The sequence below is a fragment of the Dipodomys merriami genome, unplaced genomic scaffold, assembly GCF_024711535.1.
Source record: "Dipodomys merriami isolate MVZ:Mamm:240054 unplaced genomic scaffold, mDipMer1.0.p SCAF_85, whole genome shotgun sequence".
Lineage (NCBI taxonomy): Eukaryota > Metazoa > Chordata > Mammalia > Rodentia > Heteromyidae > Dipodomys > Dipodomys merriami.
The window spans coordinates 5,270,241-5,326,442 of record NW_027206457.1 but is presented as its reverse complement, the minus strand read 5'-3'; the positions used below and the strand labels follow the sequence as shown (position 1 = coordinate 5,326,442).

General features: G+C 44.5%; 1 protein-coding gene across 1 annotated transcript; it reads left to right on the top strand.

The window, feature by feature from the left end:
• The first annotated feature begins 3,503 nt into the window (after nucleotides 1–3,503).
• Nucleotides 3,504–45,599, top strand: Gpt2 (glutamic--pyruvic transaminase 2). The gene is made up of 12 exons (XM_070011908.1): nucleotides 3,504–3,592; nucleotides 3,852–4,115; nucleotides 17,068–17,157; nucleotides 19,264–19,372; nucleotides 20,875–21,008; nucleotides 24,122–24,365; nucleotides 29,314–29,393; nucleotides 31,212–31,348; nucleotides 33,957–34,131; nucleotides 36,074–36,229; nucleotides 40,335–40,447; nucleotides 43,263–45,599. Exons 2-12 carry the CDS (start codon nucleotides 3,873–3,875, stop codon nucleotides 43,351–43,353), a joined length of 1,572 nt encoding a protein of 523 aa, XP_069868009.1. The 5' UTR covers nucleotides 3,504–3,592; nucleotides 3,852–3,872; the 3' UTR covers nucleotides 43,354–45,599.
• The last annotated feature ends 10,603 nt before the right edge of the window (nucleotides 45,600–56,202 follow it).

Sequence of the window (56,202 nt, the reverse complement as noted above, 5' to 3'; positions counted from 1 at the left end):
TGATGCTCATTTATAGTCACAAGTTCATTCTAACTTTCCTGGAGCAAATTGTCTATCACAGTCTGTAATATATAACGGTGCTCACATGTTATATACCATACATGTAATCAGCAGCATGGGGATATTTGGTAGTGGTTCAACCAGATGAGTGGGAGTTCTTTGTTTCTTAAGGGACACTGTTTTTTACAATGATGACATAGGAATCCACACAAGTAGCCTTTGTGCTGCACTGTTTTTCCTGGTTGTATAAATGGACTGTATTCATTTCTTGGAGGTACTTGGCAGCTTTTGTGTCCCTAATGAACTAAGGCAGACAGTGCAGACTCTGAGATAGATAACAAGGGAATACATTTAGATCATGTATAGATCAGAGTGAGTTACAGAGGTAGAAAATGTATGTGTGTGTCTTCTCAAATAAATAGAATGGGTAATAATATGACATGAAGGCATTTGGGACTTAGATTTGCTAAGATCATTGTATGAGAAACTTTAATCTAGAGATTGAATACCAGGCCACTGAGACAAAGGGTGAGAAGTAGACCCTGAAGACACAGGTGCTGGGGCTGAGAAGGAGTAGTGAGAACTACCAGATTAGAAGCCCAAACATTATTTTTGTGTGTATTGTGTGTGTGTGCCAGTCCTGGGGCTTGAACTCAGAGCCTGGGTGCTGTCCCTGTACTCTTTTTGCTTTACCACTTGAGCTATAACTCCACTTCTGGCTTTTTGGTGACTAACTGGACATAAGAGTCTCACAGAATTTCCTGCCTAGGCTGGCTTTGAACTGCAATTCTCAGATCTCGGTCTCCCAAGTAGCTACAATTACAGGTGTGAGACACCAGCCTGGCTCTAAACAACTTTTATAAGAGCACTAAAATCAGATCAGAGCTGTTATTGGTTTTTGTCTTCTCCACCCTGTTTCCCCCTTTGTTTAATCAAAGTATAGAAAATTCTTTTTTTTTTTTCTTTTTGCTTATATGGTGCTGAGGAATCGAACCCAGGGCCTCAGGCTTGCAAGGCAAGCGCTCTACCACTGAACCACCCGGCCCCCCCCCTCCAAAAAAAGAAAATTCTTTTGTCAAGGATGAACAAGAGTTACTCATAGCATTATGATCCAAGCCTTGATTTTTTTTTTTTTGTCAGTTGTAAGGTTTGAACTCAGGGCCTGGGTGCTGTCCCTGAGCCTCTTTGTGCTCAAGGTTAGCCCTCTACCACTTGAGCCACAAGGCCACTTTAGAGTTTTTCTGAGTCATTAATTGGAGATAAAAAAAAGTCTCTCAGGAACTTTTTTGCCTGGGCTGGCTTTGAACTGTGATCAGATCTCAGTATCCCCAGTAGCTAGGACTACAGTTGTGAGCCACCGTGGCCTGGCCTAAGCCTTGACTTTTTTAATTTTTGTTGGTTGTGGGGCTTGAACTCTGGGCCTGGGCGCTGTCCCTCAGCTCTTCAGCTCAAGGCTAGCACTCTACCACTTGAGCAACAGCGCCACTTCTGGCTTTTTTCTGCTTATGTGGTGCTGAGGAATCGAACCCGGGCCTCCTGTATGTGAGGCAAGCACTCTACCCTAAGCCTTGACTTTTACAAATCTGTCTCCTTAACTTTCTCCACAGATGCATGAGGTAAGTGTTGTTATCCCAATTTTACATACAGCTAAAGTAGCTTATAAGGGCTAAATGATAAGCTCACAATGAGATAAATAGTAAATGACTATAAGCAAGCTTGAACTTAGGGCCTAGGCACTGCCTCTTAGCTATTTTACTCAAGGTTAGCACTCTACCACTTGAACCAGAGCACCATTTCTGGTTTTCTGGTGTTTTTTATTGGAGATAAGAATCTCAGGCTATCCTGCTTGGGCTCGCTTTGAACGTCTATGTCTGGCTTTTTACTGGTTAATGGTGATAAGGATCTATGGGCTTTCCTGCCCAGGCTGGCTTCAAACCATGATCCTTAGATCTCAGCTTCCTGAGTTGCTAGAATTACAGGCATGAGTCACTGGAAACAGGCTTGTTTTTCATTTCTTTTTTTTTTTGTAGTGGTGTTAAGAGTTGAACCTTTAGTCTAGCAAACTTTCTACTACTTAGTTACACCCTAGATCTTGAATGCAAGTTCTATTAAAACCAAAATATCCTGCCACCTTCTTCCTTACACTGCTGGGTTTATTAAGTTCCTTTTGCCCTTCACAAACCTAATGAGAACGCATGTATTGGAGTGTGGAAGCTCTGGGTTGTTTTTGTGCCCCCAAATTCTTAAATTCAAAGAATTTGCACAACAGAAAGGGACTTAGAGGCCATTTAATCCAATTTATTTTGCAGATGAAGAGTGGGAGGCAGAGAGAAGGGCAGTGACTCCTCACCATGTTCTATTGATTTTGATGAGTCTGCTCTTTTTTGTTGTAGTTGTTGTTGTTGGTTGTGGGGCTTGAACTCTGGGCCTGGGCACTGTCCCTCAGCTCTTCAGCTCAAGACTAGTGCTCTACGTCTGTTAGACGTGAGACGTGCCCTGGCTGGCTTTGAACCATGATCCTCAGATCTCAGCCTCTTGAGTAGCTAGGATTACAGGCATGAGCCACCAGCGCTGTCGGTCTGCTCTTTTGAAATCTCCATTGACCTGACATCTTCTGTTCCTACTGTCGTTTCACTACCTAGTCTTGCTCACACTTGCTTTGCATAAGCCAGGGAATCTACTGCCTGGAGATGCCCTCACCAGAAACAATAGCTGCCCTATTATTAGTTCGCAATCCCTCAACCAGTACTTACTGAGGGCCTACTATGTGCTAGGAATAGATGTAAAAAAAAAAAAAAAAAAAGCTGGTCTGTAAGCTGGAGCTTACAGAAGTGAGATGTAAAGCTACAGCCAGCGAACAGTGTCTAAACAGATCATTTTAGATGCCAGGAAGGAAATTAAATAAGAGTAATTGAGATGGGAGAGGGTTTCCCATAGACTGGTCGAGAAGAGCCTTACCTACTTGGTATGTGGTCATTCTTATAACCCTTGGGGGGGGGGTGCTGACAAGGAACTGACGTTGAGAAAGGGGTAAACCCTAAACTCCTAACTTCCTACCAGCTGCCAGTGAGCAGCCAGCAGCACCCATGTGGCCTGGATGATGAAACTCTGGGCGAGGACTGCACCATCTAGCAGTCCCAGTCACTGCAGGTGTTGGAGAGTGAGAGTGAGGGAGGCAGAAGGGGAGTCCAAGGAGAAGCTGCAAAGAGCTCTTAACTCACCAAAGCTGCAGAAAGGACAGCCCCTACCCAACTCCTGCTATATCCTCTAAAGGTGCTCCATCCTCTCCCTGGGGACAAAGAGCCCGCCCAGTCCCGAGCCCCGGAGGAAAACCGCTCCTGCCTCCGGCCCGGCCCCCGTCCGGGCTAGCGCCAGACGTTGTGGGACTTGTAGTTCGCTAGCTCTCCGCGGATGCGCTGGGAGAGCCAGAAGAACTACAAGACCCAGAAGGGAGCGCGCAGGCAGGGGGCAGAGCCGTGAGAGGTGGGTGTGCGAGGACCCGGGCCGAGCGGTGCAGGCTTGGCGCTGGGATGCGGCTGCGGGCGCCGCCGGATCCTGGGAGCAGTTCAGGCGCGCGACTTCGCCCGGCGCGGTGAGGGCGGTCGGGCGGCGACCGGCACATTGCATGCACGCTCTGGATGCAGCCTTTGCAAATCCTACTGTGCAGCCCTTCGGTGTTGCAGTGGTGTGGCGGAGGGTGCCAGTCACTGAGAGCTGGATAAGCAGCGGCGGAGTTAGGCTGGCATGGCTGGATGAAAAGAGCCCATTGGCGAGGCTTGGGGGGGTCAGTGGAGAGGGAGGGTCCGTCCTGTGCTGTGGGGGACGTGTTTGTTCTTTCTGTTTGTGCCAAGGTTTCCTACGGCAGGCGCGCGATGCAGCGGACCGTGGCGCTGGTCCGGCGGGGCTACCGCCCCCGGGTCCCCGGCCCCTGGGGCCGTAGTCAGAGCAGCGCGGCCGCTGAGGCCTCAGCGGTGCTCAAGATGCGGTCTGAGCGCAGCCCGCGCGAGCGCATCCTCACGCTGGAGTCCATGAACCCGCAGGTGAAGGCGGTGGAGTACGCCGTGCGCGGACCCATCGTGCTCAAGGCCGGCGAGATCGAGCTGGAGCTGCAGCGGGTGAGCGCTGGCTTGGGGGCCCGCGAGCTGGGAGGCCCGGGGATGAATAGAGGGAGCTGGTTGAGGAGGAGGGCGGGTAGCAGCCTCTGTGTGGTCAGCAGCCTCTGTGTGGTCCTACTGCCAGACTGCCTCCTACCTGTGGCAGCTCCTTCATTCTGGCAAGCTTGACTGAAACCACAGAACTCGTCCTTCCATTCCTTCACCCACTAGTGCCCTGCACATGGCACAAAGTAGGGCCTCCAAATGGTTCACTTGTTGAATTGTATCCAGTAATTGAGCAGCCTGTGCTGCCAGGAACTGCAAGATCCCATCCTTGTGGAACCAAGATCCGCTGGGGGGAGAGAAACAAGCTTAAGTGGTAGGATGGTTCTCTACTCAAGTGGTGGGAGTATCAGTTAGTGAATAAGTGTTTTGGAAAAAGTAAAACTGGAGGATAGAATAGGGGTTTCTAAACAGGGTGGTGAGCCTACCTGTTGGGTAGGAGGGGAACGAAGGAGGCTGTGGAGAGTTTTTTCCTGAAGGTTTGTCTGCCTGGAGGCCTGTTGGGTCTTTGTTTTTTTGTGACTCTCTGAAGAGTGGGGGCGTAGTGGATGGTGGGGCACAGAAGACTGTGGGGCAGAATTCCTTCTTTTATGTCGCTCCGGAACCTTGACTAACCAGCTACTTCTCTGAGAGGACAGCCACAAGCTGTGGGGAATCAGTTGGAGAGGCCTTTTGGGTCTTATTTGGTGGCCCTAGAACTTTGACTTGGTGGCTACTGGAATCTTGGTTTGGGACGACATTGCCAGGAGTGTTTCTGCCTCCCTGCAACGAGGGTGGCAGGAGTAGGAGTAAGACGGGCACATGTAGATGAGGCTTGAACTTTACTGGAGCTTGAACTCAGAGCCTGGAGCTCTTGCTTGGCAAGAGTGGTACATTACCACTTGAGCCAAGCCTCCCATTGAACATTTTGCCTGTTAATTGGAGATAGAGTCTTTGGGTTAGCCTTGAACTGAGATCCTCCAGGGCTGTCACCTGAGAAGGAAGAATTACAGGTATGAACCACCAGCACCTGGCACGTCTGTTTGTTTTAGAGATAAGAGTCTTACTATGTAGCTCATATTGGCCTGGAGTGCCCTGTGTTACCCAGACTAGCCTTGAACTTGCAGACCTCCCACTAAAGCCTCTGAGCTCTGGGATCACAGGCTTACAGACATGTACCACCAAGTCTAGCTAGATACAGAATTGAAATGTGGGTAGAATTCAGAAGGCAGAGTCAAGAAGGTTTATCTAAACAAGGAACACACCTAAGATATATAAGAGCTGATGAAATAGTTGCCCAGATTCTAGCTTAAGATAGATGACCCAGAATGTATGTGGAGAGGCAGGTTTCATGATTTTGCTCCCAGAGAAACACCAGATCCCAATGTTTCCAGGGCAAGGTGGTCACATAGTGTTCCTGAATACATCTGAGGTAGTCCCAAGGGCACAATGACGTGTGTCCCCCATTCTTAGGACTGTGAGACTTTGATGAGCTTCTGGCTGGCTGAGTCCTCATTGGGACACACAGTTCTGCTGACTCCAAACAGTGAGCTGGACAAGTCAGAGTCCAGTGTCTGCTGCTGACTCCTGGAAGTGCTAAGTTTAAAGCTTGGCTAAGAGAAAGCCAGCAACATTTCTGTGCCTACTTGGCTCAGGGGTGGGCCAGGGAAAGAAAGCGGTCTTTTTTTTTCCATTGTACTGGGGCCTGTACTGGAGCATGTACCTCCTGCTTCTTTGTCAAGTTTGGTGCTCCAGCACTGGAGCCACATCTCCACTTTTGAATTTTTGACAGTTGAAGCTGAGAGGCTCATGTCCTTTTCTAACCCAGGCTGGTGTCCATCATCAGATCTCAGCCCCCTGAGGAACTAGAATATAGGCATGAGCCACCAGCCCTGACAGAAAGTATGTCTTTGTGGGCTTTGCGCCTTGTTATCTGGCAAGTTGCAGCTGACCCTTCTTGAGGCAGCAATCTCCCTGCTAAAACAAAGCTGGGATTAAAATGTTCCTGGTTTATCATGTCACAACTGATTTCTCTGGCTTCAGAGCTGGGAGGGGTTCCAGGAATTACATCTACCTTTTGCAAAGTAGCAGCTTCCTTGTTGGCTCCACGTGAAGATGGTGAAAGCTCTGTCTTTGCTTTTAGGGGGTTGACTGCCCTATTGTTCCCTCATCCTTCCTTTCCTGAGTCCCTAAGGATGGGTGGGATTTTTCAGCAGGCATTGAAAAAGTGAATGCTTTCTAAGTGGAAGCTATGCTGTTAGCAAAGACAGGCCTTGGGAAGTTCTAGGGATTTGGAAAAGGGGATTAATGCTGGTAGTAGACTTTATTTGACAGAAAGATGTGGAAAGTGAACGAGATGAAAAAGATGAAAAAGACTGCCTCAGAGCTTCACGGTGCATTTTGGTTTGGCATGGGTCATCAGAAAGGGTTTCCAGCAGGGATATACCTTAGTGGCTATCATGGATTTCTTGGTCATTGGGCTAGAGAAGCATCATCTCTTCTTTTTTGTTTTGTTTCATGCAGGTACTGGGGGACAGACTTTGGGCCTTGGACTCTTGCTTGGCTTTTTTGCTCAAGACAGTTGAGCCACATCTCCACCTCTAGCTTTTTGGTGGTTATAGAAGATTATTCTGTGAGAGATTTTGTGTGTGTGTGTGTGTGTGTGTGTGTGTGTGTGTGTGTGTGTGTGTGTGTGTGTGATGGGGCTTGAACTCAGGGCCTGGCCACTGAGAGACTTTGTGTGTGTGTGTGTGTGTGTGTGTGTGTGTGTGTGTGTGTGTGTGTGTGATGGGGCTTGAACTCAGGGCCTGGCCACTGAGAGACTTTGTGTGTGTGTGTGTGTGTGTGTGTGTGAGTGATGGGGCTTGAACTCAGGGCCTGGCCACTGAGAGACTGTGTGTGTGTGTGTGTGTGTGTGTGTGTGTGTGTGTGTGTGTGTGTGTGTGTGATGGGGCTTGAACTCAGGGCCTGGCCACTGAGAGACTTTGTGTGTGTGTGTGTGTGTGTGTGTGTGTGTGTGTGTGTGTGTGTGTGTGTGTGATGGGGCTTGAACTCAGGGCCTGGCCACTGAGAGACTGTGTGTGTGTGTGTGTGTGTGTGTGTGTGTGTGTGTGTGTGTGTGTGTGATGGGGCTTGAACTCAGGGCCTGGCCACTGAGAGACTTTGTGTGTGTGTGTGTGTGTGTGTGTGTGTGTGTGTGTGATGGGGCTTGAACTCAGGGCCTGGCCACTGTTATACCGGTGTGTGTGTGTGTGTGTGTGTGTGTGTGTGTGTGTGTGTGTGTGTGTGTGTGTGTGTGTGTGTGTGTGTGTGTGTGTGTGTGTGTGTGTGTGTGTGTGTGTGTGATGGGGCTTGAACTCAGGGCCTGGCCACTGTTATACCGGAATTCATTTTTGAGACACAGAGAAGCCACATTTTCAGAGGTCGAATTGGGAGTCTTTATTAGAAAGCTGGCAACTACAGATGGACTCCTGTCTCAAATACCTGCAGCTTCAAATGCAGTTATGACAAAGCTTATAAAGGCAGAAACCACATAATCAGAGTAAGAAATTAGGTTTAGGTTTATACGTAGTTTAGGTTTATACATAGGCCAGAGCAAACTTGATGAGGATACTTTCCTAACCAATTTGTTATATATTAGCAAAGGAAACTATCCAGGGGAACAATCAGGGGCAATCGGGACCCATTATGTAGGAGTTTTCCTGGAGCTTAACAACTCATGACACATTTTCAATCCAAAGAATGTCTTCTCTCACCTCTAGATTTCTCAGAAAGTCCCCATCTTCTATTAACTTCTATTAAGATGCCAAGATGGCATCCAGTATTGGTATTTTACTGTCTCTGAGCTTTTTTGTTGTTGTTGTTGGTCCTGGGGCTTGAACTCTGGGCCTGGGCGCTGTCCCTCAGCTCTTCAGCTCAAGGCGAGCGCTCTACCACTTGAGCTACAGCACCACTTCCGGTTTTCTGGTGGTTTTTATTGGAGATAGGAGTCTCACAGTCTTTCCTGCCCGTGCTGGCTTTGAACCTCGATCCTCAGATCTCAGCCTCCTGAGTAGCTAGGATTACAGGCGTGAGCCACCAGCGCCTGGCTTCTCTGAGCTTTTTTGCTCAAAGATAGCACTCTACCATTTTGAGCCACAGCTCCACTTCCTGCTTTTTTTGGTGGTTAATTGGAGATAAAATGGGCTTTCCTGCCTAGACTGGCTTCAGAGTCCTGATCCTTCAGATCTCAACATGCTAAGTAGCTAGGATTATAGGTGTGAGCCACCAGCACGTGGCTTGTGAGAGACTTTTTATAAGGGCTGGCTTTGAATTACTGTCACTAGATCTCAGCCTCCTGAGTAAGTAGGATTACAGGCATGAGCCACCAGCACCTGGCCATCCTTTGATTTTTTAAAAAAATTGTTATTGTTGTTATAAAAGTGATGTACAGAGGAGTTACAGTTATAAATCAGGTAAAAAGTGCATTTCTTTTTGAATAATGTCACCCCTTTCCTCATTCTCTCTCCTAGTTGCTCCCTGCTGTCCCTACCCACAAGTTGTATAGTTCATTTTTAACATAGTCTAGTGAATACCATGGCTACATCCTCTGATTTTTTTTTTTTTTTTTTGTCGGTCGTGGGGGTTTAACTCTGGGCTTGGGCGCTGTCCCTGAGCTCTTCAGCTCAAGCCCAGTGCTCTACCACTTGAGCCACAGCGCCACTTCCAGTTTTCTAGTGGTTTATTGGAGATAAGAGTCTCACAAACTTGCTGCCTGGTCTGGCTTTGAACCGTGATCTTCAGATCTCAGCCTCCTGAGTAGCTAGGATTACAGGTGTGAGCCATTGGTGCCTGGCTTGGATCCTCTGATTTTTAAGGCAGAAGTTCCATATCCACCCCCAATCCCAAGTTCTTTGTCTACCTAAATTCTTTTGTGCCTGCATTCAAGCTTCTCTCTCCATGTTCTCACTTAATTGAGCCACAGTTACCAAAGTGCTAGAAATATAGCCCCAGTCTTACCAGTATAGACTCCTTTAATCCTGTCATTCTCAAAAGATAGCCCCTCTTTGCCAGCTCAAACAATGCCCCTTCTGAGAAAGTTATATTTTAAAATAATTTTTTTTTCTTGGTCAGTCGCGGGGCTTGAACTCTGGGCTTGGCGCTGTCTCTGCACTCTCCAGCTCAAGGCGAGTGCTGTACCGCTTGAGCCACAGCGCTACTTCCGATTTTCTAGTGGTTTATTGGAGATAAGAGTCTCATGGATATTTCTCCCCGGGCTGGCTTTGGACCGCAATCCTCAGATCTCAGCCTCCTAAGTAGCTAGGATTACAGGTGTGATCCACTGGCACCAGGCTAATCATTTCTTTTTATTAATTTATTTTTGTCTTGCTTTGGCTTTGGTTTTTCTGTGTCTGTTTTGATGTGTGGTGATCAGAGTTGGGCAAGTGTTCTAAGGATATGATTTGGTAAAAATGAGATGGACTAGAAGGGTGACAAGATAAATTCCATATCTTCTCTAGGCCTTCGTTTCCCTAATGTGTATGTAGTCTGGCTGGCCCAGGATTCTCTGCCCTAAGCTTTAATTTCTGAAAGTGTTGTGGGGGCCCTGAGATAACACCTGGTAGGACTAGGACCTTTGTGTTGCCATATAGAATTATTTCAGCAGGTGCTCTGCAAATGGTATGGACTGTTTGGCTGACATGTGGCTGGATATGTGGTTCTGGAATTTGAGGTACTGGAAGTACTTACTCCTTATCCTTTCTGTTCTTGTGACAGATGAGCTTGAAGGAAGAAAGGGGGAGGAGGCAGCTAAGGAGTGTAAGGGAGCACTATCTCCTCCAGCCCAAGCTGTTTGTTCTTACAGAGTCTTGTTTCTTCTTAGAGCAACTCAAGGGTGAGAGGGGGGCCAATTTTTTTTTTTTTTTGCCAGTCCTGGGGGCTTGAACTCAGGGCCTGGGCACTGTCCCTGAGCTCCTTTGTGTACAATGCTTGCACTCTACCACTTGAGCCACAGCACCACTTCCGGCCTTTTCTGTTTATGTGGTACTGAGGAATTGAACCCAGGACTTCATGCATGCTAGGCAAGCCACATTCCCAGCTCGGAGAACCTGTCTTAATTGCTCAGATCCTAGTGTTCATTGGGAGCAGCACTTAAAAATAAGCTGCAATTAAAGGAATTTGGAAAGATCTGACAGTTCTTAACCTACTTTTCCCCTTGCTTTATTTAAAGGGGGAGGGATCTGGGGCTTGGCAAAGGTGAAGACTGAGGCATGGTTTTGCTTGTTCTAACAGTATAAATAAGCTGTGTGTGGTGAACACCCCGAGTCCAAGTGAAGTATAGAGGATGGGTCTAAGTGACTTCTTATAGCCATCCTGGTGCCTTTTGTGTGTGGAGGGATTTCTCCACCCAGTGTTGAAAAGCCTTTAGGTGAGAGAGGCCATTCATTGAATGCAGATGTTTAGCTGTAGGTGAGCCAAGAGGGTTCGGCTTCATGGGGCCTGAACGCTGTCCCTCACCTCTTCAGCTCAAGGCTAGTGCTCTACCACTTGAGTCATAGTGCCTCTTCTGGCTTTTTCTGCTTATGTGGTGCTAAGGATCGAACCCAGGGTCTCATGTATGCAAGGCAAGCACTCTACCACTGAGCCACCTTCCCAGCCCTGCTTCAGAGAAATACAGATGTCATAGCCTTAGGAACATTGAGAATGCTCTGATTCTGCCTTGATTACCTCCCTAAATGGCTTGAAACACCAGCCTCTGAGTAGCCTCTAAGATTTCCCTATATGGAAGGTTGAGATATATCTTCCCTAAATGGAAAAGTTCTGCTTGTACCTGAACTTGTATCTGAGTATGTCCATATAAGGTCTGGCATCTTGTCTTCAGGGTGGGGAAAGGTGAAGCCCCTGCTTCCCTGGTGATGGAATACCTGAATCCCTGGGGCAGGGGCTGGACTTGGACAATAGGTTACTAAACCTGTCAGTCCAGTGCCTGGGACTAGGAGTTTCCTGTGACCCTCCCCCCCTTCTCCCACCTCCCTCCCTCCCTTTTTTTCCCCAGTACTGGGACTTGAACTCAGAGTCTTGTACTTGCTAAGCAGATTCTTCACTACTGAGCCACACCCCCAGCTCTTTTCTATTTTCTGATCCTCTCTGGGACTGGGATCATGCTGCAGGGCTTGCTTTTCCTGTGTGGGCTTCAGCCTTGCTGTCATAAATGATCTGGTTTGTAGATCACTAAACTTTCACCCCTACTTCTGCCTAACAAATCTTGGCCTTGTTGTCTTACAGACCCCATTTTCAGGGGCCTGTTCCCATCCCTCACTGCTTAGGACTTAGGAAACTTGTCCCTTGAGCTCTCACCTAATTTGTCAGTTATAAGTATGTATACTGTCACCCAGATTCTTATTATCTCAGAGCTAGATGGTGGTGGCTCAGGGTAGAGCGCTTGCCTTGCATGCATGAGTTCGATTCATCAGGACCACATAAGCAGAAAAAGCCAAAAGTGGCACTGTGGCTCAAGTGGTAGAGTACTCACCTTGAGCTGAGGGACCGTGTCCAGGCCTTGAGTTCAGGCCCCACGACCGGCACACACACACACACACACACACACACAAAAGAGCTAGATGGTGTGGTGAGCCTGTTTCCTTTTCTATGTCAGGGCTATGGGTTCAGATTGGATTTTGCTTCTGTAACCTCTATATGGAGCTCTCTGTACAACTTCCTGTCTGCCTTAATCTCATCCATTGCCTACTTGGGATCTGGAGTTGGGCCTTTTGCACAGTGTTTCTGGAGCCAGTCAGACCTCTTTCTGGAGCCAGTCAGACCTCTTTCCTAACCCCTGCTAACTACTTTCTTTTCTTATTATCAGGGCATGGGTTATCTGTAGATAATTGTTTTGGTTTCCTTTCCCTTTTTTCCCCTGTATTGGGAGTATTTGTTGAACAAATGGGAGGTTCTTTGGGGAGTAAACATCCTACCTGTATGTCTTGTGAATGACAAGAGTCATCCCTGTACAAAGAAACTAGTTCTTGTTTTTCCCTGTAGGTTTATTGAAGAATAATTGACACATAAAAATCGCATATATTCAAGTCGGGTGCCGATGGCTCATGCCTGTTATCCTAGCTACTCAGAACGCTGAGATATGAGGATTGCAGTTTGAAGCTAGTCTGGGCAGGAAAGTCTGTGAGACTCTTTTATTGCCAATAAACTACCAACTCCCCCACCCCCAGAAGTGGAGCTGTTGCTCTAGTGGTAGAGTGCTAGCCTTGAGCAAAAGAAGCTCAGGAACAGTGCTCAGGCCCTGAGTTCAAGCCTCAGGACCAGCGTGTGCCTACCCCCCACCTCCCAAATTGCATATGTTCAATATGTGCAACATGATGATGTATGCATTATGAAATGACTGTCATGGTGAGTTATGTATCCATTATCAAATGATATTACTTTTGTGTGGGTAAGGGGGAGGGGAGAGGAGTGAGAATACTTAAGATCTATTTAAGATACATTTCCCATACAGGTTAGATCATAGCACATACTGTATTTGTTTTATGGTTTTTCTTTTGGGGGTGTGTTTTTGTTTTGTGCTGGTAGTGGGACTTGAACTGAGAGCCTTGATCTCTCACTTAGCTTTTTTACTGAATGCTAGTATTCTACCATTTGAGCCACATCTCAGGTTCCAGCTGTGTGTGTGTGTGTGTGCGTGTGTGTGTGTGTGTGTGTGTGTGTGTATGTATGTGTGTATGTGTGTATGTGCATGTGCTGCTATTGGGACTTGAACTCAGGATCTGGGCACCTGGGTTGGCACTCTGCCATTTAAACCACAGCTCCACTTTCAGCTTTTTGATGGTAAATTGGAGATAAGAGTCTCACAGATTTTCCTGTCTGGTCTGGCTTTGAACCTCAGATCTCAGCTTCTTTGAATAGGTAGGACTACAGGTGTGAGCCACTGGCACCTGACAATGTTGATTATTTTTGAGACAGAGTCTTGCTTCCCACTTAGATCTTCTCACTAAGCCATAATCTTCTACATTAGGCTTCCCATTATTGCTGGAACCACAGGCTTACGCCTCTATGTCCAGCTTCCACTGTGATGAAATCTTGTGGACCTTTTCTGCCCCAGCTAATCTGCAGCTGTGACCTTCCCAATCTCAGCCTCCCACAGCCTTGATGACAGTTACATACCACTGCACCTAGCTATGGGTTGAGAGAACAAAAGTGTCTCTTGAACTTTTCTTCCTGGGCTGGCCTTGAACTGTGATCAACCTAGTTTTAGCTTCCTAAGTAGGATTGTATTATGGTGTCTGGCTGATGAGTCTTTTGTCTTCTCACTAATATCCTCTGAAATATGCCATCTTCTGCCTATGGGGCTTCTCGGCTGACTCCTGCTGAGCCAAAATGGTGGAAAGGTAGACCTCCCAGGGAAGACTTTTCTTCAGAGCCCTACTGGAAGGCATTTCAGGGTGGGATGTATACAGATGCATTAGGCAAGTGGGTTCTAGCATGGTGTAAGAGCATCCTGGTTTATGAGGATGCTATGTGTTTTTCAGTCATTCTGACCTGGCCTTAGGAGGCAGGTTTAGGCTGGGGGAGATATCACCATTGGGTATACCTACCAGTCCTAGAGGAGTTACTAGGAGCAGGAGTCTTCCCAGGGCTACTTGGTATTTCCCATTAAGTAGACTTTGTGTGCTTGGATGTAGGAGCTTGCCCAGAACAGTCTCCTCTGAGTTGATTGCTCTTGGCTGGGTAGGCTGGTTGCCTTGCCTATTCAAGGGAGCCAGTTTCCTGTCCCCCAGCTCATCCATCACAGCAGATTGTCGGGGACCTGTAGATACTGCGACCCAAGAAAGGAGATGCCAGTGTTCCCAGGCTCTGTGTTGACAGGATATGAATTGAATTTGCCTAGCAGTGCCAGGGGGTGGGAAGACAGGAAAAGAACATCCAGGGCTCTGTTTCAGGCATTATTCTCTTCCTGTATTGGGTTGGCCTAGGGCCTGAGCCCAGAGCCCGCAGCTGTGTGTTGGTTCCTCGCCCTCACAGATGTGACACATTTATTCCTTACTAAAAAATGGGCTCTGCCCCTCCACATAAATCACCTGTGTTCAGCTATGGGCCTGTAGCCTGGGGTGACTTAGTCAGACTCATGAAGGGCCCTAGAGCAAGGGCCCAGGCCAGTGCCAAGAGGTGTGTTACAACTTGGATAACCTCCCTGCCTATGGGATAAGCAGTCCTAGGGCCCCACACCTACAGCCTGAGTCTCTCCAGGGTGTCTCAACCCCGCAGCCTAGCCCAGTGTAGTGTGCATTTGTTGGCTGCTGTTGATTTCCTAAGAATCTTTCTCCATGCTGTCCACCCCTTAAAAGCTCAATATAAGAGGCTTTCAAGGACCTTCCTACTCACAAGATACATAACTTTCAAAGGCTTAAACCCTATTTATGAAGATCCAAGGCTATTTCTGGGCTGTTTTCCTTAGCCCACAATACCTTCTCATTTAGGAGTTGCTAACTAGGGTCATAAAAACTTGTTTCATAGCTGCTTTTGTCTCTCAAACCCACTGGTTTTTACTTAAGGTGTATATTACTGATTTTTAAACAGCAATGTTCTAAAGTTGCTTTTTATTCATGCATTGTGTGAAAGAAATAATGAAAAATCAGTTTCAGTCAAGTACCAGTGGCTCATCTGTCATTCCAACAATGAAGGAGGTTGAGTTCATGAGGATTATGCTTCCAGACCAGACCTGTGTGCCCACTCCGCCCCTACTCTCTGCCCCCCCCCAAAAAAAATCATCTAGGCTAGCCTAAACAAAAAGTGAGATTCCATCTCAAGATAAACCCAGAGGTTTCTGGGCACTAGTGGCTCATGACTATAAACCTAGCTATCCAAGAAACAGAGAGGTGTGGATTGCAGTGCAAAGCCAGTCCAAGCAGTCCATGAGACTCTCACTTTCAATTAGCCACCCAAAGGCTGTGGCTTAAATGGTAGAGCACTAGCCTTCAACAAAAATATCAGGGACAGCATCCATGCCTTGAGCTCAACCCCACAACCAGCACATGCACAGAGACATAAATCAACCAACCAATCAATCAATCAGCAGAGCTGGGTGCCTATCTACTCCCTTAACCAAGCCCACAGGCTTGAGAATCATGGTTCAAAGCCAGCCCACATGAAAAGTCCAAGAGACTGTCTTGCCCCTTCCCCCCCCCAAAAAATTAAAAAAGCTAATCCAGAGGTGTGTCTCAAGTGGTAAAGAGTGCTACCAATGAATGAAAAGCAAAAAAGAGCAAAAGCATTAGACCATGAGTTCAAGCCCCAGTATTGGTACCATGGTTCAAGCAGTAGAATGTTTGTCCTCCAACCCAATGTCCAGAGTTCAAACCCCAGTACCACAAAAACATAACATAAACATATATGTTTACATATATACATATATATAATCGTAAACATATCAAAATTATAGAATTGTGTCTTTAAGTGTACCTTTTAGGCAAGAGCAACTAGAGATGGAAAAGTGGTCAGCTGGGTGTTAGCGGCTCATGCCTATAATCCTAGTTACTCAGGAGGCTGAGATTACGAATCACGGTTCAAAGACAGCCAGGCAGAAAAGTCTAAGGGAATCCATCTCCAATTAACCAGAAAAATGCATGACTGGAGGCAGGGCTCCAGTCAGGAGGTGAACCTGAACTCAAGGCCCTGAGTTCAAGCCCCTGTATTTGCCAAACATAAAGGAAAGAAAGGTGGTCGGTCAGTCAGGCCTTTTTACTAGGGTTACCCCTTGGGACTGCCATCTCTTGTTTCTCTTTCACGTTTTTAGCTCAGATTATTCTTTCAGCCACCCTGGGAGGTCCTATAACCTGTTAGCTCAGTTCCTCTGGGAGCTAATTTTGGATTTATAATTTAGCTGTGTGTATTTCCCATGTTTCTGTGATTCTATAGCCCTCTGTCAACCTCATTTTTGCCTTTACAGCAACTGAGATGTCTTACAATTACCTCCTAGGGGCATCCATGGGTCTCTAAAGTCCTCACTGTAATCCTTTTCTGAGGAAAACACATTGCTCAGGCAGCGAGTGGCCTCAATTTTGCTCTTTACTCTCATCTCTAGTGCTTTTAATAAAAATGTGAAAATCAGCCCATAGTCCATGTTCTTCAAAGCCAGGCAAAAGAATAACTGAGAGTTTCTGGTGGATGAGTATTTTCTGGAGAGCAGGGAGAACTACTCAGTGTATCAGGCTATTTGCTTAAGCTGCGTCGGGCTATGTTTGGGGCAAGGGGCAAGGGCAGGATAGGGAGTCTGAGGTCTTTCTCTGCTGACTCTTGCTACCCTTCTGTTACATTTGCCCCAAAGCCTTTTTTTTTTTAAATACTGGCAAAAAGTTTGAACTTGGGGCCTCCCATTTGTTAGGCAAATACTCTCCACTTAAGTTAAATCCCCATCCCTTTTGCTTTTAGTCTGTTTTCCAGGCAGGGTTTCACTCCACAGCCACCCCAACTCCAGGCCTCCTAAGCAACCATGCCTCACCATGCACCACCCTGCTCAGCCTTCTTTTTGATGTTTTGTGAGGGGACAGATGTAGACCTGTTACTGTCTCAAAGGAACCCTAGTTACCCAAAAAAGTTTTTCCTGCTTTTCAGGAAAGTGGTAGGCCATGGAGCATAGTGATTAAGGATAATCTTGAGACCCCAATCTTCTTGGGTTCAAATCATAGTACTTATATTTTATCAGTTACATAATGTTTGCTTAGCTTTTTGCAGCCTCAGTTTTCTTATCTGTAGGATGTGATAAATACTACTTCATCCTGGGTATTTGTGATGGTTAAATGGGACCAGGCATGTCAAAGACTTGACTATTTATAAGTCTCAAAATAGGGCTGCATATTAATAACTTGTGGGAACACTGCTTAACCTCAGGAATCCAGGGTGTGAGAACCTTTAAATAACCACCTGTTGCCTTCTTTCTACTTAGGGTATCAAGAAACCATTTACTGAAGTCATCCGTGCTAATATTGGAGATGCCCACGCCATGGGCCAGCAGCCTATCACCTTTCTCCGACAGGTGAGCCAGCCCTTGGGAACAGAGGTTGCTGGGAAGGGCGAGCATAGCTTGTGGGATCAGCCTCTGTCTCCTTGTATACCCGGCTTCTTCAGATATAGCAGGCACCAGAATCCCTCAGAGAGGTGCTGTTGAAATAACAGCCCCATTCACTGATCTATGATGTCCTCTGGTTTTCTCCCTTAGCTTCCAAGGTTGTCAAAATTTCCTAAACTTGTTTTGGAGTTGCTTTGATGTAGGAAAGTCACAAGAAGACTCTTCTGCAGTGCAAGAACCTGGCATGATTAGAGAGGGTGCTTATTAGGTCGTAAGCAGCTAGACAGAAAAACCGCAGTCCCAGTGGGCTGAAAGGTGGTGTGAGAGTGGTGACACCACATTCTCCAAGAGACCCCCAGGTTTCATGTTGGCTGTTTTAGGCAAACAGTTCCCTGGAGGACTGCCTTGGAGGACTACTGAGGCTACCTTTCAGACTGCAGGAACTTCAGGCTGTGGCAGCATTGTCATCTGCTGCTCTCCTGGCTGCCTCACTCCAGGCCAGCTCACTCACCAGAAAGCTGGTTCCTAGGTTTCAATTTGAACACCACAAGAGCGCTGCATGAGCTGAAACTCTGGTTTGGTGAACTTGGAGAGAAGGAAAACAGGCTAGGGGAATACCGCAGGCAGCCTCAACAAAGCTACCGAAAGCTATAGAAAGCTTTTACTGGGCCTGTTTTAGACAAAAATGTAGTCCTGTGTGTGGTTAAGGCTCACAAGCTAGGACAGCCAATGAAACTGAGTATTGGGCATTCCACTCCCCTTGTCTCTACCTGTGCCTTCCATTGCAGAGGTGGCACAAATGTGGAATAGTCCTGCCCCACCCTTGAGGCGGGGGAGAGAGCTGGCAGGGGCTGGGAGGCCACAACCTACACAGCCTTATAGACCTGAGAGAGCAGACTCGGTAAATGGAAGAAAGCATCCAAAGCTGATAGTGGTTTAAGGAATGTCCTGTGTTCACTACTGCTGACCTTCAGAGCATGCCAGCTGCCCATGGATATCAAAGTCCCCACCATGGGGAAATTGAACAGACCAAACAGGGAAGGGAGGAGAGCAAATAATGGCTGTGCCAGAGAGAGGGAGGCAGGAGGGAAGGGCAAAGGGTCCAGGCACTGGCAGTGGAGGGGAGAGGCTAAATACTCAGCAGAGGCTTCACATGTGCATGTGCCTGGGGCTCTGGCAGAAACTGGCACCAAAACAAAACTTAGCCTTTTCTGTCTGTCAAACCCTTCGTCAAATCCAGTCCTGCCAAAGGTCATAGCAAACCTTGACTTTCCTGTAGGGTGCTTTCACTTCCAGCCTCCAAGTGTTTCCTATTATTTTCATAAGTGCCCTGAGGGCAGAGGGCAGACCACACTGTTGTTCATTGTGCAGAGAAAGAAAGGCTGGAAAGTCACCTGGCTGGTGTCAGAGATGTGAGCCAAGAACCCCACCCCCACCCTCCTTGGGTACACCTGGCTCAGCTGCCAGCTGAGACTTGCCTGGTGAGCTGGGCTTTGCTGGTACCTTTGCACATGTCCTTGCTTAATCCTCCTAATTTGTGAGCTTAGGGTGATTTTCTGTCACAGAGGTAAGAAAGATGTCCCAGGATTTAAGCATGAGAAAGGGGGTGAGGAAGAGAACAGAGGGGGAATCTGGGGTGAGAAGGTCTCAGCCATGGTCTTCAGGGGTTTTGTAGCCATGTTCCTGTTAGCTGGACTTTGCTCTCTCTAGTCCTGGAGTCTGATCTGAAGGCCCCTGTTTCTTAAGACCTTAAATGTCTGAGCTTACTATCCTTTATGGACAAGTTGAGACCAGCAGCCTTGTGGCAGCCTGGCTCTCTTCTTTGCTTCCTCATATGGCAGCTCATTCTTGGTCCCTAGGCCCTGGTCATAGTGTCCGCTGGCTCTTGGCATTGAAAATGCTTTCCCACAGAGCTTGATGTTCTGCTCTCCCTGATGGGCTCAGCCCTGGTGGAGAGGCTTGCTGTAGCCGTGGTTTGGGAGTTTTCATTAACCCATCATTCCTAGTGTCCTTTGTGCCCCACCCACCCTGGAGTAGGAGTACAAGGGGTTCAGCCTATATCTGCTCCCTTAGGTGATGGCGCTCTGCACCTACCCAAACCTGCTAGACAGCCCCAACTTCCCAGAAGATGCTAAAAAACGAGCTCGACGGATCCTACAGGCTTGTGGCGGGAACAGTTTGGGTAAGGCCCCAACTCACGGGGTTCCCAGGGTATGAAATGGACATGGGTATCTGATCTGGCCCTATCTTTGAGCAGAGGGTTGTACCTGGAGAGAGGAGGGTAGGAGAGAGGGGGGTAAGGAAAGGGAGAGGGAGAGGGAGAGGGAAAGTATCAGGGTCTGTGTGTCTATATGTAGGGGGTAACTGGTGCATAGAGTGTATACAAAGAAATCTTCTCATTGTGATCCTTGTGTTCTAAGTCTGTGGGAATTGGATACTTCATTTTACTGGGTTTGGGATTTATAGCTAGGCAAGGTATAAGCAAGTGATTACCTTAGCTTTGAGGCTGAGAGGACATGTAGTGCTCAGCTTGGCTCCAATTTTCAGCCTTTCTGTGGCCCCCAACCATGGTGACTGTGACTTGTGGGGGAAGGGAAGTGGCCAGGATCCCTGTGACTCTCTTTTGTGGCTTCCTTCAATCTTCTTTGCTTGTCAGTACACACTGGCAAGAGAGAGCCCACACCAGCACCTGCTTTCTGGCAGAACACCAGGCCCCAGAGGGCCCCACAGAAGAGGTCCTGGAACTTGTCCCCTTGATGTGAAAATGATATTTTCTCTTCCTCCCCTGCCAAGATGGATTTCCAACCCCTGGGCCTCTAGTCCTTTGTTCTCATCTCATTTTCTTTCCTGTGTTTATTTTTGTCCCACTCCTTATCCCAGTGCCTACACACAGAATCCAACTTGCCTCACCCTGAGGAAACCAGTTGTTCATAAAGCATTCTTAGGACATGTGCTTTAAAGTTTCAAAATGTGAGACCAAACATAAGATGGGGAATTTTGTGGTTTGCTCAGCCAGGGATTGCCCCCTCCCCTCCCCTAACCCCATTCTCTCCCTGTCCCTCCCCTGAACTTTCTCTGCTCTCTCTATTGAGGGCCCTGTGCTTACCTGTGTGGCTGTGGTTGCATTGCCATCCCTCTCTCTGGGTACTACCCTTGTAGTATCCCCTCACTGGCAAGTGCCAGTGCCCCTTGCCTTTCTGCCTGCCAGTCTGAATGGGCTGTGGGCCAGTGTCTTGTGTGCCCAGGCTAGAAGAGAGCAGCCCATAGTCCAAAGTCCTGTTCTCCCTGTTCCTTTTTCTCCTGATGCCTGTGTTCAACCCAGAGAACAACGATGCTTCTCAAAGACCCTATGGACCTAAGACTTCTAGAAGCCCCAGAGGAGAGGCAGAGGAGGGATTTGGCCTTAGTTGTGTTTGATGTAATGGGAGGTAAAGAGGTAAAGAAGCCAGTGCTTAAAGTATCACTTAACTAGTGCTTACCCTAGTAGGTATTCAGTAAATATTGACTGGGTGGATGGATGGACAAAACGTGTTGGATGGATGTATAGCTGAGATGCTTGCCACAATTATAAGGCCCAGAACAGTGGGAGTTTGGCCCCACTTTAAACAACCCCAACCATTCTTCCCCTGCTGACTCTACAGATCCAGACACCCTGGCTCTACTTGCTCTTTTGCTGTTTTACAGGATCTTACAGTGCTAGCCAGGGTGTCAACTGCATCCGTGAAGATGTGGCAGCCTATATCACTAGGAGAGATGGTGGCGTGCCTGCGGACCCAGACAACATTTACCTGACCACTGGAGCTAGTGATGGCATTTCTGTATGTGTGGGTGTGATCCATTCTTATCTTCTGTTTACTCACATGAAGAACAGCCTTGTATGTGAAGGTCTAAATATTTAGCTGGCTGTCAGGGAGACAGTTGGCATGGAGACTGGTCTTTCTGTCCCGATAGCTTATAGTACTGACCTTTTAGACTTCATAAACCAGATTACTACTGCAGCCTTGACTTCCCTCCAGAGTACATACCAGCAGGTAGTGGAGAGGGATCGTGGGACACTTAAGGCTGCCCTTTGGCCTCTCTGTCACTCAGCGAGTGCTGGAGTTCCTCCTCTGCCAGGCACTGTGCCAGGTGCTAGAGAAGTCTTCCACAACCAAACATGTCATTTAGGCTCTGCCTATACACCAGTGCTGAGCAGATGACTATTAATGTCATAGAAATAAACATCACATCACTAGTTTTCAGTTTCTCTTCTACCTGGAAGAGGAGGAAGTGCCATAAGAAGGAGCAGCAGTGACTCTGGTATGGTAGGAGGGGGTCAGGAAGGCTTTTCCAAGCAAGGCTCAGATACAGAGGGAACTTGGAAGACTGGAGAAAGGGGTGTGTTCTGAGCTAAAGATCAATGTGAGCTGGAGGAAGCATAGCATTTGGAAGTAGAAAGACAGGAGGAAAGTGACAGGACATGCAGTGAGAGACAAATACAGAAACAGGGCTGTGGAGGCAGATGATGGCTGAGCCCTGCCGAGGCTGAGAGGGCATGCTCAGGATTTGTGTCATTGTCCTAAGAACTTTGGGGAATTATTTTATTTTTGTTGGGTGTGGGCCTGGTATGTACTCTGGGCCTGAGCACTGTCCCTCAGCTCTTCAGCTCAAGTCTAGCGCTCTACCACTTGAGCTACAGCACCACTTCCGGTTTTCTGGTGGTTTATTGGAGATAAGAGTTTCACAGACTTTCCTGCCTGGGCTGGCTTTGAACCACGATCCTCAGATCTCAGTCTCCTGAGTAGCTAGGATTACAGGCGTGAGCCACTGGCGCATGGTTTACATGACTCAATATTCTTAAGTTTAAACTTTGGCCTGGCTAGGAAGAGCCTCATAAGGGATGTGAGGGAGCATTAAGGATTGAGAGAAGAGGTGGTTCTGAATTGGGGGTCAGCCATGGATTGGTACGGAGACTAATGTCAGTAGTTATTTGTTCCAGGAGTCTAAAATCCTGGACTTGGGAAACCTGTTGCGCTCTCTCCTCTCTCCCTGCCTTTCCCCTGTGCACCCTCCCCTCTCCAATGTCCCTTCTCTCCTCTCTTCTCTATTCCTTCTCCTTTCTCCCCTCTACACCCCCCCACCCCTCTTTCAGTGCTAGCATGGAATCCCAGTTCTCTCCCTGATAGGCAAGTGTTCTACCACTGAGCTATATACATCCTTCCATTCCTTTTGTCAGATTCCTCCCTAGGGCTTAGTCCAGTGCTAGGTGCTGTTAACTCATTTAGTCTCTCTATTCAGGGAGCCATGTACTATCTGGTCCTCTCCTGATTGGAGTTATGTTTGTCTCCTGACCTCAAAGACTCCTATTTTTGATGTTGAGTACTTGGTTCCTTTCCCCAAAGCCATTCACATAAATATATTAAACTCTTACATGGGCTCATAAGAACAGGCTCAGAGATATTAAATAGCTGATCAGCTTTGTGCCATTCTTGTGACATTTGGGATTCTGATGTTGGAACTCCAGCCCCCATTGACAGCACTTTCCATTTCTTGTACTGTTAAGCCCCCTCTCCATTCCCTGAGAAGCAGAGTATTGGCCAGGTCCTGGAGGAGAAAAGGGAGTTATCCATAAGATTTAGTGAAAATTTTCATTGCATTTTGCAATCTTGTGACCTTTTTAAAAAAAATCTCTTTCCTACTAATTTTTAAAATTAATTTATTGTTATTACAAATTACAATTATAGATTACAGTTACATGAGTTAGTTAATAAGTACATTGCCTTTCATACAGTGTCTTCTGTTCTCTTATTCTTTCCCAGTCCCTCCTGTCTCCACCTGCAAGTTATATAGTTCACTTTCATCAACATCCAGTGAGCTCCATTGCTGTACTGTGTATATATATATATACGTTTTTATTGTAAAGATAATGTACAGAGAGGGGTTACAGTTACATGAACAAGGTAATGAGTCCATTTCCATTGCTATACCCTCCTTTATTTTTCCTCTACCATCCCTTTCTTCCCCACCTCCCCAACTATACCCCCCTCAAAAAAAGTTGTAAAGTTTGTTTTCAACATACTGTCTTGTATATCTCATTGTTACCATGGGTCATTCTGTATCCTTATTTCAGCATTTCGTTATTTCCCTTCCCCTCCCCAAATTAGAAAAATGTATATACAAGATGCAGGATACCGGAGTCAAATACAGTGACAACAGGGGTTATACCATGGGGGAAGAAACAAACAAAACAAAATCACATAGTACTTTAGAAAGAACAGCAACAAAGATAAAATCTCTTGTGTCCCTATCTTGGGGTTCATCATTGCTGTGTTTTTTTATCCTTTTTCCCTTGAGTTGGTGACCTTCTAACAAGAAACTTGAGCATCCTGAAATAGGACTTCTGCCCACGTGTAAGATGAGGCTTCTCCCTACAGAGGGTTTTGGCTTATTAACTCAAAGAATTATTACCACCTCCACCAACACCCCACTGGTTTCTCACAGCTTGGATTCTCAGGAATCCCACAAACCCTGCATAGCTTTGAAAACAGGTCAAATCGCCATCTGGTGGCAGTGAATGGGTATTTCATCTCATTTCACTGTATTCCCAGGTCTTTCCAACCGTGGGCAACTGATGTTTATAGATAAGGCACCTTTTCAGGCTGAGGTTAGACTAATGCTGAGAAAGAGTGGTTTCAGGACTTCTGTTTCTGAAGTATTAAAAATACTAACAAGTACTGAGTGTTCAACTGAATGCCACACACTCTGCCAAGAACATTACTTCGCTTATTCTTAGAGCAGCCCTTATTTTACAAATGAGGAAACAGACTCAGGGATGTGAAACAACTTTCAGGTGAAAGGCTGAGGTTCAGACTGATCACATTTGTGTGGTTCTCAGTTTCCAAAGGTTGGAAGAGGGGCAAAGAACCCTCTAGCAGTGACTTCTTCATTGCAGACAATCTTGAAGATCCTCGTCTCTGGTGGTGGCAAGTCACGGACAGGAGTGATGATCCCAATCCCTCAGTATCCCCTCTACTCAGCTGTCATCTCTGAGCTTGATGCCATCCAAGTGAACTACTACCTAGATGAGGAGAACAAATGGGCACTCAATGTGAATGAGCTCCGGCGGGCAGTGCGGGAGGCCAAAGACCACTGTGACCCCAAGGTGCTCTGCATCATTAACCCTGGGAACCCCACAGGTCTGTATTCAACTCGTTTGCCACTTTCTTAGGGGATAAGGTACTGGGTATTTACGGAATCATGTGAGATCCTCTCTGCTCCCAGTTTCCCAATCCAATTCTAAAATAAACCGTAGGCTTTTCCTCAGGTGGCCCCAGGGAGTGAGTAAACACAGGCATTTCTTTAGCAGAGTTTTATTATTGGAACCAGTTCTTTTTCTTCTTCCTGTTCTCCTCCCATTTGCCAAAACTAGTCTCCTTGAGATTATTCATGCACAAATGGTCATCATTGATCCTACGCCTTCATTTATTTTTACTGCCACTTGTTTTTCTGAACCAGTTTTTAGAAGGTTGGTATGAACATTTTTCTCTTTGATACATCATTGCTGTGTCATTCCTTGAGTCCAGAAAAAGAAATGGCCCTAACCAGAACAAAAACAAATAAGCCAAAAAAACAAAACAAAACAAAAAGCCTATTTCTAGAAGTTGAAAAGCATCCCCTCAAATACTCAGTGCTGAGTGACTGTTTTGATCTTTCCGGGCTGCTGGCTTCATATGCCTCCAGTACTATTTGGATGCAGAGAACAAGGGCTTCTCTTTCCTCCTTTGTTGAGATAAATTGGATCTGGGCCCAAAATGCATTGGAGTTCATTGTGTAATCTGCTTCTCTGGAACATTGGATGATGCTTCAACAAACTGAAAGCACCACTTGAATTTCTGAGTGCAGAAAGGGGGTGCAGCTGGTGGGGCACTGGTTTATTTTGCCAATGCCTTCAGAGAAGGGATGGAGGCTACCCATGATGCTGTGGGTAAGTGACACAGAATCACACTGTCAACCTGGGCTTGTAGGTCAGAATCACGAGGGAGTTGTGGAGATATCTCAAGACTAGGCTTTACCCCAGGCTCCCTGGGGATGTTTCAGGCATCTGTGTTCCTTGCAGCTGATAAAAATCAGCTGCATATGTATTTTGGACTCAATTCCTGCATATTTTGATGTCATTGGACTGGGTAGAGCTTAGGAATTTTAATTTTTAAGTAGTTCTCAGGTTGGCAGATTATAGTTGGAATAGCCAGTCATGTGGGAATCTTAAGACCACATACACAGCCTACATTTGAATTAATACTTTTTTTGGCCAGGTGTTTACATGAATCTTTTCACCTAGCTATCTGTGAAGAAATAATTTTCCTGTTTTAAGTAAAGGGGGTCATATGAATGCATACTAATTAAAAAATTTGTGCAAAGAGCAACTATATGAGTGGGCAGAATCTGATTTTATGCTCTTGGGGCTTAAATTTTGTGGGTAAAAAATCAATTAGTTATTAGAAGAGGGATAATGGGAAATAGAAATCCTCCTGGGATGACTGTATCTTGTCTGGACCACACAAGTTTGGCTAAGCTAGTCAAAGTAGACTGGGGTATTTAGCCAGTACTCTTGTGTAGTTTCAAGATAGAAACCCAAGTCAAGACTAAAAGTATTGGATGGTGGAGCAGTGAAGTCCAGGGGTAAAGCAGGCCACCAGAATTTCCACTGTTGTCCTGAGAGCCTCGGTCCATCCCTCAGCTCTTCTGTCCTTTAGGTTGTATTTCCTCTCAGGAAAAACATGTCCTTGGAGCAGTCTTCAGCTGCCCAGCAACTGAGCAACCTTGGAAGAGAGTTTCTCTCATGGTTTCACCAAAACTCCCAGACTGGATGTATACTTGGGCCAATCTGCCCATTCTGGAATGTGGGCCATTTGCCCATCTCTAAACCAGTCAAATCACTGGTCAGTTCTGTGTCACATACTCCTTGATAAGAAAACACAGAAGCGAGGGTTGTGCAGCAGGCACAAGCAATAGTTCATGGAGAATTCTTTGGGCCCAATCTCTGCTAAGGGGTTCTTGGGGTCCCCCCTTTACAGGCCTAGATCAAAGTCATATCTCATATCCCCTTCAGCTGAGCAGAGTTGTGCTAAGGCCTTTCTAAATACACATATGGCTTTTTATCACTATTCATGTGTTTGTCCCATTGGTGGCTTGGTGGAAATGCTCTGAGTGACAGCTGTGTTCATACACCAGAAAGAATTAAGCTGTGTCTTTATCTACAAATTTGCATATGTACATTTGTGGGAATGAGATTATTCACCCCCATTTGATCTCATTTCCTCTACTAAGCTGAGGGCTTTATTCTTTCATTTCTTAAGACAGTCTTTTGTGTAGTCCTCTGGTTCCGCCTCCTGAGTGCTGAGCTAACAGAGATATACTATTATACCTGGCCTAAGCTGAGGGCATTTTTACCCCCTCCATCAGCTTCCTTTTATGTGGTTCCCTTGGTATGTTTTTATATGTCCTGATGCTCAAATCCTTGCTTGTATTCTTAACAGGATACAGTTGCACAATCACCTACCTGGGAGGGCAAGACCAGGAGGGTTTGTAAACAGCTTTAGCTCCCCCCCCCCACGCTCACCCCCCAACCCCTGTTTCTGAGAACAATGGCTGGTTCCACATAGAAACCAGGGCTTCTCAGGAATCTGAGATCTGAGGATCCTGGTTTGAAGCCAGCCTGGGCAGGAAAGTCCACGAGACTCTTTGATCTCCAATTAACCAACCAAAAGCTGAAAGTAGAGCTATGGCTCAAATGGTAAAGTGCTAGCTTTGAGTGAAAAAGCTAAGGGACAGCATCCAGGACCTAAGATCATGCCCCAGTACTGGCACACACACAAAAAAAGGAGAAAAAGAAAGAAACCTGGGCCTGACACCCTCCTAGAGACCTGAACTTGCTAAATATGAAGCCCAGCTGTCACTTGTCAAGAGAAGTCAGTTCCTTAATAAAGAAATTGTTTTATCAATAGTTCAGGACATGCTGGGCACTGGTGGTTCACACTTACAATCCTAGCTACTCAGGAGGCTGAAATCTAAGGAACATGATTTGAAGACAGCCTGTGCATGAAAGTCTATGAGACTTCTTTTCTACTTAACCACCAGAAAACCAGAAGTAGAGCTGTGGCTCAAGTAGTAAAGCATTAGCCTTGAGCAAAAGAAGCTTAAGGACAATGCTCAGGCCCTGAGTTCAAGCATACTAAATAGTTCAGGACAGAAATCCTGGCTAAATCTTAAAGTTACATTGTATGTCAGTAATTTGTATTTTCTTTATATACAAGATTATAAGCATTTTTAACAAAAGGTAACAGTTTATACAGTTTATATACTATTCTACAGTACAATATACATGTTTATACAATAACGTGCATATATGTGGGCAGATGTATACACTAAGATATACATCAACATACTAAACATACTATATATATCTAGTTTAAAAACAGTCGTGAGTGTGTGTGTGCCCACATTTTTTAATTTTTTTAAATTTTTTTAAATTTTTTAAATTTTTTTTATTTTTGGGTCCGGTCGTGGGGCCTGAACTCTGGTCCTGGGCACTGTCCCTCAGCTCTTCAGCTCAAGGCGAGTCCTCTATCACTTGAGCCACAGTGCCACTTGCGGCCTTTTTTTTTTTTTCTGCTTATGTGATGCTGAGGAATCCAACCCAGGGCCTCATGCATGCAAGGCAAGAGCTCTACCACTGAGCCACCTTCCCAGCCCAGTGTGCCCACATATGTGTGTGGTGGTATGCTGGGGCTTGAACTCAACCTGAGCTATATCCTTTAGGTCATCACTCAATGCTGGTTGCTCTATCACTTGATCCACAGCTCTACTTTGGGATTTTTGGTGGTTAATGGGAGATAAGAGTCTCAAGGAGTTTTCCTGTCCAGGCTGGCTACCCATGATCCTCAGAGCTCAGCCTCCTGAGTAGCTAGCATTACAGGTGTGAACCACTGGTACCTGGCTTAAGAATATTCTTTTTAAGGAAATTGGCAAGCTTGATGGTAGTGGTGCTTTCCCAGAGGATAGTGTGAGAATACCAGCCACTCTAGTGCCACAGTCTCAGCAAGCCTCAGAAAATATTGTAGAAAGATTCTATTTCCACTTTCTTGCCTTTGTTGTTTGGCTCACTTGTACTTGTGGCCTGTCCTGTGAGTGGCTGGGTTATTGGCTTCTTGTCTGCACTTGTTTCTCTGAAATGGCTATCTTTCCTGCTAGTGTTGATTCCAGTCCTGAAGCGGGGAGGAGGCTGACCCCAGGACAACCACAGCATGCTTGTCATGATCTTTCACAATGTCTAGCTCTCCTTTCAGCTCGCAGGAGACACTAACATTGGTGTCCAGGTTCATTCATTTAGCATTTGTTCTGCAAATATTTACTGAATATCTGTTAAGTGCCAACTCGAAGGGTCAATGATGAGGTAGGATAGACCCTGTCCTTGTCTTAGAGAGCTTCTCTGTGCCTGTTTTAGGAGAAAGTGTTTCCAGAAATCTCAGCAAATTACTAGTTACCATATTAACTAGTGTGGTCGTCCCATTATGTCACTGCTGGTGCATATTAGAGAGAGGAAGGGTGAGCTTTAGTTTTATTTTTCTGCTCTTTATGACATTTCAATGTCTCCATATCCCCCAGAACAGATCAAATACTACGTACATACACATGCATCTACACCGACACAGACTCAAAGCAACAGCAAAAGTCAGGCACCTATATTGGTGGGTTAGGCCTATATTCCTAGCTTCTCAGGCCTGAGAAGACAAATCTGTGTGACTCTCTCCAATTATCAGCAAGAAGCTCAAATAGTACAGCATCAGCCTTGAGCAAAAAAGCCAAGTGAGAACATGAGGCCCTGAGTTCAAGTGCCAGTGCCAAAACAAACAATAAAAAGAAACGAAAGAACAGAAAGAAAGTTGGATATGAACCAGTACCACACACTTAGCTTCAGTGGGATCCCTGGAGATGGACCTTTCACCAGCATGCACACAGCTAGATGGGTGGTCTCTTAGAGTCTCAAAGAACACAGGACACTAAGTGATTGTGGGTGGGATTCTGACCTGGGACAATTTAAACATTGTTGCAACCTATATTTTGATTTTCTTGGGGATTTTATAGGCCAGGTACAAAGCAGAAAGTGCATAGAAGAAGTGATTCACTTTGCCTGGGAAGAGAAGCTCTTTCTCCTGGCTGATGAGGTAAGAGCAGTCCCAGCTCCCTCTCAGAGATGGGTGGGGGTGAGTGTTCCTTTCTAGGGGAGGGATCCAGATCTGATTGTTTTGAAGCCAGAGAGAACTTTCTAGGTATTGAGGAGTGATTCTGGCCCAATGGCAAAGCTGTTTATTTTGTAACCTGTGACTCTGTAACCTAATTATCCCTATCTTGGCTTTAATTGTAAATTTCAGAAACTTAACACAGATTACTTAAACTTTGGGAAGAAAAAAGATGAAGAGGAAAAGATGTTAAGGCCATGGGAGTGTTGCTAGATGCAGGAATTCAAAACATGCCTTCTAAGCTCTCTCTTTTCTGCTCTCTCTGTTGGCCTCAGACACAGATCTGTTACCTTTGCAGACAAGAAAGAGGGCTTTCATCCTGGCAGTTTCAGCAGAAGTCTGTTGTGACTCATTGATTGAGCTTAGGTCACAGCCTGATTGCAGATTGGCTAGACTCAGAGCAAGGAATAGTATCTTCCCTGTTCTCCCCAAACCTCCAAATAGGATGCGGGAGAGGAGGAGAAAAACTGGGGAACTCTTACTGGAAAAGGAAAGAAGGTTGCCCCATGAAAGCAGTGATTGATGTCTGCACCTCATAAGGTGCAGTTGTGTCTCCTGCTATTTCCATAGCTTCCTTCTCATTTAATTCTCAGTCTATGAGAAGGTCTTAATTAGTCCCATACTGTTGCTTCATGAACCCCAGTTCTGAAGTGAGACCTGCCCATTCTTTTTCTGTTTTGCAAGGAAGAAATGAGGATCTATCCAATTCCATTTTTATTTCATCTTCATGTTTGCATTGTTTCTTGTTAGTTGTAGTTTCTGGAACACTACCTTCATTTCTTTGCTTCTTAGGATCCCTATCCTACCCCAACACACAAACAACTTACCTACCAAATGTTGCCATAATTAATTATAGATGGTTCTAAAACCTTCATTTCTACAGGAGGGAAGGGCAACACAGAGGCCCATGGTTTTCCTTGTGACCTGGTATATTGCCCTCCCCACTGGGCAACACAGAGGCCCATGGTTTTCCCTGTGACCTGGTCTATTAACCTCCCCACTGGGTCTTGGAGGAAGAAGCCGGGAGGACAATGCTGGGCCTGTGGAGCCCATTGAACCTCCTACTGACCTTCAGAATCCCAGGAAGCCATTTTTTTTCCTGATCTCAAAAATTAGTGTGCAAAGTTAATTTCAAGGGTCAGAGTGGGGTGCTGGTAGGCTGTGAGTGCTAGATTGGGGGTTAGGGAAGAAGAAAATGGACGTTCTGCTCTGGCAATGAGAGGTGGAGAGAAAAAGAAAATGATCCTAGTTAAGTAAGAGAGGAAACCCAGTAAGGTTAATTCCTTCAGTGGGGAGTTCAAAGAATAAGCACTGCCAACATTTCCTATCTTTGAAGGAAGTACGTTTTGTGCTTTAGGAAGAAAAATATACTTGGGAAGATGGGAATCCTCAGTGTCGTGGGTAGAATATTCCTTAGAAAAAGTTTGGAAGTGGTATGAGGATGAATGTGGGAGAAAGCCAAGTGAGCTCCTAAGCTTTGTCAAATTCAGCATCTAGTCTGAGACCTTTCTTCCTTGCTTGTTCTGGAAGGTTCCTTCAGGTACAATTTCGTTTATCCCTGGAAGTAATGCTTATCTCAGGCTGGGCTGGCTAAGATGTTCAGGCTGGGCTCTGTGACCTACCCCGTGACCACAGGTTAACTGAGCATTTGTGCCCACCCTTCCTCGGCTTTGGCACCCTGAACCTAGCCTTTATAGGCCCAGGCTCTCTGAAGCAATGTCCCTGTCATGTCCTCCCCTGCAGGTATACCAGGACAACGTGTACTCTCCGGACTGTAGATTCCACTCCTTTAAGAAGGTGCTTTACGAGATGGGGCCTGAGTATTCCAACAACGTGGAGCTTGCTTCCTTCCACTCCACCTCTAAGGGTTACATGGGCGAGTAAGTTGGCATTGGCCTCCCTTTGCCCCGGGGCCTGCCTGGACCTGCTACTGTCCCTTATCAACCTGCTTTTCTGCTCTATCCTGTAAAGAAAGCAGACCTTCTCCATTACTTCTGTGATCTAAGAATCAAGAGGAGAAAGGGTGCACCTCTCCTAGGGGAAGCCCTCATGCAAGGGTTCAACTGAAATCCAAGCATGCCTGAAAGAAATCAGACTGTGGATAAAAGATGGAAATAAGGCTGGATGCTGGTGGTTCATGCCTATGATGCTAGCTACTCAGGAGGCTGATATCTGAGGATCACAGTTCAAAGCCAGCTTGGGCTCTGAGGCTCAAATGGTAAAGCACTAGCCTTGCATTGCATGAAAAAGCTAAGGGACACACCTAGGCCTTGAGTTTGAGCCCCAGAACCAGCACAAAAGAAAAATAAAAGAAAGCAGGCTTTGACAGGAGCTTCCAAAACTGATAATTTTCTGCCTCCCTATTTCTGTTACTCTGACATTAAGGGGCTAAGGAGGGCAGGTTGAGTAGGAAAACAAATACCATTTAAATCAATGGGCCAACCACTGTACCCAAGGCTGCCTGAGGGCTAGGTGACTTCAGGGGTGAAAAGGTCAGATTCAGTGCTGTATTTTTCATTTGGCTAATATTTACTGAGTACCTATTCTGAGTTTAGTACTGATTTCAACATGGAGGACCCAACAGTAAACACACAGCCTTCACAGAGCTGATATGCTAGGGAGGGAAAGAGACGAGAGAAAAAGTGAAGACATGTGATAGATGGAGAACAAGTCTCAGAGAAGATGCAGGAAGGCCAGGAGGTGGAGATAAAATGCCCGGAATGAGCCTTAAGTAGTGAAGTTGGCATTTGAGTTAAGACCCAAAGAAGATACCTGGCTAAGAGCATTCCATGCAGAAGCAACAGTGCATGTAAAGATTCAGAGGAAGACACATGCATGGCTTGGAGGAGTGGCAAGGCGGCTGGAAAGGATAAATTAGAGGAAAAGTGGCAGAAGTTGAGACCAAGGTCATAGGAAGTCAGATTGCTTGGGTCACATGGTGTACTACTTTTTGCTTTTACTAAGAGTGAGATGGGAGCCAGTGAAGGATTTTAGTGGAGCTGTGACTTCACCTAACCAGTGTTTTACTAGACTTCTTCTGGTTGCTCTGTAGTAGGGGATGGGGCAAGGGCAAGGACTCAAGTCAAGAGGGTATTTTAGTCCTCAAGATATCATGGACCAGAGGTAGTGGGGAGAAAATCCACAATATACTTGAGCCAGGCATCAGTGTCTCATAACTGTAATTCTAACTATTTTGGAGGTGAGAGCTGAGGATTGTGGTTTGAAGTTAGCCTGGGCAGGGAAGTCCATTTAACCAGTTGTGGTTCAAGTGATAAGAGTACCAGGCCCTGAGGTCAAGCCCCAGGAGTGTCACAAAAAATAAATAAATAAATAACACCAAGGGATTAGGTGTAGTTCAGTTGGTAGACCACTAGCCAAGAGCAAAAGCTGCAGGTACTGAGTTCAAGTCCCTATCTTGGACCTAAAAATAAACGCGAAGTATCTTGGGGACAAACAGATGAGGAAGGTCTAGAGGGAGCCCTACAGTTTGGCTTTGGACACGTTACACTTGCAAATGCCTGTTTATGTCTAGCTAGAGATGGAGGTATAAATCTAGATCAGGACTGATATCTGGCTGGAGATGTAATTTTGTAGGCATTGGTCTCTGGGTTGTTGGATCACTGGAACTGTAAGCCTCACATGGAATAAGTACAGCAAAGAAGCCAAGGATTAGACCTGGTCTCCCCTGCTCAGAGGCTGGGAGAAGAAGAGACTGAGAAGAAAAGATAATGAGTTCATTTACCATTAAGAGCATCTTTCTCACAGGCACCGGTGGCTCATGCCTGTAATCCTAGCTACTCAAGAGGCTGAGATCTGAGGATTGTGGTTCAAAGACAGCCAGGGCAGGAAAGTCCAGTGAGACTTTTATCTCCAATAAACCACTCATTAAACTGGAAGTGGTGCTGTGGCTCAAGTGGTAGAGTGCTAGCCTTGAGCTGAAGAGCTGAGGGACAGAGCCCATGCCCAAAGTTCAAGTCTCATGACTGACCAAAAAAAAAAAAAAAAAGAGCATCTTTCTCACCGCTGGGATTCTTTTGTGTGCCAGGTGTCAGCATGGGGAAGGTACTCATTTGGGAGACTGGAAGCCAGTGTAACTAAAGTTGGAAGAGATATTTTGGCCTGGTCAAGAAGCTATAATGGTTGCTTGGCTGTTCTGTCTGGTCTTACCTGGGTAGCAATGCTGGCTTCTGTGTGCTATGTAGCTTTTTTCCTAAACTTTTCTATATTCATCATGCTTATAATCCTAGCTACTCAAGAGGCTGAGCTCTGAGGATCCGCCCTGGCAGAAAAATCCATGGTACAATCTCCCAATTAACTACCAAAAAGCCAGAAATGGAACTATGGTTCAAGTGGTAGAGTACCAGCTTTGAGTAAAAAACTCAGGGACAGTGCAGAGGCCCTGAGTTCAAGCCCCATTACTAGCACAAAAGAAAAAGTAAAAGATCTTTCCATAATTAGTGAATGTGTATCCTCTTCTCTACCCTCCAGGTGTGGCTATAGAGGAGGCTACATGGAGGTGATCAATCTACATCCTGAGATCAAGGGTCAGCTGGTAAAGCTGCTTTCTGTACGTCTGTGCCCACCAGTGTCTGGACAGGCTGCCATGGACATTGTTGTGAATCCCCCAGTACCAGGAGAGGAATCCTTTGAGCAGTTCATCAAGGTAAATTTGCTGTGACCTGTCTATGTACTGCTACTGTTAAGTCGCTGGTGAATTCCTACCATGAGTGATCTCATGGTTTGCCTGTCTCTAGATAGCCATATACCTACTGGTATGTGTTAATATATGTTTCTCTCTCTTAGTCTGTTTGTTTGTCCCTATCCACCTTCCATGGACCTTCTTGGTAACTGACCTTCAGTTAGTTGGTTGAGTCTGAATTTTTAAGTGGGATGATTATGCATGTGGGTAGATAGACGCATCTTCTTCCCTGCCTGTCCTCATAGGCACCTATAGGGGAAGAACTTGCATCCTGATAACACATTGAGGGATTCTGTCAGTAAGCTGAAAAAGAAGGGGAAGTGTGGACACAATATTGTTTTAAGTCAGGGGCTTACCTCTGTCCTAACCAGGCATCCTCACAGCTCGACACCATCCCGTCATACACACTGAGAACCTAACTGATTAGCTTTAACAGCAACAACAACAAAGGAGAAAAAACTGATGACACTGGGTATGGCTCCTCAGTAGGACCTCTACAGTCCAGGAGTTTAGGACCAGCCTAGTCAACATACTGAGACACTCAAAAAATGAAGCCAAACCAAAATAAAAAAACAAGGAACCTATGGGTCATGTAACCTAGAGGTCAACTCTTTTCTGGTCTAGACTCAAAACCTTTTTTTTTAAGTATGTGGGAAAGACATTTATATATATATAATTTATTATATATATTATATTTATTACACATATTATATATTATATTTATATGCCTATATGTAGGATATTATGTATCTATATATAATATAAATATAATAAATATATTTATAAATATGTACACATATTTATATATAATATAAATATAATTATATATTTATAAATGTACTTATGTTTATATATTTATAAATGTATATATGGTATATAAAACCACTTTTAAACATAACAGTTTAAAAATGTGTGACCTGCACAGGTAACTTACCTTTTGGACTGATAGCTGAGTGCCATGTCATTGTATGTCTATATCACACTATTTATCTGCTCATTGGCAGGCTTATCTCTCTATAGGTCCCATTCCCAACAATATTTGCAGAAGTCCTTGACACTTCTGCTCCTGGCTGGACACAAGTGTAAGCTCTGGACCAGCCACAGACTGATTTGCTTTGCCTGAGTCTGTGTTCTATGCACCCATCACACAGATTGGGATTGGGAAGGTATCTTTGCAAATGACATGGTGGAGTCTATCTTTGGAAGATTCGTGGCTTCTAGAAATATCTTCAGTTTGTTCTACACAAAGAGTTGGTCACCTTCATCTGTGTCTTCCATACCCAGCTTCAGAGCACATGACACAATGAGATACTCAGTTTGGGGCTCATGTAGATGAACTGAACTGGCAAAGACAGTTTCCTATCAGGTCCCAGAACTGGACTTAAATTAGAAAGATTTTTCCAAAACAAAATTGTAAGAATGAATGTTTAATCATTTTCTAATAAGCAAAAAAATATCAGACTGTACAAACTAATCCTAGGTAATGAAGATCTGAGAAAAACAGAGCTTAGTGACATCCAGAATATTTGTCAAAAAATTAATCCATATCAGAGATGGAGAGATGGATAGGTATATGATAAAATAGGTTGATTCAACAGGATAGGGCTGGTTTTGCTCATTTTCACTGTCATCCTTATGCAAGAATAGAATCCAGGACACAGGCCTTCCAGGATCTACACTATGGCCTGAAACCCACCATGTATTTATGTGTCCAGCACACTTGGTAGTCTTCTGGGCTGAGAATGCTGTGGCAAATGTCCTACAGAAGGCTTGTTCTACTCACCTTCTTGATCTCAGCACTTAGGCACCAACAAGCTCATCTTTTCTCAATCTGCAGTTGCTGGATATAGAAGAAAATACCTTCTTTATTGAGACACTGATTCCTGCCCTTTCTCTCTTTCCTCAGGAGAAAGAATCTGTCCTGGGTAATCTAGCCAAGAAAGCAAAGCTGACAGAAGACCTGTTTAATCAAGTCCCAGGAATTCATTGCAACCCCTTGCAGGGAGCCATGTATGCCTTTCCTCGGATATTCATTCCTGCTAAGGCTGTGGAGACAGCTCAGGTCTGGGACACTGCTGGGTTGGTCTCTCCCTAGGTTTACTTTCTACAATTGGGTCCTGGGTAGTTTCCTGCACTGGGGAGTAAAGGTGCTGGCTATAAGAGTTCTGAACTTTGGGGCTGGGAAGGTGGCTCAGTGGTAGAGTGCATGCCTTGCATGCCAGAGGCCCTGGGTTTGATTCCTCAGCACCACATAAGCAAAAAGAAAAAAGCCGGAAGTGGCGCTGTGGCTCAAGTGGGAGAGCGCTAGCCTTGAGCTGAAGAGCTGAGGGACAGCGCCCAGGCCCAGAGTTCAGGCCCCACAACTGGACCCAAAAAAACAAACAAACAAAGAGTTCTGAACTTTGGGGACCTCTTGGCCAGATGCTATTTACTGTATAAAGGTGACAAGGGTCTCAGAGGCCCAGCCACAGTGACAAATTGTGGTAATGGGGCAAATATGAGGTTCCCAGATGACAGTGGTGTCTGGAGTCTGTTAACAATGCTGCTCTGTAATAACAACAGATGCTGGAGGGGATGTGGCCAGAAGGGAACCCTACTGCATTGTTGGTGGGAATGTAAACTTGTTCAACCAATTTGGAAAGTAGTATGGAGGTTCCTCAAAAGACTCCACATATGACCCAGCAATCCCACTTTGGGGCATTTACCCAAATGATCACAAATAAGACAATACTAAAGCTACCAGCACAACTCTGTTTATTGCAGCATTATTTACCATAGCTAAGATATGGTACCAACCCAGATGCCCCTCAGTAGATGAATGGATCAAGAAAATGTGGTATCTGTCGGGCGCTGGTGGCTCACGCCTGTAATCCTAGCTACTCAGGAGGCTGAGATCTGAGGATCACGGTTCAAAGCCAGCCTGGGCAGGAGAGACCGTGAGACTCCTATCTCCAATAAACCACCAGAAAATCGGAAGTGGCGCTGTAGCTCAAGTGGTAGAGCACTCGCCTTGAGCTTGAAGAGCTAAGGGACAGCGCCCAGGCCCAGAGTTCAAGCCCCATGACCGACCAAAAAAAAAAAAAAAGAAAATGTGGCATCTATACACAATGGAATTCTATGCCTCCATCAGAAAGAATGCCATTGCCCCATTTGTTAGGAAATGGAAAGACTTGAAGCCAGACCCAAAGAAACTTAGGTCCCATGGTTTCCCTTATTGGCAATAACTAGTATATGTCTGGGACAAGCAGAAAAGCTCAGATAAGATGATGTTAAGTGAAATGAACCTCAAGATAGGGACACAAGTGGTTTTTCTTCCTTGCTATTGTTTCTAACATAATTATAAGGTACCATGTGATTTTTTTTTGGTTGCTTTGTATGTCCCTCCCCCATGGTATAACCCCTGTTTTCACTGTATTTGATGTTGGTATAATTTGTGGAGGGGAAGGGAAAAAACAAAATGTTTAAATAGGGATACAGATTGACCCATTGCAACAATGAGATGTACAAGACGCTATGTCGAAAAATGAACCTTACGATTTAGGTGGGAGGAGGGACGGGATGGTAGGGGAAAAAGAAAGGAGGAGGCAACAATGCCAGATAAGAAATGTACTCACTTCCTTGCTCATGTAACTGTAACCCCTCTGTACAGTATTTTCACAATAAAAAATGTATTTAAAAAAATAACAAAAAAAATAATGCTGCTCTGAAGGAAAGTTCCCAAATGCAGTGCAATACTGGGGAAGCAAAGGGAGTCTCCTCCCTATCTCTTCCAGTGTCCGGAAGCAGCATTTCCTAAGCTTGGTCGTGTACTCCTGGCATTTTTGCCACTCCCAGGTCACTAAGTTTATGTGGGGCTGAGAGGTTTTTTTTTTAATTTTTTATTGTGAAAATACTGTACAGAAGGGTTACAATTACATGGGCAAGATAATGAGTACATTTCTTATCAAGCATTGTAGCCTCCTCCTTTGTTTCCCCTTCTCATCCTCCCCCCGCCCCCCACCAATCCTCCTCTCCCCCACCAAAGTTGTAAAGTTCGTTTTTCCACATAAGGACTTGTATATCTCATTGTTGCAATGGATCCACTTGTATCCCTATTTAAACATTTTGTTTTTCCCCTTCCCCTCCACAAATTATACCAACCTCAAATATAGTGAAAGCAGGGGTTATACCATGGGGGAGGGACATACAAAACAACAAAGAAATAATCTTATAAATGTGTTAGAAACAATCACCTGAAAGAAAAAAACATTTGAATATATATCTTAGGGTTCATTTCCCTAACATCAACTTATCTGACCTTTTCTGCTTGACTCAGACATATACTAGTTATTGCAAATAAGGGAAACCATGGGACCTAAGTTTCTTTGGGCCTGGCTTACTTCACTTAATATAATTTTTTCCAAGTCTCCATTTCCTAACAAATGGGGCAATGTCATTCTTTCTGATGGAGGAATAGAATTCCATTGTGTATATATACCACATTTTCTTGATCCATTATTCTACTGAGGGGCATCTGGGTTAGTTCCATATCTTAGCTATGGTAAATAATGCTGCAATAAATAGTTTTTTTATATAATAATTTTTTATTGAGGGCTGGGAAGGTGGCTCAGTGGTAGAGCGCTTACCTTGTATGCCTGAGGCCCTCGGTTCGATTCCTCAGCACCACATAAGCAAAAAGAAAAAAGCCGGAAGTGGTGCTGTGGCTAGAGTGGTAGAGTGCTAGCCTTGAGCTGAAGAGCTGAGGGACAGCACCCAGGCCCAGAGTTCAGGCCCCACAACCAGACCCCCCCCCCAAATAATAATTTTTTATTGAGAATAAATGATTACATAATTTCACAGTATTGTAGGATAGTGATACTTAAAGTTACAAACACATTTTAACCTTCACAAGGAAAATTGTCATTATCTTGGTCTGTAAAGTTTGTGAATTTTACAAGTTTTGAGAGTACAGCTTTCTTCCGCATTGGGTGATATGTACATTTCTTTTACAAACTTCGTGTTAGCTGTTTCTTCTTTCCCTCTCCTTCCCTGAGGAGCTGAGATTTGCCTTACCCAACCCCAGAATCTACTGACTGCCTTTTTTTTTTTTAAGTACTTTTACTGGGGCTTGAACTCAAGGCCTAGGTGCTGTCCCTTAGCATTTCTGCTCAAGGCTAGTGCTCCAACATTTTAGCCACAGCTCAACTTCTAGATTTTGTGTTTGTATGTGTGTATGTATGTGCATGCGTGTGTGCACACAGATCCTAGGGCTTGAACTCGGGGCCTGGGCTGTGTCCCTGAGTTTTTTCACTCAAGGCACTGTCCCACAGCTGCTTTTGCTCAAGACTAGAGCTCTACCACTTGAACCACAACTCCCCTTCAGTTTTTTAGTGGTTAATTGGAGACAAGAATCTGATGGAGCCAGGTACTGGAAGCTCATACCTGTAATCCTAGCTGCTCAGAAAACCAAGATCTCTGGATGATAGGTAATCCAATAAACTACCCCAAAATGCTGGAAATGGAGCTCTAGCTCAAATGGAGTTCTAATCTTGAGCAAAAGAAGCTCTGGGACAGTGCCTAGTCCTCCCTGAGTTCAAGCCCAGATTGAATTAAAAAAAAAAAAAGATGGCTTTGAACCTCAATCCTTAGATCTCAGCCTCCTGAGTTGCTTGGATTACAGATGTGATCCCTGAGCAACCAGCTTCTGAGTACCTTTTTAAGTACCCAGAGTTTAGGTTCAGGATGAAAATCCCTGGCAGTGGAGCTGGAGGCTCTGTATTTTACAGATTCTCTAGGTGATCGTGCAAACTAACTTGTAAGTAGCACTGCAGCTCCAAGGGCCTTGTTTTCAGATCATTATGTAGATTGGTACAAAGGCATTTGCTGTCAGTGGCTGTTGAACAATCTCTGAAGATTCTGTTATGAAGAGAACAGGCTGGCACTCCCTAGAGAAGGACGGAGGTGCCATAGCCACTGGCCATCTTGCAACAGCCTCAGGTATCTGGTTCCTGGCACCAGCTACTAGCTGTAATCCAACTTCTTGTCTTGCTCTGCCTGCAGGGAAGAGACAAGGACCCTGCCTAGGAACAATAATCTGCCAATTAGATTATGTATGTTTTGCATTTTGAATGGTGAGTTGGTATTTGTGAAGGCAAGAAGGAATCTAAAGTTCTCCCCTGCTCCCACAGGCCCATAAAATGGCTCCAGACATGTTCTACTGTATGAAACTCCTGGAGGAGACGGGCATCTGCGTGGTGCCTGGCAGTGGCTTTGGACAAAGGGAAGGCACTTACCACTTCAGGTATGATACCTCTACTCCTTCTCCTGGGATCATTGGGCTTCTTAACATGGAGACTGTGGAATGGTGAGGCAGCCAACTGCTTTGAGTAAATCTCACTCATCTCAACACTTCCTTCTATTTTGTTGCCAGGAAATAAGAAAACAGGTCTTCCTTGACTGTTTGGTCTCCCCTTCTATTTCCTCTGTCTGTCCTATCACTTTTGGAAATTGGAATTCAGGGCCTTGTGATATCACTCAGGGTTTTGGCTCCTGTCTGGTATTCTACCACTTGAGCCACTCCTCTAGTTGAGCATTTTCTTTTGCTAGTCCTGGGGCTTGAACTCAGGGCCTGCGTACTGTCTCTGAGCTTCTTTTGCTCAAGGCTAGCATTTTACCACTTGAGTCACAGCACCACTTCTGGCTTTTTCTGTTTATGTGGTACTAAGGAATTGAACCCAGGGCTTCATGCATGCTAGGCAAGCACTCTACCACTGAGCCACCTTCCCATGCCATTGTCCAGCTGTGTGTGTGTGTGTGTGTGTGTGTGTGTGTGTGTGTGTGTGTGTGTGTGTGTGTGTGTGTGTATGTGTGTGTGTGTGTGTGTGTGTGTGTGTGTGTGTGTGTGTGTGTGTGTGTGTGTGTGTGTGTGTCATGGGGCCTAAACTCTGGGCCTGGCACTGTCCCTTAGCTCTTCAGCTCAAGGCTAGCGTTCTACCACTTGAGCCACAGCACCACTTCTGGCTTTTTCTGTTTATGTGGTTCTGAGGAATCGAACCCAGTGCCTCATGCATGCAAGGCAAACACTCTACCTCTGAGCCATCTTCCCAGTCCTGTCCAGCATTTTTTATGGTTATTTGGAAGACCAAGGCTCATGGGCTTTGAACCTTGATCTACTGAGTAGCTAGGATTACAGCCATGAGCCACCAGTGCACACCTATTAGTGTGTTTTCTTCTTTATCTCCTTGCCCTTTTTAAAGTCCATAATGGTGCATGCAGATGCTCAGGACAGTGCCTGCACATGGTGGCATGCCATAGCTCCTTGGTTACACAGTGGGACCTGGTACTACTGTGAGTCTCAAATCCTGCTAATGCGTCACTGACAGGAATTAGCTTACTTACTATGAGACCTTTCCCAGGCGCACCCTGACTCAGCCTCCTCTCCCATGCAGATGAGAATGGTCAGCTCCTGAGCTGATCTATTCCTCGTGGGCTTCCCACAGTTCCCCACAGTTTTGTTTCTTTCGGATGTTTCCTGTGCAGATGCTAAAAAGAGAAATAACATGAGCTGCTGACTAAAGGTGAAGTCTTACTTAATCAAGATTATAGGTAATAACCAGGCTTGGTCCTGTAATCCTAACTACTTGGGAGGTGAGATTTGAGGGTTGTCGTTCAAGGCCAGCCTAGGCACAGAAGTTTGTAGACTCTATCTCAACCAATGACTGGGCATAATGGCACACACCTATCATCCCAGCGGTAGAGGAAACACAATGGATGGGTGATATGGGTGGGCAACACAATGAATGGGTGGTATACTCCTTCATTCCCAGTTATACAAGCACAAACAGAAGGCTCAACACCCACACTGATCTGGGCATAAAAAAAGACCCCCTACATTCAAAATAACCAATGTAAAAAGGGACTGGAGGCATGACTCAAATGGTAGAATGCCTGCCCAGTAAGCACAAATCCCTGGGTTCAAATCCCCAGTACTGCAAAAGAAATAAAAAAGAAGATTATAGGTTGTCTCCCAGCAGGATGAACCATTTCTAATTCGCCTTTTCTCCTTTCTCTAAATCAAGCTCCTTTCTACACTTCATGGCCCATTCAGAAAGTGGTGCTGGGATTGGAGTAGCCAGTAACAGAACATATGCCAAGTTGGAGGCCCTGTGTTCTGTCCTTAGCACCCCCCTCAAAAAAGTGAAATTGAGGTGATTGCTTCTAGAGTTGGGAGGCCTGTTGACAGCTCTTGAGGGAAATGTTAGTTAACAGTGGACTTGGGAATGCCTTTGGAGTAAACTCACTGGAAGTTGTTTCTGTTAGAGACTGAGTGGTGGAAAGAAAGAAATGTGTATGTAGCACAAGTAAAATATTGTTCTCTGTGTGTAAGAGACTCAGAGTCATCCCCTAGAAAGTTTTGCACATTAATCAAAATATGGTACAGGACTTTTGTGGTAGTAGGTGAATGTGTCTTTCTAAATGCTATAATAGATTATTACTTTCATTTACATGTGTTACTTGGTTTAAAAAAATTAGCTATAAACTGAACTTGGTGGTTCATGCTTGTCATTTTAGCTATTTGGGAAGCTGATACAGGAGGATCACTGTCTCAGGTGTTCACAGCTAGCTTGATAAACATAGCAAGACCCTATTAGGAGAGAGGAAGAGATTTTAATAAATCCTGAGCACTGTCCTAGAGCTTGAGTTTTTAAAGCAGACCAGCCAGCCAGCCTTCAGTGGCTCACGTCTGTAATCCTAGCTGAGATCTGAGGATCGCAGTTCAAAGCCAACCCAGGCAGGAGAGTCTGTAAGACTCCTTTCTCCAATTAATTATCAAAAACCTAGAAGTGGAGGTGTGGCTCAAGTGGTAGAGTGCTTGATTTGAGTGAAAAAGCTCAGGGCCCTGAATTTAGCCCAGGCCCTAAATTCAAGCCTCAATACCAGTATACACACACACACACACACACACGCACACGCACACGCACACGCACACGCACACGCACGCCTATCCTTCCTCACATGGCTTATCCTCACTTCTTGCAATGCAAGACCAGATGCTAGGTTGATTCCTCTTCCTTTTCCAGAGCAGATAGACTGATAGCTGTTCTCTTTCTTGACAGAATGACCATTCTCCCTCCAGTGGAGAAGCTGAAGACAGTGCTCCAGAAAGTGAAGGACTTTCATATAAAGTTCCTGGACAAGTATGCCTGAGGATGCCTCAGGCCCTGGAGGAGATACTTTCCTTGGGTCTCCTCCTGATGTCCACCCAGGACTCTCCCCTGACTGCCTCAGACCTCATGGAGATTGCTGGTTGTGTTCATGGTTATTTTGCCCAAGAGACTTCCTTCCTTGTGCCTTGATGTTGGGAGCACTTCTCTTCTGAGAAAATGTAAATGCACCATGTCTCACAGGGCCTGATCTTTTAATGCAACTGCAGTAGAGAGGATTTGCTTAGCAGATGTGGCCAACGTGCTCAAACCACCTGTTACTTTTGGAAAGTTTCTTTGGTATTAGAAGCAGCAAGGACATGTTGGGTGAGGTGTTTCAGATCTAGAGAAATGAGCAGGTGCTGGGAAATATATGGCTCCATCATGGTAAATAATGAAAATCCAGTAATCAACATTGTGATATCTGAAATAAAGCCCTTAGTGGTGTAAAAATCCAGTCCTTCAGAGCCTGAGGTCCAGTGGGGGCCCACATCTTTCTGGCAGTCCATCTTGGACAAGAATGGGGATAGCAGGAGTGCAGGGGTAGAGCAGGTTACCAAGTTATGTTGTGGTAGACACTGAGGGATATGGCCAAGGTCAGAGGTCCTTTGAAGGTGTAGATATAGCTTCCGGTAGAGCAGAGTTTCCTCTTCTAAGCAATACAGCAGGTAGTGGGATTCAGTATACACTGAGTGCTTTGGGGTGAATTATACTCTTGAACATACTTAGGCCAAATCCCTGGTCTGAGTGATCTCAGTGGACTTTAGGGACACAGGGTATAGTCCAGCAGTATCACAGCTATGTGGAGCTCTTCCTGATAGCATTCTGATCTATCCTAGTAGAAAAACAGTGACAATTTTCTCAAGGGTTTGAGCAAGCCTTTTCACACATTGCCCCCTACTGGTGGCAGCTGAATCAACTGGAAATGGCCCTGAGCCAGATGTAGAATCCTTAAAGACTTGAGCAACAAGCAGGCAAGCCACTGTAGTTTCTTGAATTGTTTCAATCTGAATTTTGGCCATTTTGGAGCTCTTAATTAGTAAACATCCTTGCTGTGGAGAAGTGAATGTGATCTGACTGAACATTGATGGAAGTGTTTTAACTGAGTGCAGAGTATTTTGCCTTTACTGCTCCTGCTGTCCCTTCTAACACTAGAGATGATATCCTAAAGCATCTGCCATCACTCCAGGCTGCACTGTTAGCATCTACCAAGCATGCAGCTTCCTTGATATCAGCAGTCTGGGGTGGAGCCAATTTCATGTCAAGGAAGCAGATAGAACAGGCTAAGTACATCCTCTTCCTTAAGAAGCCTTCTCCTTCCTCTCTGCCTTCTCCAGTGGAAAGTGAGGGAAGCAATGACCAGTTCAAGAGCCTGAGGACACAGCATGTCCCATTGTGGAATTGAGGGAGCTAAAGAGAGAAATGAGAAGGGTTGCAGAATGAGTTTGAAATTGGTCCTCATACTATAAGTTTTCCCTTTGTGCAGGGGAATTTAATTGCTCATTAGCATTGTAGTAGTTGTGAAGCAGCCACAAGTCTCATAGCAAAAGGGAATGCTCTGGAGCTTTTCCTTTCTTAAAAGTTAGAAAGGTTGTGCTTGTGCTTGCTGTTGTATGGCATAAAAGCCAGATATATCCCAGAATCTTGAGATTTCTGGTGGAAAGGTTAAACAGGAGCAGCAAGTATATTTTTTATATTTTTGTAACAATTGTTTTTTTCATTGGGGGAGGGGGGGTGAAAGGGTTAGTATTTATAATCTTAACAAGTATGGTAATTTTTTACGTCCTCTAGATTATAAATAACCCACAAAACTTTGCAACGTTTACATGACTTTTAAAAAAAATACTGTATACACTTGGTTTGCTTTTAAAATAAAAGAATAATAAGAACAGGTAGATTAGTTTCAGGTAAATATGATGACCACGATAGATTGGTTTTCTATAGATTCTCTCTGATGCTTTTCCTGTTCCGGCACTATCTAAGAAAGCTGTTTGTAACTTGGGGTCTCACTTTGACTGGACACCTGTGCAGTTTCTGTTGTTCACACAGATCTGCGCATGGGTGGCCAACCCTTGGCTCCTCCATCGCCTCCTGCCTTGAGGCCAGGCTGGCTGTTTCTGTTCTATGTGTGGAGTTTTCAGGAAGAACAGTCACAACCTGCCCTTGGCTCTTTTCCAGTCTCAGTTCTCACAGGCATCTGACAAAGGTACGCTGCTGGAAATTTCTAAACAATAAAATCTATGTCCAGAATAGTGGCTTGTGTTTAACTTTGTTGTTTAAATCTAAAAATTGAATGGATATCACTATTTTTTTTTTTTTTGCCAGTCCTGGGGCTTGAACTCAGATCTTGGGCACTGTCCCTGAGTTTCTATTGCTCAAGGCTAGTACTTCTACCACTTGAGTGAGTCACAACGCCACTTCCGCTTTTTCTCTTTGTGTGGTACTAAATAATTGAATCCAGGGCTTCATGCATGCTAGGGAAAGCACTCTACCATTAAGCCACATTCCCAACCCTGCTATCACTAATTTTATGTTTTTATTCTTTGATTTGGTTTTGTTTTGTGTTTTTTGTTGTTGTTGTTTGTATTGGTACTAAGGCTTAAACTCGAGGCCTAGAAGCTCTCCCTTAGCTTTTTTTTCTCAAGGTTAATTTTCTGTCACTTGAGCCATACCTTTGTTTCTGGCTTTTTGCTGGTTGATAAAGGTCAGAGCTTCATGGACATTTCTGACAGATGTGGCTTTGAACTCAGATCTCAGCCTCCTGAGTAGCAAGGATTACAGATGTGAGGCACCAGTGCCCAGAGTATCTTCATTCTTTGTAATATATGTTTCTAGCATCATAGCAAGCAACTTTGAGTTCAACCCCAATGACTCAGCTACATTTTCTTTTGTCGCTTGAAGTGAACAGATTATGGATTCCTTGGCATAAATATTCTATGAATATAGTCTGTGGCTTTCTGATAGAAGTGGCTCACACCTGTAATCCTAGCTACACAGGAGGCTGAGATCTAAGGATCATGGTTCAAAGCCAGCCCGTGTAGGAAAGTTTGTGAGACTCTATTCTCCAATAAACCACCAGAAAACTGGAAGTGGTGCTGTGGCTCAAGTGGTAGAGCACTAGCCTTGAGCTGAAGAGCTGAGGGACAGCGCCCAGGCCCAGAGTTCAAGCTCTACAACCAGCACCCCCCAAAAAAAAAACAAACAAAAAAAACCCCCCAAAAACTGACATTGTCTTCATGGGGTGGTGAAGCCAATGAGTCCTGAGGGAGATGTCAACAGAAGGGATTATATTAGTTGTCCCCAGGTTTCCTATATCTACATTGGTTGTAATGTGTAGTTTTTACATCAAACCTCTCTAGACTAAACTGCTTAATTCTTTATTGAAGAATATTTGGGATACAAAGGAAAACATTAAGACTCTTGGAATCATTAGGATTCTTATTAGCACAGTTTAAGCAGACTAGAGAAATACATTGCCTTGTACAGGTAGGAAAAGCTGGCTTGGCTTCTAATGTTTACTCTATTACATGCAAACTGTCTTGTCAAGTTACACACTGAAAAATCCTGAGGAATGACTGATTGGTTGTCCTGGCCTAAGTGTCCTTAACTGAGCCAGTCTCTGTAGTTCATAAGAATGGACTGACTCTGTACACAGAGGATCACCTCAATGAAACTATAATATTACAGGGGAAGAAAAGCTACTGACCATAGAAAAAGGGGTTGCAGCCACGCACTGGGGGCTCCTGCCTGAAATCCTTGCTCCTGAAGCTGCTGAAATCTGAGGATCATGGTTCCAAGCCAGCCAATGCAAGAAAATCTGTAAGACTCTTACCTCCAATTAGTTGATAACCAAATCGATTGGAGCTGCTCTCTATCTTGTTACATACTGTACACACCCATATGAGAACACATAGAACTTGTCTGAAGGATAAAAGGTTTATAGTAGTTTGGTAATGGTAGTTGTTACTCAAGGTTATTTTCAGCATGAAGTTTGCCATTACCAGCCATAGAAGGCCTTCAACGCTTCTATAAGAACTAGTATGAGCCATGGACTTCTAAGAATAGGAAGTCAAAAACTAAGATGTAGTCACTGAGGCTCTGATGGGACATACTGTAATCCTAGCTATTCTGGAAGCTGAGATCTGAGGATCACGGTTCACAGCTAGCCTGGGCTGCTTTATCTCCAGTTAATGAGTAAAAAGCCAGAAGTTACTCAAGTGGTAGAGCACTAGCCTTGAGCTAAGTGAGAGTGCAAGCCCTGGGTTCAAGTCTCAGTCACACAGAGGTAGAGGTGAAGCAAAGGAAGGGAGATTAAGCCCTTCTCTACTGAATTGAAGGTGGGGGCTACCTACTCATCTCTCAGTGTCCTCTTAAAGTCTTCCAGAGATGATGCTTTTGAATTTCACCCCATGCCCAATCCGAGACACCCCTAATACTCCCCTTCTAGGGACACAGATTAGATGTTTCCTAGTGAAATTTCATTTCCCACTTGAGAAGATGCATTTTTTTTGTCTCCTCCTGGATTTCATGTGCCTTTTCTTTAATGCAGCATTGCTTTTGAAGTCCTTTTAAATATGTTCAATTTTTACTTTTATACATGGCCTAATAAAAACATCACCTACCTCTTTTAAAAAAGGAAAATGAACCCCAAATTTTAGAGATGCTTAAGATGAAGTAGAACATAAAGGGTATATATCTACACATCTTAAATTTCTTAGAAATGTCAGATTATCAAATTATCAAAGTAAAAAGCTAGAAAATGAGCTTTGGAAACCGCTCATCTGGCATTTTTATTAACAGTCACAAGTGAAAGCTAGGATCCACAACTACACACAAATACATCTTAAGTTATTTATTTATTTTGGTCAGTCATGGGGCTTGAACTTAGTACCTGGGTGCTATCCGTCAGGTTTTCTACCACTTGAACCACAGCTTCACTTCTGGCTTTTTCTGTTTATGTGGTACTGAAGAATCGAACCCAGGGCTTTATGTATGCTAGGCAAGCACTCTATCACTAAGCCACCTTCCCAGCCCCATCTCAAACTATTTTAAGGAATATGTTGCAGAATATTTAAAATATTTTCAGGAGCATCCAGGTATAGTGGCTTAGACCTAGGTTCTCAGCTACTTGGAAGGCAGACATCAAGAGGATCATGCTTCAAGGCCAGTCTGTGAATCATGGGTTACGTAAGTACCTATGCCAACCAATAAAACCTAGGTGTGATGGCACATGCCTATCATCCAAGCTGTACCAGAAGCATAAATGGTATTGGAGTCTAGGCTGGCTCTGGCAAAACTACAAGACACTTTTAAAAAAATACCAAAAAACAAAAGGGCTGGGTATGGTTCAAATGTTAGAGCACAAACCTAGCAAGTATAAGGCCTTGAGTTTAAACCCCAGTTTAATAAACACACCCCAACTTATAGTCTTTAATTGTAGATTTCATTGTTTCTAGATTATAGTTCAGTAACTTCATGAGGGGGGATATATGTTCCTTGATCTAGAACTTCCTGTTGAGTGACATCTCCACTTCGGGCTTTTTATTACATAATTGGAGATAGTTTCTCAATTTTGTATGCCCACACTGTCTATGAACCATGATCCTCAGATAGTACTCCTGAGTAGCTAAGATTACAGACATGAGCTTCCTGGCTCATCTCCTGAGGTTTCTCTCCTCCAAAAAAGTTACCTGCCTTACTCTTAGAAGTGTTAATATCTCTGGTCTTTTGATGGGTCAGCAATCCATTCCCAGCATTATCTAGCTAAAAACATAGAATCTAATTCTCCAGAGGCTGAAAAATTTAAAACACGAAGTCCAAATACAAATCTTATTTCATGGAGAGAAAACATTCTTCAGTAGGATGCCCAAACTGACATTCAGAGAATCATGACAGACACACCGTGTTTTTGTACTGAAACTCTTTGGAAACTTTTAAAGTCTTCAGCAAGCCAGGAGCCAGAGAATCATGCCTATAATCCTAGTTACTTAGGAGGCTGAGATCTGAGGATCATGGTTTGAAGCCAGCCCAGGCAAGAAAGTTCTTGAGACTTATCTCCAATAAACTACTGCAAAAGCCAGAAGTGTAGCTGTGGCTCAAGTGGGTAGAGCACTATCTTTGAGCAAAAGAAGCTCAGAGACAGCACCAGAACCTGAGCTCAAGCCTCAGGACAAGCAAAAACAAACAACCCTATCCCCCGCCCCCAGTTTTCACTTAAAATTCTACTAGCCTTTCCATAGATAGCCCATCTGACTTCTTGTGTGTGTGTATGTGTCCTGGGCACTATCCCTGAGGTTATTTTTTGCTCAAGGCTAGTTGAAACACATGAGCTACAGCTTCACTTCCAGCTTTTTTGGTGATTAATTGGAGAAAAGAGTATCATGGAGTTTTTGGCCCCGAATAGCAATTGCAAGCATGAGCCACTAGCACCCTACTTCTTGGATAATAAAAGCAAATAAGTTTTCCCCTTTTACGCATGTTAGTTGGAGTTAAGTTTCTGTTGTATGAAGCTAAGCTACCTCATGGGGAGGGGGGGGCGGGCAGAGGACCAACAGTTATTTGGCTGGTGGATGCTCTAAAAAGCCTTTCTGCTTGACTTTCAGCAAAGAAGATTGGGAGGAGAAAAATGTGTGGCTATAAGCTAACCACAGCCATAATCACTTTTGCAATATTGGTAAATGAGGTGGGTTGTTTAAAGGTAGGAAGGGTTTGGAGCAGGCAGCAGAGGCCTAAAATAACCTTCAGATAACACTGTATTGAGACACTGTTGGCTATGGAAATCAGCGTCTTTCTGTATTTCATCAATATAAGACCCCTCCTTTAACCCCATCTCATAATATTACCTTCTGAAATACTTAAACTATAAAATCCTTTAAAAGAATTTACAGGGATTTCTATGAATTATTAAGTTACTAAAACATTACAAAGTCTTCCCTTTAGAGCATTCTTGGACACACAAGATTCAGGATTTGTTTAATGTATATAATCTGTTTCTAGAATAAGAGTGCATTGAAGGATTCTTTTTTTTTTTTTTTTTTTTTGCCAGTCCTGGAGCTTGAACTCAGGGCCTGGGCTCTGTCTCAGCCTCTGTGCTCAAGGCTAGCCCTCTACCACTTGAGCCACGCACCACTTCCAGCCAGGGCTTCATGCATGCTAGGCAAGCACTCTACCACTAAGCCATATTACCAGCCCTCAAGGATTCTCATTTTTGTGTGTGTGTGTGTGAATTGATTCATTGATCTTTGTACTAGGCTTGAATTCAGGGCTTCAGCACTGCCACTTAGCCTTTTTGCTCAAGCCTGGAGCTCCTTAGTATCCAGGATGGCAAGTGTGAGCCATCATCAGTGCTTAGCCAACCCAGGTTTTTATGCGTGCAAAGCACATTTTCTACCATTAAGCTATATCACCTCCAGCCCCAAAAGCATGACTATAAAAACAGCATCATTCAGAATGCATTCCCAATTATTATATAATTAACAGCATGTCATAAAGCAGTCTTTGCCACATTATTTTCTAATAGCTACATACTGTACAAAAAAACTTTGTGAAGGGCACCTATAGTATCTTGTTTCTCAAAAGTCATAAAGTCTTTGAGCAAATAGATATTCAACTTTGTTATTCTACCATAACCGGCCTAAAATAAAATTCCTAGATGAAAAATTTGTTTAGGCACCAGGGGGAGCTGGCCACCTACTCAATGATAATGAGTATTAGTTAAAGCAAGCACTTCCAACCTGGTAGTTTCTACTTTGTACCATCCGATTGTAAAACATCCAGGAAGCATAGTTCTGTAACAGCACTTGGCACCCAGAATGCTGAACGGAGCCCCCAGCCTTCGAAACCTCACCCCTTGTATTTGTCAATGTAGACAAATAGGTATGTAGAAACTTCAATTCTCAAGACTTTCTAATGAAGATAGTCACTTCCCTCCCCTTTCTTTTCTCCTCCTCTCTTTTTGTTCCTTCCCTGTCTCCTTCTTTCCTCCCTTCACTTTTGTTGTGCAGGGAGGAACTCAGGGTCTCACACTGCAAAGCAAGCACTATTTCTGAGCTATACTTCCATCCATTAAGCTCTTTGTATATGGACACTCTGGCACTGTCAATACCAAGTCATGTCGTTTAGATGACTAGACCCTAGCTCAAGGGTCCCAGTTGGGCATAAGGACCAGACCTGGCCAACAATGTATGATACATACCCTGATCTCAGGATTGATTCAAAATGGCATATAGCGTACACTAGACTAATGAGAGAGTCCCACTAAGGATTTTTACTGGAAGTGTAGAGAAAGATTTGCTGCTTTTACAGGACTTGTCGACTTGGTTATGTGGTTGAAGAGCAAAAACTTTGAATATTGGACTCATTGCTGGTCATGTGACTTCTCAGAAATTCCTTCATATTCTCTGACACTTTATTTCCTATTTGTAAACTAGGGTAATAATTTCTGTTTTATAGGTTGTTGTGGGTTTCATGAAGTAATGCATATAAAACACCAAGTGCTCAGTTTGGTATGTATAAATCATTCCATGATGCTGCTTGCCTGTTACAATGTTGTTCACACGCTGGAATGTGGGAATAGCAAAGTGTCTATAGCACTGCTGCTCTATCACCAAATATATATATTATATGTATTAATATATAGTTGTAGAAACATACATTGTACAATATATATTAATATGTGTAATCTATTGTATACTTACATTTATATTTTATTATATATATCATTTATATATGTGTGTTTCATTTTCTGCTGCTAGTGAATGTATCAATGAGGCATCCTTAGCCAGATGCTGGTGGCTCATACCTATAATCCTAGCAACTCAGGAGGCTGGGATCTGAGGATCAAGGTTCAAAGTTAGTCTGGAGAAGAAAATCTTATCTCCAATTAACTACCAAAAAGCCAAATGTGGGGCTGTGATTCAAGTGGTAGAGTGCTATCCTTGAGCAAACAGGGATAGCACCTAGGCCATGAGTTCAATTCCCAGTACTAGCACACACACACACACACACACACACACACACACACACACACACACACACACACACACAATTGTTTAAGTGCTGAGGCAGAATGTACATGGTTGTAGTTTGATCTTATTTAATTTATTTATTTTTTATTTTTGGGTCCGGTCATGGGGCCTGAACTCTGGGCCTAGGAGCTGTCCCTCAGCTCTTCAGCTCAAGGCTAGCGCTCTACCACTTGAGCCACGGTGCCACTTCCGGCTTTTTTTCTTTTTGCTTATGTGGTGCTGAGGAATCGAACCCAGGGCCTCATGCGTGCAAGCCAAGCGCTCTACCACTGAGCCACTTTCCCAGCCCTGTAGTTTGATCTTAAATATCCCCCAAATGTCAAGTGTTGAAAGCTTGATCACTAGCATATGAAACTATTGGGAGGAAATAAGACTTTTCAGAAGTGGAGCCTAATAGAAGGACTAGGACACTGGGGGCATATCCTTGAAGGGAATATTTTCACTTGGATCCTCCTTCTCTCTAGTTCTATATTAGCATTTGTCCTCTAATGAGCTGCTTTACTACAGGCCCAAAGTGATAGGGCAAGAGACCATGGACTGAAACCTCTGAAACCATGAACCAGAGTAAGCCATTACTTGTTTCTTTCATCAGTTGATTTCTTTGGTAGTGTGCTAATGGAAAACTAATACACATGGTCTCCTCATTGCAACTACTCAACTCTGTTCTTGTAATATGACAGTTGCATAAAAAGTACCTAAAACATGCTTTAGCTACTTTGCATGGCATAAGAACAGGTTCACCTTCAGTACCACACTCTAACAAACCAAAACAAAAAGTGGAAATAAAGGAATGAGTATAAGCTGGGTGCCAGTCGCTCATGCCTGTAATCCTCAGGAGGCTGAGATTTGAGGATCATGGTTTAAAGCCAGCCCAGGCAGGAAAGTCCACAAGACTGTTATCACCAACTAATCACAGAAAAGCAAGGGAGTGGCACTGTTGCTCAAGTGGTAGAGCCCTAGCCTTGAGCAAAAGGAGCCCAGGGACAGCACCAGGCCCAGAGTTCAAGCCTTAGGACTGGCAAAACAAGAAAGAGAATGAATGTTGCTATATTTAAAACAACAACAAAAAAACCCTTTATTTATAATGCCAGGTACTTTGGAAGCAGAAGCAGGAGAATCTTGAATTTGAAGCCAACCTGGGCATAGGAGTGAGACCTTATGTCAAAAACAGCCAGCCGGCACCTGGTGGCCCAGGCCTATAATCCTAGCTACTCAGGAGGCTGAGATCTGAGGATCACGGTTCAAAGCCAGCCCGGGCAGGAAAGTTGGTGAGACTCCTATCTCCAATAAACCACTCAGAAAACCGGAAGTGGTGCTGTGGCTCAAGTGGTAGAGTGCTAGCCTTGAGCTAAAGAGCTGAGGGGCAGTGCCCAGGCCCAGAGTTCAAGCCCCATGACTGACAAAAAAAACCAAAAAACACAGCCAGGCACCAGTGGCTCATCTCTAATCCTACTCAGGAAAGATTTAAGGATTGCAGTTTGAAGCCAGCCAAGACAGGCAAGTCTGTGAGACTCATCCCCCAATTAACTATCAAAAAGCTGGAAACAGCTGTGGCTTAAGTGGTAGAGTGCTAGCCTTGAGAAAAAGAGCTCAGACAGAGCCCAGGCCCTGAGTTCAAGCCCCACAGCTGACCAAAAAACAATAAAACACAACTGGTTTCTTTTGTACCAATTCTATTTTGTTGGTTCTCCCTTTTGTATTTTTTGGGAGGGAGGAGTATTTGTGTTTTGATAGGGTGCCCTAGAATCCCAGGCTAGCCTATCCACCTAAGTGCTGGTATTACAGGCATGCATCACCTAGCTCTAATAAGCACATTTCTGGACCCATGAATTAAGATTCTTTCAATGATATAATTTCTTGTGTGCCACACTGTCATTGTAATTGTTTTTGTAACCACTGGACTCATGTCTTAGATGTATACACTGATCAATGTCAAGAGAATGTTAATCTCCCATGATAAACTTGAGCTTTAAAATGCCTTGATGTGTAATACTGGGCAAAGGCATTTAAATAATCTGCTAACCAAATAGTTTAATGAATCATATGCTGGGCAAATGTCACTTGCTTTTTACAATTTTTTATTGTTATTTTAAAGGTCATGCACAGAGGGGTTACTGTTATGTAAGTCATGTAAAGAGTACATTTCCTTTTTGGACAGTGTTACCCTTTCCCTTGTTTTTTCCTTTTGTGCTGGCACTGGGGCTTGAACTCAAAGCCTGGGTGCTGCCCATTAGCTTTTTTTGCTCACAGCTGGTACTCTCCTATTTAAGCAACAGCTCCACTTTGGACTTTATGGTTAATTGGAGACTGAGTCTCTTGGACTTTTCTTCTCAAACTGCCTTTAAATCCTGAATCCTCAAATCTCAGCTTCCTGAATAGCTAGGATTACACATTATAAGTTACTGGTGCCTGGCATTAGTTTGATTGTAAAGTAGTAAGAGGGTTTCTAGGAATGATAGCAGGGCCAGCCACTGGTACACTGCTTGCCCTTACACATTGAAACCTCCTTTGCAGCCTCAGTTATGACAAGGTATGAGCAATAGTTCTCTTTTGATAGGAAGAGGAAAAGCATTCAAAGCATATGCACTTGTAGTGCAACCGTCGGCATTTCTACACCCCTGGGACTCACAGGGTAGATTGAATGAATATCACATGTTATCCTTGTAGTGAGATTCACTGATAACCTAGGGCCTAATGAGTTTCAGCTATTAAAGACATGTTCTTGAACTAATGGTATGAGAAAATGGAATGTTACCATGTCATCATGTCATGCCACTCAATCATCCAGAAAACAGTTCAAGAACCCAGGACCTGAGAAAGTTGGGGATCAGCAATACTCTATTCCTCCAGAGACCATAGTTGAGTGTTCCTGATGAGCTGTGGACTCAAATACTTTGGATTCTGTGCTAGAACATACCCTTGGAGACTCCAATTCGGCTGCAATCAATTGTCCATAGGGAAAACTTAATTCCCAAGGACATTAGATTTTAGTATGGACAGCTGGTACCGGGCTCTTTCACCAAAGGAGTCTACACAGGCGTTTTCATTAAGTTTTGTGTTCTCTTATACTTTCATTTCAGAGTTGATCCCACTCCGTTTTCTATCCATAAGAATGCCTTAAGCTAGGTGCTAGTGGCTCATCTTGTAATCCTGGTTACTTAGGAGGCAAAGGTCTGAAGGATTGTCCTAACCAGACCAGGCAGAAGTCTGCAAGACTCCATATTCAAAATAACCAGCAAAAAGATAGGCTGGAGGTATGGCTCAGGTGGTAGAGTACTGGATGAGGAAGTCAGCAAAGCAAGTATAAAACCATGAACCTACATCCCAGTACTGGCAAAATTTAACAGTAATACCTTAATAATCATGGGTTTTTTTGGCAAGCCAAACATTTAACATTGTCCAAAAGTGTTGGACATTCATCTTAAAATACATTTTGGAGCTGAGCTTAGTGGTTCATGTGTATAGTCCCAGCTATATATATATATATATATGTATGTATATATATATATATATATATATGTATATATATGGAAGCTGAGACAAATCACTTGTGATCAGCCTTAAGATCTCAAATATACTTTTTTTTTTGACAGTTGTAGGGCTTGAACTCACAAATTACATTTAAAAAAAGAAAAGTAACACTGGTTCCCTAGTCCTCATACACTAACAGAGGTATATTGTTTTCCTAGAGTTCCTTTTCAGGGATTTAGATCATCAGACTTAATTCCAAAAATGATCAGACATTGGACTCAACTGTTCATTGCTTAGATTTTATCTTGTGTCACTGAAATGTGATGTGTACTTTCTACAAAGTTGTTTTATGTTTA

What these genes read in the sequence shown, in the direction of transcription:
- Gpt2 (XM_070011908.1), top strand. Translation starts at nt 3,873, where the DNA reads ATGCAGCGGACCGTGGCGCTGGTCCGGCGGGGCTACCGCCCCCGGGTC. An exon ending in TTGTGGCGGGAACAGTTTGG is followed by an intron (nt 19,373 to 20,874) that starts GTAAGGCCCCAA and finishes GCTGTTTTACAG; the next exon opens with GATCTTACAGTGCTAGCCAG. An exon ending in AGGCTGTGGAGACAGCTCAG is followed by an intron (nt 36,230 to 40,334) that starts GTCTGGGACACT and finishes CTGCTCCCACAG; the next exon opens with GCCCATAAAATGGCTCCAGA.